This window comes from Cetorhinus maximus, unplaced genomic scaffold (assembly GCF_964194155.1).
Source record: "Cetorhinus maximus unplaced genomic scaffold, sCetMax3.hap1.1 HAP1_SCAFFOLD_744, whole genome shotgun sequence".
NCBI lineage: Eukaryota > Metazoa > Chordata > Chondrichthyes > Lamniformes > Cetorhinidae > Cetorhinus > Cetorhinus maximus.
The window spans coordinates 1-71175 of record NW_027596686.1 but is presented as its reverse complement, the minus strand read 5'-3'; the positions used below and the strand labels follow the sequence as shown (position 1 = coordinate 71175).

Genomic DNA, 71175 nt, shown 5'->3' with positions numbered 1-71175 from the left:
AGTATTGAAATTCCTGGGATTGAGGTTGTTATCCTTTGCTGCTCCTTTTTTCTCTGAATATTTCTCTTTGTTTCACAGGCAAACCCCAGCTCTGAATTCCTCTTTCCATTTCACTGAACTTGTCCCACATTCCCACTCTCACCGGCAAAACAACATTTTAACACCGTCTCTTAAACTACCAGGTGTAAAGCCAGCTGTGAGGGACGTGAAAACCACAAAATAACTCCTCTGACTATAAGCGCTCTCCCTCAGTGAGAATCGCTTTCATTCCCCCCAACACACGGTTAGAGTTTCAGTCCCGATCATTGAAACAATTGTCTTTTAGCCTGTGGGTCAACCCCAATCACTCGCCCACCAGGGGTCGCTAAAGAACTGTGCTGGAGTTTTATCCAAACTTTTATAGAAGTTCCTCATGACATGAAAGTAATTTTATTGAATTATAACTCATATGAATCCAGTCTGGACAATAGATGATCATTTCAATCAGTTTCATTTCTGGATAACCTTCTTTTGCAGAATGAAAGCAGTTGCTGGTGAGGGAGAGTGGAAAGTTGAAGGATTTATTTTGTGCTTTGGACGTGTTGAGGTGGTAGCCACATGTGATTTTTCAGATTGCATTTTAAGAGTGTAGTTTAAAACGTTAATAGGTTGTGAGAGCAGGAATTTGGTGCAAGTTTAGTTGAATATCAGGGAAATTCAGAGGTGGGGCTGGATCTGTCGAATGGTGGATAGGTGTTTAAAATGAACAGTCACCCAACGTGGGGCTCAATCCCACAACCCTGAGATTAGGAGTCTCATGCTCTACCAACTGAACTAGCAGTTGGTGGTGTTCCCATCTATCTGCTACCCTTGTCCTTCTAGATGGTAGTGATCATGAGTTTGGAAGGTGCTGCCTAAGGAGCCTTGGTGAGTTCCTGCAGTGCATCTTGTAGATGGTACACACACTGCTGCTACTGTGCGTCGGTGGTGGAGGGAGTGAATGTTTGTGGATGTGGTGCCTATCAAGCAGGGCTGCTTTTCCCTGGATGGTGTCCAGCTTCCTGAGTGTTGTGTGAGCTGCGCTCATCCAGGCAAGTGGGGAGTATCCCATCACACTCCTGACTTGTGCTTTGTAGATGTTGAACAGCCTTTGGGGAGTCAGGAGGTGAGTTACTCAGCGCAGAATTCCCAGCCTCTTATCTGCTCTTGTAACCTCAGTATTTATATGGCTGGAACAGGTCAGTTTCTGGTCAATGGTAACCCCCAGGATGTTGATAGTGGGCGATTCAGTGATGGTAATGCCAGTGAACATCAAGGGGAGATGGTTGGATTGTCTCTTGTTGGAGATGGTCATTGCCTGGCACATGTGTAGCATGGATGTTACTTAATACCCGTCAGCCCAAGCCTGAATATTATCCTGCACACGGCAACTGTATCTCGAAAATCCTGCAATTGAGAAGCTGTCATCTTTTCAGCTCAATTTTCCTGAAATATTTATCTTTGTTTCACAGATGAATTCCTCTCACTTTTCTCTAAGCTTGATACCACTTTCCTGCCCTCACCGGCAAACCCACATTTACATCCCGTCTCCTAAACTACCAGGTGTAAAGCCAGCTGTGAGGGACAGTTCACCACATGAAAAACCACAGAGTAAATCCTACCGCTATAACCGCCCTCCCTCAGTGAGAACCGCTTTCATTCCCCCCAACACACGGTTAGAGTTTCAGTCCCGATCATTGAAACAATTGTCTTTTCGCCTGTGGGTCAACCCCAATCACTCGCCCGCCAGGGGTCGCTAAAGAACTGTGCTGGAGTTTTATCCAAACTTTTATAGAAGTTTCTCATGAAGCGAAAGTAATTTTATTGAATTATAACTCATATGAATCCAGTCTGGACAATAGATGATCATTTCAATCAGTTTCGTTTCTGGATAACCTTCTTTTGCAGAATGAAAGCAGTTGCTGGTGAGGGAGAGTGAAAAGTTGAAGGATTTATTTTGCGCTTTGGACGTGTTGAGGCGGTAGCCACATGTGATTTTTCAGATCGTATTTTAAGAGTGTCGTTTAAAACGTTGACAGCAGGAATGTGGGGCAAGTTTAGTTAAATATCAGGGAAATTCAGAGGCGGGGCTGGATCTGTAGAATGGTGGATAGGTGTTTAAAAAAAATTATTCGCCCAACATGGGAGTCGAACCCACGACCTTGAGATTAAGAGTCTCACGCTCTACCAACTGAGCTAGCTGGGTCTGAAAGAAACTTTTGTCCTTATCACTTATAGCAGTGACATTGGTTTGTCACCAGGGTTCTATCTGTCAATACGTCACACAGCGTCTGCCGAGAGGAATACAGTTGACGTTTTGAGCCCGTATGACACTTCATCAGAACTAAGGACATGGACAAATGGGGTGAAATATAAGCTGGTAGAGGGGGGGTGGGACAGGTAGAGCAGCATTTGGGGGCCAGTGGTAGGTGGAGGCAAAGAAGAGATGTCATAGACACAAGGACAAAGAGGTGTTGACGGTGGTGATATTTTCTAAGGAATGTGCTAATGGGGACATTAAGGGTAGCAAGCCAGTGGCAGATGGCCCTAGTGGGGGTGGGGTGGGGGGTAGGGATCGAAATGGGCTAAAAGGTGGAGATAAAACAATAAATCGAAATAAATTTTAACATAGGTGGGAAAAGAAAGATATATTTTTAGAAAATTATAAATTATTGGAAAAAGGGGGATTGGAAAGGGGGTGGGGATGGAGGAGAGAGTTCAAGATCTAAAATTGTTGAACTCAATATTCAGTCCGGAAGGCTGTAAAGTGCCTAGTCGGAAGATGAGGTGCTGTTCCTCCAGTTTGCGTTGAGCTTCACTGGAACATTGCAGCAGGCCAAGGACGGACATGTGGGCAAGAGAGCAGGGTGGGGTGTTGAAATGGCAAGCGACAGGGAGGTCTGGGACATGCTTGCGGACAGACCGAAGGTGTTCGCAAAGCGGTCACCAAGTCTGCGTTTGGTCTCTCCAATGTAGAGGAAACCACTTTGGGAGCAGTGAATGCAGTAGACTAAATTGAGGGAAGTGCAAGTGAAATAGTGCTTCACTTGAAAGGAGTGTTTGGGCCCTTGGACGGTGAGGAGAGGGGAAGTAAAGGGGCAGGTGTTGCACCTTCTGCGGTTGCATGGGAAGGTGCCATGGGAAGGGGGTTGAGGTGTAGGGCATGACGGAGGAGTAGACCAGGGTGTCCCGGAGGGAACGATCCCTGCGGAATGCTGCCGGGGGAGGTGAAGGGAAGATGTGTTTGGTGGTGGCATCATGCTGGAGTTGGTGGAAATGGCGGAGGATGATCCTTTGAATGCAGAGGCTGGTGGGGTGATAAGTGAGGACAAGGGGGACCCTATCATGGTTCTGGGAGGGAGAGGAAAGTGTGAGGGCAGAAGCGCGGGAGATGGGCCAGACACGGTTGAGGGCCCTGTCAATCACCGTGGGTGGAAAACCTCGGTTAAGGAAGAAGGAGGACATGTCAGAGGAACTGTTTTGGAAAGTGGCATCATCAGAACAGATGCGACGGAGGCGAAGGAACTGAGAGAATGGGATGGAGTCCTTACAGGAAGCGGGGTGTGAGGAGCTGTAGTCGAGGTAGCTGATTTCTTGAACTAATTTCTTGCTATCTTGACTCCATTCTCTCTCCCCTTGTCCAGTCTCTTCCCACCTACATCCGCGATTCCTCTCACACCCTACATCACAACAACAATTTCCATTTCCCTGGCCCTAACCGCCTCCTCTTCACCACGGACGTCCAATCCCTCTACACCTCCATCCCCCACTGGGATGGGCTCTCCACTTCTTCCTTGAACAGAGGCCCAAACAATCCCCATCCACCACTACTCTCCTCCGTCTGGCTGAACTTATTCTCTCACTGAACAATTTCTCGTTAAACTCCTCTCACTTCCTCCAAATAAAAAGTGTGGCTATGGGTACCCGCATGGGCCCCAGTTATGTCTGTCTCTTTATGGGGTATGTGGAACATTCCTTGTTCCAGTCCTACTCCGGCCCCCTCCCACAACTCTTTCTCCGGTACATCGATGATTACTTCGGTGCTGCTTCATGCTCTCGTCTGGATCTGGAAAAATTTATTAATTTTGCTTCCAATCTCCACCCCTCCATCATTTTCACATGGTCCATCTCTGACACTTCCCTTCCCTTCCTTGACCTCTCTGTCTCAATTTCTGGTGATAGACTGTCCACCAACATCCATTACAAGCCTACCGACTCCCACAGCTACCTCGACTACAGCTCCTCACACCCCGCTTCCTGTAAGGACTCCATCCCATTCTCTCAGTTCCTTCGCCTCCGATGCATCTGTTCTGATGATGCCACTTTCAAAAACAGTGCTTCTGACATGTCCTCCTTCTTCCGAGGTTTTCCACCCACGGTGGTTGACAGGGCCCTCAACTGTGTCCTGCCAACCTCCTACGCATCCGCCCTCACACCTTCCTCTCCCTCCCAGAATCATGATAGGGTCCCCCTTGTCCTCACTAATCACCCCACCAGCCTCAGCGTTCAAAGGATCATCCTCCGCCATTTCCGCCAACTCCAGCATGATGCCACCACCAAACACATCTTCCCTTAATCCCCCCGGCGGCATTCCGCAGGGATCGTTCCCTCCGGGACACCCTGGTTCACTCCTCCATCACCCGTACACCTCAACCTCCCACGGCATCTTCCCATGCAACCGCAGAAGGTGCAACACCTGCCCCTTTACTTCCCCCCTCCTCATTGTACAAGGGCCCAAACACTCCTATCAAGTGAAGCAGCATTTCACTTGCACTTCCCTAGCTCGTCCTGCTTTCTACCCTTAATGTCCCCATTAGCACATCCTTTAGATAATATCACCACCGTCAACACCCCTTTATCTTTTTGTCTATGACATCTCTTCTTTGCCTCCATCTATCACTGGCCCTCTATCCAGCTCTCCTGTCCCATCCCCTTCTACCAGCTTATATTTCACCCCATTTCTCCATTTCCTTAGTTCTGTTGAAGGGTCATACGGACTCGAAACGTTAACTGTGTTCCTCTCCGCAGACGCTGTCAGACCTGCTGAGTTTTTCCAGCTATTTTTGTTTTTGTTTCAGATTTCCCAGCGTCCGCAGTATTTTACTTTTATTCTATTTGTCAATGGTTTGGATGAGTGACCAGCGAAGGAGAGATATCAATTTGCTAAGGGTTACAGTTAGGGCTGTAAAGGGGAAGACACTCTCGGTATTGGAGTATGGACAATACTGCACGGAGAGAGAGAGAGAAAGAGAGAGAGAGCCAATAAGCCAGGGCTGAAACTATATCCTTTCACATTTAACCACAGGCAGGAGTTGAATGCGATTGCGTACGTGGACTACCCCCAGTGAAGTGACTATTCTGTTTTACCTCGTTGTGTGAAAGGTCCCCAGTTTGATCCTGGGCAGGAGACATCCTGTGACAGCTTTATCTTTCTACCTCGAGTAACCCATTCAAAGGCCCAGCACATTTTTTGCTGCCGTGACAACTAACACTTCAACCACCCCCCCAGAAGGGATAGGCGGACAAACTTGCCCGAATCGGCCTTGCAGTGTTTTAAAAAGGGGTGGGGGGAGGGATTCCGACATCGCTGGTGCCAGTGTCACCGATTCTCACTGGGACTCGATTTGAAAACCTGGCGCTGATTTTACAGTCCGGGCGAATTCCTAAAACGCGAGGTGCAAAGCGAGAGAAGAGCGGCCCTTCACCACACACACACACACACACACACACACACAAAGCAGGACATTCCCTCCGAGAGCGGGAACGTGGCGCAGGTTTTGTTAAACGACGGGGAAATTGAGTTGCTGGCTGAGAAGAGGAGGTGCTTCAGAAAGGGAAGCATTTAACCAACCTGGGGGCTCCAGCCCACAACCCGGCAACTGAAGGCCTCAGGCTCTATCAGCTGAGCTAACCAGGCATTGGAAAGGCAGGCTGGCGTTAACACTTATTGCGGGTGAGATTCTTTGATCTGTCCCCGGCACAGATATATCTGTAAACGCTGGGCAAGAAGGAGCAGCAGAAAGTTATCAATGGGTTTGCTAAGGGCACTAAGCTAGTGTCACGGTAACCTGTCTAGACCAGACTAGACTAGCCGGCAACGCTGCGGGGGAAATAAATAAACGACAGGTCTTTCTACAGCAACAGAAACCGCTGGAAAGATCTCGGCAGGTCTGGCAGCATCTGTGGAGAGAGAGAGAGAGAAACAAAGAGTTAACGTTTCGAGTCCGTACGCACCTTCCTCGGGGCTCCGAAACCCCACCTGGTTCGCTAATGCCCCTTTAAGGGGCCTGGCCCTCCATGTGACTCCAGTCCCACGGCAACGGTGCGGTTGGCTCTCAAATGCCCTCTGAACAAGGGGGCGATGAGGGATGGGCGGCCTAGCCAGCGACGCCCACATCCCACAAACGAATGAAAGCAAAAAAAGAAACCAGCTGGGCTCTTCCATCATGGTGGGCTCTTGTTCCAGATTTCCAGCGCCTGCAGTCTTTTGCTTTTGTCCAAGTCTTTCTGCAGCCTCGCCGCCTCTCCTGAAGCACTTTGCCTTCAGGCTTGTCTACCTGGTATGGAACGTAGATTATAAACATCACACAATTGTATAGTATTTGAGGCAGGCCGGTGGTGGTGGGGGGGGGCGCTGGTTATAGGGAGTAATTAGTATTATTACTTTGCGGCGGACTGAATTGGCACCCGAGCTGGCAACCTGGCTTCTTCCCGTGGTTCCCAATCCCGGCCAGGTCCGCTCCAGCTGCCGGGTCTCTCCTCGGGTTGAACTGAAACCTGCACCGCGTCCGTCCATCCCTGTTCTGGGAAGTTACCTAGTGGTTTGTGGTAGTGGTGAACTCTCGCTCCAATCTCATTTTACACGTTGCATTTCAGGAACCTGGATTGAAGGGTTGGTTTATCATGACAGCAAAATTGTGGCACAATATTAAATGGTCGCTTGAAAGTTAAAGACAACATTGTCACACAACTAGCCTGCTGAAGTTCGAACCAGGGACCTTCTATATATATCTATATGAGGTGAATGTGATAACCACTACAGTATTGAAATTCCTGGGATTGAGGTTGTTATCCTTTGCTGCTCCTTTTTTCTCTGAATATTTCTCTTTGTTTCACAGGCAAACCCCAGCTCTGAATTCCTCTTTCCATTTCACTGAACTTGTCCCACATTCCCACTCTCACCGGCAAAACAACATTTTAACACCGTCTCTTAAACTACCAGGTGTAAAGCCAGCTGTGAGGGACGTGAAAACCACAAAATAACTCCTCTGACTATAAGCGCTCTCCCTCAGTGAGAATCGCTTTCATTCCCCCCAACACACGGTTAGAGTTTCAGTCCCGATCATTGAAACAATTGTCTTTTAGCCTGTGGGTAAACCCCAATCACTCGCCCACCAGGGGTCGCTAAAGAACTGTGCTGGAGTTTTATCCAAACTTTTATAGAAGTTCCTCATGACATGAAAGTAATTTTATTGAATTATAACTCATATGAATCCAGTCTGGACAATAGATGATCATTTCAATCAGTTTCATTTCTGGATAACCTTCTTTTGCAGAATGAAAGCAGTTGCTGGTGAGGGAGAGTGGAAAGTTGAAGGATTTATTTTGTGCTTTGGACGTGTTGAGGTGGTAGCCACATGTGATTTTTCAGATTGCATTTTAAGAGTGTAGTTTAAAACGTTAATAGGTTGTGAGAGCAGGAATTTGGTGCAAGTTTAGTTGAATATCAGGGAAATTCAGAGGTGGGGCTGGATCTGTCGAATGGTGGATAGGTGTTTAAAATGAACAGTCACCCAACGTGGGGCTCAATCCCACAACCCTGAGATTAGGAGTCTCATGCTCTACCAACTGAACTAGCAGTTGGTGGTGTTCCCATCTATCTGCTACCCTTGTCCTTCTAGATGGTAGTGATCATGAGTTTGGAAGGTGCTGCCTAAGGAGCCTTGGTGAGTTCCTGCAGTGCATCTTGTAGATGGTACACACACTGTTGCTACTGTGCGTCGGTGGTGGAGGGAGTGAATGTTTGTGGATGTGGTGCCTATCAAGCAGGGCTGCTTTTCCCTGGATGGTGTCCAGCTTCCTGAGTGTTGTGTGAGCTGCGCTCATCCAGGCAAGTGGGGAGTATCCCATCACACTCCTGACTTGTGCTTTGTAGATGTTGAACAGCCTTTGGGGAGTCAGGAGGTGAGTTACTCAGCGCAGAATTCCCAGCCTCTTATCTGCTCTTGTAACCTCAGTATTTATATGGCTGGAACAGGTCAGTTTCTGGTCAATGGTAACCCCCAGGATGTTGATAGTGGGCGATTCAGTGATGGTAATGCCAGTGAACATCAAGGGGAGATGGTTGGATTGTCTCTTGTTGGAGATGGTCATTGCCTGGCACATGTGTAGCATGGATGTTACTTAATACCCGTCAGCCCAAGCCTGAATATTATCCTGCACACGGCAACTGTATCTCGAAAATCCTGCAATTGAGAAGCTGTCATCTTTTCAGCTCAATTTTCCTGAAATATTTATCTTTGTTTCACAGATGAATTCCTCTCACTTTTCTCTAAGCTTGATACCACTTTCCTGCCCTCACCGGCAAACCCACATTTACATCCCGTCTCCTAAACTACCAGGTGTAAAGCCAGCTGTGAGGGACAGTTCACCACATGAAAAACCACAGAGTAAATCCTACCACTATAACCGCCCTCCCTCAGTGAGAACCGCTTTCATTCCCCCCAACACACGGTTAGAGTTTCAGTCCCGATCATTGAAACAATTGTCTTTTCGCCTGTGGGTCAACCCCAATCACTCGCCCGCCAGGGGTCGCTAAAGAACTGTGCTGGAGTTTTATCCAAACTTTTATAGAAGTTTCTCATGAAGCGAAAGTAATTTTATTGAATTATAACTCATATGAATCCAGTCTGGACAATAGATGATCATTTCAATCAGTTTCGTTTCTGGATAACCTTCTTTTGCAGAATGAAAGCAGTTGCTGGTGAGGGAGAGTGAAAAGTTGAAGGATTTATTTTGCGCTTTGGACGTGTTGAGGCGGTAGCCACATGTGATTTTTCAGATCGTATTTTAAGAGTGTTGTTTAAAACGTTGACAGCAGGAATGTGGGGCAAGTTTAGTTAAATATCAGGGAAATTCAGAGGCGGGGCTGGATCTGTAGAATGGTGGATAGGTGTTTAAAAAAAATTATTCGCCCAACATGGGAGTCGAACCCACGACCTTGAGATTAAGAGTCTCACGCTCTACCAACTGAGCTAGCTGGGTCTGAAAGAAACTTTTGTCCTTATCACTTATAGCAGTGACATTGGTTTGTCACCAGGGTTCTATCTGTCAATACGTCACACAGCGTCTGCCGAGAGGAATACAGTTGACGTTTTGAGCCCGTATGACACTTCATCAGAACTAAGGACATGGACAAATGGGGTGAAATATAAGCTGGTAGAGGGGGGGTGGGACAGGTAGAGCAGCATTTGGGGGCCAGTGGTAGGTGGAGGCAAAGAAGAGATGTCATAGACACAAGGACAAAGAGGTGTTGACGGTGGTGATATTATCTAAGGAATGTGCTAATGGGGACATTAAGGGTAGCAAGCCAGTGGCAGATGGCCCTAGTGGGGGTGGGGTGGGGGGTAGGGATCGAAATGGGCTAAAAGGTGGAGATAAAACAATAAATCGAAATAAATTTTAACATAGGTGGGAAAAGAAAGATATATTTTTAGAAAATTATAAATTATTGGAAAAAGGGGGATTGGAAAGGGGGTGGGGATGGAGGAGAGAGTTCAAGATCTAAAATTGTTGAACTCAATATTCAGTCCGGAAGGCTGTAAAGTGCCTAGTCGGAAGATGAGGTGCTGTTCCTCCAGTTTGCGTTGAGCTTCACTGGAACATTGCAGCAGGCCAAGGACGGACATGTGGGCAAGAGAGCAGGGTGGGGTGTTGAAATGGCAAGCGACAGGGAGGTCTGGGACATGCTTGCGGACAGACCGAAGGTGTTCGCAAAGCGGTCACCAAGTCTGCGTTTGGTCTCTCCAATGTAGAGGAAACCATTTTGGGAGCAGTGAATGCAGTAGACTAAATTGAGGGAAGTGCAAGTGAAATAGTGCTTCACTTGAAAGGAGTGTTTGGGCCCTTGGACGGTGAGGAGAGGGGAAGTAAAGGGGCAGGTGTTGCACCTTCTGCGGTTGCATGGGAAGGTGCCATGGGAAGGGGGTTGAGGTGTAGGGCATGACGGAGGAGTAGACCAGGGTGTCCCGGAGGGAACGATCCCTGCGGAATGCTGCCGGGGGAGGTGAAGGGAAGATGTGTTTGGTGGTGGCATCATGCTGGAGTTGGTGGAAATGGCGGAGGATGATCCTTTGAATGCAGAGGCTGGTGGGGTGATAAGTGAGGACAAGGGGGACCCTATCATGGTTCTGGGAGGGAGAGGAAAGTGTGAGGGCAGAAGCGCGGGAGATGGGCCAGACACGGTTGAGGGCCCTGTCAATCACCGTGGGTGGAAAACCTCGGTTAAGGAAGAAGGAGGACATGTCAGAGGAACTGTTTTGGAAAGTGGCATCATCAGAACAGATGCGACGGAGGCGAAGGAACTGAGAGAATGGGATGGAGTCCTTACAGGAAGCGGGGTGTGAGGAGCTGTAGTCGAGGTAGCTGATTTCTTGAACTAATTTCTTGCTATCTTGACTCCATTCTCTCTCCCCTTGTCCAGTCTCTTCCCACCTACATCCGCGATTCCTCTCACACCCTACATCACAACAACAATTTCCATTTCCCTGGCCCTAACCGCCTCCTCTTCACCACGGACGTCCAATCCCTCTACACCTCCATCCCCCACTGGGATGGGCTCTCCACTTCTTCCTTGAACAGAGGCCCAAACAATCCCCATCCACCACTACTCTCCTCCGTCTGGCTGAACTTATTCTCTCACTGAACAATTTCTCGTTAAACTCCTCTCACTTCCTCCAAATAAAAAGTGTGGCTATGGGTACCCGCATGGGCCCCAGTTATGTCTGTCTCTTTATGGGGTATGTGGAACATTCCTTGTTCCAGTCCTACTCCGGCCCCCTCCCACAACTCTTTCTCCGGTACATCGATGATTACTTCGGTGCTGCTTCATGCTCTCGTCTGGATCTGGAAAAATTTATTAATTTTGCTTCCAATCTCCACCCCTCCATCATTTTCACATGGTCCATCTCTGACACTTCCCTTCCCTTCCTTGACCTCTCTGTCTCAATTTCTGGTGATAGACTGTCCACCAACATCCATTACAAGCCTACCGACTCCCACAGCTACCTCGACTACAGCTCCTCACACCCCGCTTCCTGTAAGGACTCCATCCCATTCTCTCAGTTCCTTCGCCTCCGATGCATCTGTTCTGATGATGCCACTTTCAAAAACAGTGCTTCTGACATGTCCTCCTTCTTCCGAGGTTTTCCACCCACGGTGGTTGACAGGGCCCTCAACTGTGTCCTGCCAACCTCCTACGCATCCGCCCTCACACCTTCCTCTCCCTCCCAGAATCATGATAGGGTCCCCCTTGTCCTCACTAATCACCCCACCAGCCTCAGCGTTCAAAGGATCATCCTCCGCCATTTCCGCCAACTCCAGCATGATGCCACCACCAAACACATCTTCCCTTAATCCCCCCGGCGGCATTCCGCAGGGATCGTTCCCTCCGGGACACCCTGGTTCACTCCTCCATCACCCGTACATCTCAACCTCCCACGGCATCTTCCCATGCAACCGCAGAAGGTGCAACACCTGCCCCTTTACTTCCCCCCTCCTCATTGTACAAGGGCCCAAACACTCCTATCAAGTGAAGCAGCATTTCACTTGCACTTCCCTAGCTCGTCCTGCTTTCTACCCTTAATGTCCCCATTAGCACATCCTTTAGATAATATCACCACCGTCAACACCCCTTTATCTTTTTGTCTATGACATCTCTTCTTTGCCTCCATCTATCACTGGCCCTCTATCCAGCTCTCCTGTCCCATCCCCTTCTACCAGCTTATATTTCACCCCATTTCTCCATTTCCTTAGTTCTGTTGAAGGGTCATACGGACTCGAAACGTTAACTGTGTTCCTCTCCGCAGACGCTGTCAGACCTGCTGCGTTTTTCCAGCTATTTTTGCTTTTGTTTCAGATTTCCCAGCGTCCGCAGTATTTTACTTTTATTCTATTTGTCAATGGTTTGGATGAGTGACCAGCGAAGGAGAGATATCAATTTGCTAAGGGTTACAGTTAGGGCTGTAAAGGGGAAGACACTCTCGGTATTGGAGTATGGACAATACTGCACGGAGAGAGAGAGAGAGAGAGATAGAGAGCCAATAAGCCAGGGCTGAAACTATATCCTTTCACATTTAACCACAGGCAGGAGTTGAATGCGATTGCGTACGTGGACTACCCCCAGTGAAGTGACTATTCTGTTTTACCTCGTTGTGTGAAAGGTCCCCAGTTTGATCCTGGGCAGGAGACATCCTGTGACAGCTTTATCTTTCTACCTCGAGTAACCCGTTCAAAGTCCCAGCACATTTTTTGCTGCCGTGACAACTAACACTTCAACCACCCCCCCAGAAGGGATAGGCGGACAAACTTGCCCGAATCGGCCTTGCAGTGTTTTAAAAAGGGGTGGGGGGAGGGATTCCGACGTCGCTGGTGCCAGTGTCACCGATTCTCACTGGGACTCGATTTGAAAACCTGGCGCTGATTTTACAGTCCGGGCGAATTCCTAAAACGCGAGGTGCAAAGCGAGAGAAGAGCGGCCCTTCACCACACACACACACACACACACACACACAAAGCAGGACATTCCCTCCGAGAGCGGGAACGTGGCGCAGGTTTTGTTAAACGACGGGGAAATTGAGTTGCTGGCTGAGAAGAGGAGGTGCTTCAGAAAGGGAAGCATTTAACCAACCTGGGGGCTCCAGCCCACAACCCGGCAACTGAAGGCCTCAGGCTCTATCAGCTGAGCTAACCAGGCATTGGAAAGGCAGGCTGGCGTTAGCACTTATTGCGGGTGAGATTCTTTGATCTGTCCCCGGCACAGATATATCTGTAAACGCTGGGCAAGAAGGAGCAGCAGAAGGTTATCAACGGGTTTGCTAAGGGCACTAAGCTAGTGTCACGGTAACCTGTCTAGACCAGACTAGACTAGCCGGCAACGCTGCGGGGGAAATAAATAAACGACAGGTCTTTCTACAGCAACAGAAACCGCTGGAAAGATCTCGGCAGGTCTGGCAGCATCTGTGGAGAGAGAGAGAGAGAAACAAAGAGTTAACGTTTCGAGTCCGTACGACCCTTCCTCGGGGCTCCGAAACCCCACCTGGTTCGCTAATGCCCCTTTAAGGGGCCTGGCCCTCCATGTGACTCCAGACCCACGGCAACGGTGCGGTTGGCTCTCAAATGCCCTCTGAACAAGGGGGCGATGAGGGATGGGCGGCCTAGCCAGCGAGGCCCACATCCCACAAACGAATGAAAGCAAAAAAAGAAACCAGCTGGGCTCTTCCATCATGGTGGGCTCTTGTTCCAGATTTCCAGCGCCTGCAGTCTTTTGCTTTTGTCCAAGTCTTTCTGCAGCCTCGCCGCCTCTCCTGAAGCAGTTTGCCTTCAGGCTTGTCTACCTGGTATGGAACGTAGATTATAAACATCACACAATTGTATAGTATTTGAGGCAGGCCGGTGGGGGGGGCGCTGGTTATAGGGAGTAATTAGTATTATTACTTTGCGGCGGACTGAATTGGCGCCCGAGCTGGCAACCTGGCTTCTTCCCGCGGTTCCCAATCCCGGCCAGGTCCGCTCCAGCTGCCGAGTCTCTCCTCGGGTTGAACTGAAACCTGCACCGCGTCCGTCCATCCCTGTTCTGGGAAGTTACCTAGTGGTTTGTGGTAGTGGTGAACTCTCGCTCCAATCTCATTTTACACGTTGCATTTCAGGAACCTGGATTGAAGGGTTGGTTTATCATGACAGCAAAATTGTGGCACAATATTAAATGGTCGCTTGAAAGTTAAAGACAACATTGTCACACAACTAGCCTGCTGAAGTTCGAACCAGGGTCCTTCTATATATATCTATATGAGGTGAATGTGATAACCACTACAGTATTGAAATTCCTGGGATTGAGGTTGTTATCCTTTGCTGCTCCTTTTTTCTCTGAATATTTCTCTTTGTTTCACAGGCAAACCCCAGCTCTGAATTCCTCTTTCCATTTCACTGAACTTGTCCCACATTCCCACTCTCACCGGCAAAACAACATTTTAACACCGTCTCTTAAACTACCAGGTGTAAAGCCAGCTGTGAGGGACGTGAAAACCACAAAATAAATCCTCTGACTATAAGCGCACTTCCTCAGTGAGAACCGCTTTCATTCCCCCCAACACACGGTTAGAGTTTCAGTCCCGATCATTGAAACAATTGTCTTTTAGCCTGTGGGTCAACCCCAATCACTCGCCCACCAGGGGTCGCTAAAGAACTGTGCTGGAGTTTTATCCAAACTTTTATAGAAGTTCCTCATGACATGAAAGTAATTTTATTGAATTATAACTCATATGAATCCAGTCTGGACAATAGATGATCATTTCAATCAGTTTCATTTCTGGATAACCTTCTTTTGCAGAATGAAAGCAGTTGCTGGTGAGAGAGAGTGGAAAGTTGAAGGATTTATTTTGTGCTTTGGACGTGTTGAGGTGGTAGCCACATGTGATTTTTCAGATTGCATTTTAAGAGTGTAGTTTAAAACGTTAATAGGTTGTGAGAGCAGGAATTTGGTGCAAGTTTAGTTGAATATCAGGGAAATTCAGAGGTGGGGCTGGATCTGTCGAATGGTGGATAGGTGTTTAAAAGGAACAGTCACCCAACGTGGGGCTCAAACCCACAACCCTGAGATTAGGAGTCTCATGCTCTACCAACTGAACTAGCAGTTGGTGGTGTTCCCATCTATCTGCTACCCTTGTCCTTCTAGATGGTAGTGATCATGAGTTTGGAAGGTGCTGCCTAAGGAGCCTTGGTGAGTTCCTGCAGTGCATCTTGTAGATGGTACACACACTGCTGCTACTGTGCGTCGGTGGTGGAGGGAGTGAATGTTTGTGGATGTGGTGCCTATCAAGCAGGGCTGCTTTTCCCTGGATGGTGTCCAGCTTCCTGAGTGTTGTGTGAGCTGCGCTCATCCAGGCAAATGGGGAGTATCCCATCACACTCCTGACTTGTGCTTTGTAGATGTTGAACAGCCTTTGGGGAGTCAGGAGGTGAGTTACTCAGCGCAGAATTCCCAGCCTCTTATCTGCTCTTGTAACCTCAGTATTTATATGGCTGGAACAGGTCAGTTTCTGGTCAATGGTAACCCCCAGGATGTTGATAGTGGGCGATTCAGTGATGGTAATGCCAGTGAACATCAAGGGGAGATGGTTGGATTGTCTCTTGTTGGAGATGGTCATTGCCTGGCACATGTGTAGCATGGATGTTACTTACTACCCTTCAGCCCAAGCCTGAATATTGTCCTGCACACAGCAAATGTATCTCGAAAATCCTGCGATTGAGAAGCTGTCATCTTTTCAGCTCAATTTTCCTGAAATATTTATCTTTGTTTCAAAGATGAATTCCTCTCACTTTTCTCTAAGCTTGATACCACTTTCCTGCCCTCACCGGCAAACCCACATTTACATCCCGTCTCCTAAACTACCAGGTGTAAAGCCAGCTGTGAGGGACAGTTCACCACATGAAAAACCACAGAGTAAATCCTAGCGCTATAACCGCCCTCCCTCAGTGAGAACCGCTTTCATTCCCCCCAACACACGGTTAGAGTTTCAGTCCCGATCATTGAAACAATTGTCTTTTAGCCTGTGGGTCAACCCCAATCCCTCGCCCGCCAGGGGTCGCTAAAGAACTGTGCTGGAGTTTTATCCAAACTTTTATAGAAGTTTCTCATGAAGCGAAAGTAATTTTATTGAATTATAACTCATATGAATCCAGTCTGGACAATAGATGATCATTTCAATCAGTTTCGTTTCTGGATAACCTTCTTTTGCAGAATGAAAGCAGTTGCTGGTGAGGGAGAGTGAAAAGTTGAAGGATTTATTTTGCGCTTTGGACGTGTTGAGGCGGTAGCCACATGTGATTTTTCAGATCGTATTTTAAGAGTGTTGTTTAAAACGTTGACAGCAGGAATGTGGGGCAAGTTTAGTTAAATATCAGGGAAATTCAGAGGCGGGGCTGGATCTGTAGAATGGTGGATAGGTGTTTAAAAAAAATTATTCGCCCAACATGGGAGTCGAACCCACGACCTTGAGATTAAGAGTCTCACGCTCTACCAACTGAGCTAGCTGGGTCCGAAAGAAACTTTTGTCCTTATCACTTATAACAGTGACATTGGTTTGTCACCAGGCTTCTATCTGTCAATACGTCACACAGCGTCTGCCGAGAGGAATACAGTTGACGTTTTGAGCCCGTATGACACTTCATCAGAACTAAGGACATGGACAAATGGGGTGAAATATAAGCTGGTAGAGGGGGGGTGGGACAGGTAGAGCAGCATTTGGGGGCCAGTGGTAGGTGGAGGCAAAGAAGAGATGTCATAGACACAAGGACAAAGAGGTGTTGACGGTGGTGATATTATCTAAGGAATGTGCTAATGGGGACATTAAGGGTAGCAAGCTAGTGGCAGATGGCCCTAGTGGGGGTGGGGTGGGGGGTAGGGATCGAAATGGGCTAAAAGGTGGAGATAAAACAATAAATCGAAATAAATTTTAACATAGGTGGGAAAAGAAAGATATATTTTTAGAAAATTATAAATTATTGGAAAAAGGGGGATTGGAAAGGGGGTGGGGATGGAGGAGAGAGTTCAAGATCTAAAATTGTTGAACTCAATATTCAGTCCGGAAGGCTGTAAAGTGCATAGTCGGAAGATGAGGTGCTGTTCCTCCAGTTTGCGTTGAGCTTCACTGGAACATTGCAGCAGGCCAAGGACGGACATGTGGGCATGAGAGCAGGGTGGAGTGTTGAAATGGCAAGCGACAGGGAGGTCTGGGACATGCTTGCGGACAGACCGAAGGTGTTCGCAAAGCGGTCACCAAGTCTGCGTTTGGTCTCTCCAATGTAGAGGAAACCACTTTGGGAGCAGTGAATGCAGTAGACTAAATTGAGGGAAGTGCAAGTGAAATAGTGCTTCACTTGAAAGGAGTGTTTGGGCCCTTGGACGGTGAGGAGAGGGGAAGTAAAGGGGCAGGTGTTGCACCTTCTGCGGTTGCATGGGAAGGTGCCATGGGAAGGGGGTTGAGGTGTAGGGCATGACGGAGGAGTAGACCAGGGTGTCCCGGAGGGAACGATCCCTGCGGAATGCTGCCGGGGGAGGTGAAGGGAAGATGTGTTTGGTGGTGGCATCATGCTGGAGTTGGTGGAAATGGCGGAGGATGATCCTTTGAATGCAGAGGCTGGTGGGGTGATAAGTGAGGACAAGGGGGACCCTATCATGGTTCTGGGAGGGAGAGGAAAGTGTGAGGGCAGAAGCGCGGGAGATGGGCCAGACACGGTTGAGGGCCCTGTCAATCACCGTGGGTGGAAAACCTCGGTTAAGGAAGAAGGAGGACATGTCAGAGGAACTGTTTTGGAAAGTGGCATCATCAGAACAGATGCGACGGAGGCGAAGGAACTGAGAGAATGGGATGGAGTCCTTACAGGAAGCGGGGTGTGAGGAGCTGTAGTCGAGGTAGCTGATTTCTTGAACTAATTTCTTGCTATCTTGACTCCATTCTCTCTCCCCTTGTCCAGTCTCTTCCCACCTACATCCGCGATTCCTCTCACACCCTACATCACAACAACAATTTCCATTTCCCTGGCCCTAACCGCCTCCTCTTCACCACGGACGTCCAATCCCTCTACACCTCCATCCCCCACTGGGATGGGCTCTCCACTTCTTCCTTGAACAGAGGCCCAAACAATCCCCATCCACCACTACTCTCCTCCGTCTGGCTGAACTTATTCTCTCACTGAACAATTTCTCGTTAAACTCCTCTCACTTCCTCCAAATAAAAAGTGTGGCTATGGGTACCCGCATGGGCCCCAGTTATGTCTGTCTCTTTATGGGGTATGTGGAACATTCCTTGTTCCAGTCCTACTCCGGCCCCCTCCCACAACTCTTTCTCCGGTACATCGATGATTACTTCGGTGCTGCTTCGTGCTCTCGTCTGGATCTGGAAAAATTTATTAATTTTGCTTCCAATCTCCACCCCTCCATCATTTTCACATGGTCCATCTCTGACACTTCCCTTCCCTTCCTTGACCTCTCTGTCTCAATTTCTGGTGATAGACTGTCCACCAACATCCATTACAAGCCTACCGACTCCCACAGCTACCTCGACTACAGCTCCTCACACCCTGCTTCCTGTAAGGACTCCATCCCATTCTCTCAGTTCCTTCGCCTCCGATGCATCTGTTCTGATGATGCCACTTTCAAAAACAGTGCTTCTGACATGTCCTCCTTCTTCCGAGGTTTTCCACCCACGGTGGTTGACAGGGCCCTCAACTGTGTCCTGCCAACCTCCTACGCATCCGCCCTCACACCTTCCTCTCCCTCCCAGAATCATGATAGGGTCCCCCTTGTCCTCACTAATCACCCCACCAGCCTCAGCGTTCAAAGGATCATCCTCCGCCATTTCCGCCAACTCCAGCATGATGCCACCACCAAACACATCTTCCCTTAATCCCCCCGGCGGCATTCCGCAGGGATCGTTCCCTCCGGGACACCCTGGTTCACTCCTCCATCACCCGTACACCTCAACCTCCCACGGCATCTTCCCATGCAACCGCAGAAGGTGCAACACCTGCCCCTTTACTTCCCCCCTCCTCATTGTACAAGGGCCCAAACACTCCTATCAAGTGAAGCAGCATTTCACTTGCACTTCCCTAGCTCGTCCTGCTTTCTACCCTTAATGTCCCCATTAGCACATCCTTTAGATAATATCACCACCGTCAACACCCCTTTATCTTTTTGTCTATGACATCTCTTCTTTGCCTCCATCTATCACTGGCCCTCTATCCAGCTCTCCTGTCCCATCCCCTTCTACCAGCTTATATTTCACCCCATTTCTCCATTTCCTTAGTTCTGTTGAAGGGTCATACGGACTCGAAACGTTAACTGTGTTCCTCTCCGCAGACGCTGTCAGACCTGCTGCGTTTTTCCAGCTATTTTTGTTTTTGTTTCAGATTTCCCAGCGTCCGCAGTATTTTACTTTTATTCTATTTGTCAATGGTTTGGATGAGTGACCAGCGAAGGAGAGATATCAATTTGCTAAGGGTTACAGTTAGGGCTGTAAAGGGGAAGACACTCTCGGTATCGGAGTATGGACAATACTGCACGGAGAGAGAGAGAGAGAGAGATAGAGAGCCAATAAGCCAGGGCTGAAACTATATCCTTTCACATTTAACCACAGGCAGGAGTTGAATGCGATTGCGTACGTGGACTACCCCCAGTGAAGTGACTATTCTCTTTTACCTCGTTGTGTGAAAGGTCCCCAGTTTGATCCTGGGCAGGAGACATCCTGTGACAGCTTTATCTTTCTACCTCGAGTAACCCGTTCAAAGTCCCAGCACATTTTTTGCTGCCGTGACAACCAACACTTCAACCACCCCCCCAGAAGGGATAGGCGGACAAACTTGCCCGAATCGGCCTTGCAGTGTTTTAAAAAGGGGTGGGGGGAGGGATTCCGACGTCGCTGGTGCCAGTGTCACCGATTCTCACTGGGACTCGATTTGAAAACCTGGCGCTGATTTTACAGTCCGGGCGAATTCCTAAAACGCGAGGTGCAAAGCGAGAGAAGAGCGGCCCTTCACCACACACACACACACACACACAAAGCAGGACATTCCCTCCGAGAGCGGGAACGTGGCGCAGGTTTTGTTAAACGACGGGGAAATTGAGTTGCTGGCTGAGAAGAGGAGGTGCTTCAGAAAGGGAAGCATTTAACCAACCTGGGGGCTCCAGCCCACAACCCGGCAGCTGAAGGCCTCAGGCTCTATCAGCTGAGCTAACCAGGCATTGGAAAGGCAGGCTGGCGTTAACACTTATTGCGGGTGAGATTCTTTGATCTGTCCCCGGCACAGATATATCTGTAAACGCTGGGCAAGAAGGAGCAGCAGAAAGTTATCAACGGGTTTGCTAAGGGCACTAAGCTAGTGTCACGGTAACCTGTCTAGACTAGACTAGACTAGCCGGCAACGCTGCGGGGGAAATAAATAAACGACAGGTCTTTCTACAGCAACAGAAACCGCTGGAAAGATCTCGGCGGGTCTGGCAGCATCTGTGGAGAGAGAGAGAGAGAGAAACAAAGAGTTAACGTTTCGAGTCCGTACGACCCTTCCTCGGGGCTCCGAAACCCCACCTGGTTCGCTAATGCCCCTTTAAGGGGCCTGGCCCTCCATGTGACTCCAGACCCACGGCAACGGTGCGGTTGGCTCTCAAATGCCCTCTGAACAAGGGGGCGATGAGGGATGGGCGGCCTAGCCAGCGACGCCCACATCCCACAAACGAATGAAAGCAAAAAAATAAACCAGCTGGGCTCTTCCATCATGGTGGGCTCTTGTTCCAGATTTCCAGCGCCTGCAGTATTTTGCTTTTGTCCAAGTCTTTCTGCAGCCTCGCCGCCTCTCCTGAAGCACTTTGCCTTCAGGCTTGTCTACCTGGTATGGAACGTAGATTATAAACATCACACAATTGTATAGTATTTGAGGCAGGCCGGTGGGGGGGCGGCTGGTTATAGGGAGTAATTAGTATTATTACTTTGCGGCGGACTGAATTGGCGCCCGAGCTGGCAACCTGGCTTCTTCCCGCGGTTCCCAATCCCGGCCAGGTCCGCTCCAGCTGCCGAGTCTCTCCTCGGGTTGAACTGAAACCTGCACCGCGTCCGTCCATCCCTGTTCTGGGAAGTTACCTAGTGGTTTGTGGTAGTGGTGAACTCTCGCTCCAATCTCATTTTACACGTTGCATTTCAGGAACCTGGATTGAAGGGTTGGTTTATCATGACAGCAAAATTGTGGCACAATATTAAATGGTCGCTTGAAAGTTAAAGACAACATTGTCACACAACTAGCCTGCTGAAGTTCGAACCAGGGACCTTCTATATATATCTATATGAGGTGAATGTGATAACCACTACAGTATTGAAATTCCTGGGATTGAGGTTGTTATCCTTTGCTGCTCCTTTTTTCTCTGAATATTTCTCTTTGTTTCACAGGCAAACCCCAGCTCTGAATTCCTCTTTCCATTTCACTGAACTTGTCCCACATTCCCACTCTCACCGGCAAAACAACATTTTAACACCGTCTCTTAAACTACCAGGTGTAAAGCCAGCTGTGAGGGACGTGAAAACCACAAAATAAATCCTCTGACTATAAGCGCTCTTCCTCAGTGAGAACCGCTTTCATTCCCCCCAACACACGGTTAGAGTTTCAGTCCCGATCATTGAAACAATTGTCTTTTAGCCTGTGGGTCAACCCCAATCACTCGCCCGCCAGGGGTCGCTAAAGAACTGTACTGGAGTTTTATCCAAACTTTTATAGAAGTTTCTCATGAAGCGAAAGTAATTTTATTGAATTATAACTCATATGAATCCAGTCTGGACAATAGATGATCATTTCAATCAGTTTCGTTTCTGGATAACCTTCTTTTGCAGAATGAAAGCAGTTGCTGGTGAGGGAGAGTGAAAAGTTGAAGGATTTATTTTGCGCTTTGGACGTGTTGAGGCGGTAGCCACATGTGATTTTTCAGATCGTATTTTAAGAGTGTTGTTTAAAACGTTGACAGCAGGAATGTGGGGCAAGTTTAATTAAATATCAGGGAAATTCAGAGGCGGGGCTGGATCTGTAGAATGGTGGATAGGTGTTTAAAAAAAATTATTCGCCCAACATGGGACTCGAACCCACGACCTTGAGATTAAGAGTCTCACGCTCTACCAACTGAGCTAGCTGGGTCTGAAAGAAATTCTTGTCCTTATCACTTATAGCAGTGACATTGGTTTGTCACCAGGCTTCTATCTGTCAATACGTCACACAGCGTCTGCCGAGAGGAATACAGTTGACGTTTTGAGCCCGTATGACACTTCATCAGAACTAAGGACATGGACAAATGGGGTGAAATATAAGCTGGTAGAGGGGGGGTGGGATAGGTAGAGCAGCATTTGGGGGCCAATGGTAGGTGGAGGCAAAGAAGAGATGTCATAGACACAAGGACAAAGAGGTGTTGACGGTGGTGATATTATCTAAGGAATGTGCTAATGGGGACATTAAGGGTAGCAAGCTAGTGGCAGATGGCCCTAGTGGGGGTGGGGTGGGGGGTAGGGATCGAAATGGGCTAAAAGGTGGAGATAAAACAATAAATCGAAATAAATTTTAACATAGGTGGGAAAAGAAAGATATATTTTTAGAAAATTATAAATTATTGGAAAAAGGGGGATTGGAAAGGGGGTGGGGATGGAGGAGAGAGTTCAAGATCTAAAATTGTTGAACTCAATATTCAGTCCGGAAGGCTGTAAAGTGCCTAGTCGGAAGATGAGGTGCTGTTCCTCCAGTTTGCGTTGAGCTTCACTGGAACAATGCAGCAAGCCAAGGACGGACATGTGGACATGAGAGCAGGGTGGAGTGTTGAAATGGCAAGCGGCAGGGAGGTCTGGGTCATGCTTGCGGACAGACCGAAGGTGTTCGCAAAGCGGTCACCCAGTCTGCGTCTGGTCTCTCCAATGTAGAGGAAACCACTTTGGGAGCAGTGAATGCAGTAGACTAAATTGAGGGAAGTGCAAGTGAAATAGTGCTTCACTTGAAAGGAGTGTTTGGGCCCTTGGACGGTGAGGAGAGGGGAAGTAAAGGGGCAGGTGTTGCACCTTCTGCGGTTGCATGGGAAGGTGCCATGGGAAGGGGGTTGAGGTGTAGGGCATGACGGAGGAGTGGACCAGGGTGTCCCGGAGGGAACGATCCCTGCGGAATGCCGCCGGGGGAGGTGAAGGGAAGATGTGTTTGTTGGTGGCATCATGCTGGAGTTGGCGGAGGATGATCCTTTGAATGCAGAGGCTGGTGGGGTGATAAGTGAGGACAAGGGGGACCCTATCATGGTTCTGGGAGGGAGAGGAAAGTGTGAGGGCAGAAGCGCGGGAGATGGGCCAGACACGGTTGAGGGCCCTGTCAATCACCGTGGGTGGAAAACCTCGGTTAAGGAAGAAGGAGGACATGTCAGAGGAACTGTTTTGGAAAGTGGCATCATCAGAACAGATGCGACGGAGGCGAAGGAACTGAGAGAATGGGATGGAGTCCTTACAGGAAGCGGGGTGTGAGGAGCTGTAGTCGAGGTAGCTGATTTCTTGAACTAATTTCTTGCTATCTTGACTCCATTCTCTCTCCCCTTGTCCAGTCTCTTCCCACCTACATCCGCGATTCCTCTCACACCCTACATCACAACAACAATTTCCATTTCCCTGGCCCTAACCGCCTCCTCTTCACCACGGACGTCCAATCCCTCTACACCTCCATCCCCCACTGGGATGGGCTCTCCACTTCTTCCTTGAACAGAGGCCCAAACAATCCCCATCCACCACTACTCTCCTCCGTCTGGCTGAACTTATTCTCTCACTGAACAATTTCTCGTTAAACTCCTCTCACTTCCTCCAAATAAAAAGTGTGGCTATGGGTACCCGCATGGGCCCCAGTTATGTCTGTCTCTTTATGGGGTATGTGGAACATTCCTTGTTCCAGTCCTACTCCGGCCCCCTCCCACAACTCTTTCTCCGGTACATCGATGATTACTTCGGTGCTGCTTCATGCTCTCGTCTGGATCTGGAAAAATTTATTAATTTTGCTTCCAATCTCCACCCCTCCATCATTTTCACATGGTCCATCTCTGACACTTCCCTTCCCTTCCTTGACCTCTCTGTCTCAATTTCTGGTGATAGACTGTCCACCAACATCCATTACAAGCCTACCGACTCCCACAGCTACCTCGACTACAGCTCCTCACACCCCGCTTCCTGTAAGGACTCCATCCCATTCTCTCAGTTCCTTCGCCTCCGATGCATCTGTTCTGATGATGCCACTTTCAAAAACAGTGCTTCTGACATGTCCTCCTTCTTCCGAGGTTTTCCACCCACGGTGGTTGACAGGGCCCTCAACTGTGTCCTGCCAACCTCCTACGCATCCGCCCTCACACCTTCCTCTCCCCGCCCAGAATCATGATAGGGTCCCCCTTGTCCTCACTTATCACCCCACCAGCCTCAGCGTTCAAAGGATCATCCTCCGCCATTTCCGCCAACTCCAGCATGATGCCACCACCAAACACATCTTCCCTTAATCCCCCCGGCGGCATTCCGCAGGGATCGTTCCCTCCGGGACACCCTGGTTCACTCCTCCATCACCCGTACACCTCAACCTCCCACGGCATCTTCCCATGCAACCGCAGAAGGTGCAACACCTGCCCCTTTACTTCCCCCCTCCTCATTGTACAAGGGCCCAAACACTCCTATCAAGTGAAGCAGCATTTCACTTGCACTTCCCTAGCTCGTCCTGCTTTCTACCCTTAATGTCCCCATTAGCACATCCTTTAGATAATATCACCACCGTCAACACCCCTTTATCTTTTTGTCTATGACATCTCTTCTTTGCCTCCATCTATCACTGGCCCTCTATCCAGCTCTCCTGTCCCATCCCCTTCTACCAGCTTATATTTCACCCCATTTCTCCATTTCCTTAGTTCTGTTGAAGGGTCATACGGACTCGAAACGTTAACTGTGTTCCTCTCCGCAGACGCTGTCAGACCTGCTGCGTTTCTCCAGCTATTTTTGTTTTTGTTTCAGATTTCCCAGCGTCCGCAGTATTTTACTTTTATTCTATTTGTCAATGGTTTGGATGAGTGACCAGCGAAGGAGAGATATCAATTTGCTAAGGGTTACAGTTAGGGCTGTAAAGTGGAAGACACTCTCGGTATTGGAGTATGGACAATACTGCACGGAGAGAGAGAGAGAGAGAGAGAGAGAGAGAGCCAATAAGCCAGGGCTGAAACTATATCCTTTCACATTTAACCACAGGCAGGAGTTGAATGCGATTGCGTACGTGGACTACCCCCAGTGAAGTGACTATTCTGTTTTACCTCGTTGTGTGAAAGGTCCCCAGTTTGATCCTGGGCAGGAGACATCCTGTGACAGCTTTATCTTTCTACCTCGAGTAACCCGTTCAAAGTCCCAGCACATTTTTTGCTGCCGTGACAACCAACACTTCAACCACCCCCCCAGAAGGGATAGGCGGACAAACTTGCCCGAATCGGCCTTGCAGTGTTTTAAAAAGGGGTGGGGGGGGGGATTCCGACGTCGCTGGTGTCAGTGTCACCGATTCTCACTGGGACTCGATTTGAAAACCTGGCGCTGATTTTACAGTCCGGGCGAATTCCTAAAACGCGAGGTGCAAAGCGAGAGAAGAGCGGCCCTTCACCACACACACACACACACACACACACACAAAGCAGGACATTCCCTCCGAGAGCGGGAACGTGGCGCAGGTTTTGTTAAACGACGGGGAAATTGAGTTGCTGGCTGAGAAGAGGAGGTGCTTCAGAAAGCGAAGCATTTAACCAATCTGGGGGCTCCAGCCCACAACCCGGCAACTGAAGGCCTCAGGCTCTATCAGCTGAGCTAACCAGGCATTGGAAAGGCAGGCTGGCGTTAACACTTATTGCGGGTGAGATTCTTTGATCTGTCCCCGGCACAGATATATCTGTAAACGCTGGGCAAGAAGGAGCAGCAGAAGGTTATCAACGGGTTTGCTAAGGGCACTAAGCTAGTGTCACGGTAACCTGTCTAGACTAGACTAGACTAGCCGGCAACGCTGCGGGGGAAATAAATAAACGACAGGTCTTTCTACAGCAACAGAAACCGCTGGAAAGATCTCGGCAGGTCTGGCAGCATCTGTGGAGAGAGAGAGAGAGAAACAAAGAGTTAACGTTTCGAGTCCGTACGACCCTTCCTCGGGGCTCCGAAACCCCACCTGGTTCGCTAATGCCCCTTTAAGGGGCCTGGCCCTCCATGTGACTCCAGTCCCACGGCAACGGTGCGGTTGGCTCTCAAATGCCCTCTGAACAAGGGGGCGATGAGGGATGGGCGGCCTAGCCAGCGACGCCCACATCCCACAAACGAATGAAAGCAAAAAAATAAACCAGCTGGGCTCTTCCATCGTGGTGGGCTCTTGTTCCAGATTTCCAGCGCCTGCAGTCTTTTGCTTTTGTCCAAGTCTTTCTGCAGCCTCGCCGCCTCTCCTGAAGCACTTTGCCTTCAGGCTTGTCTACCTGGTATGGAACGTAGATTATAAACATCACACAATTGTATAGTATTTGAGGCAGGCCGGTGGTGGTGGGGGTGGGGGCTGGTTATAGGGAGTAATTAGTATTATTACTTTGCGGCGGACTGAATTGGCGCCCGAGCTGGCAACCTGGCTTCTTCCCGCGGTTCCCAATCCCGGCCAGGTCCGCTCCAGCTGCCGAGTCTCTCCTCGGGTTGAACTGAAACCTGCACCGCGTCCGTCCATCCCTGTTCTGGGAAGTTACCTAGTGGTTTGTGGTAGTGGTGAACTCTCGCTCCAATCTCATTTTACACGTTGCATTTCAGGAACCTGGATTGAAGGGTTGGTTTATCATGACAGCAAAATTGTGGCACAATATTAAATGGTCACTTGAAAGTTAAACACAACATTGTCACACAACTAGCCTGCTGAAGTTCGAACCAGGGACCTTCTATATATATATATATATGAGGTGAATGTGATAACCACTACAGTATTGAAATTCCTGGGATTGAGGTTGCTATCCTTTGCTGTTCCTTTTTTCTCTGAATATTTCTCTTTGTTTCACAGGCAAACCCCAGCTCTGAATTCCTCTTTCCATTTCACTGAACTTGTGTCACATTCCCACTCTCACCGGCAAAACAACATTTTAACACCGTCTCTTAAACTACCAGGTGTAAAGCCAGCTGTGAGGGACGTGAAAACCACAGAATAAATCCTCCGACTATAACCGCTCTTCCTCAGTGAGCACCGCTTTCATTCCCCCCAACACACGGTTAGAGTTTCAGTCCCGATCATTGAAACAATTGTCTTTTAGCCTGCGGGTGAACCCCAATCACTCGCCCGCCAGGGGTCGCTAAAGAACTGTGCTGGAGTTTTATCCAAACTTTTACAGAAGTTCTTCATGGAGCGAAAGTCACTTTGTTAAATTATTACTCATATGAATCCAGCCTGGACGACAGATGATTGTCTGAATCCGTTTTATTTACCAAATCACCTCGGTTTGCAGAATGAACGGGATTGCCGGTGAGGGAGAGCGGCCGGCTGGATCATTTATTTTGCCCTCGGCACACTTTGAGGCGGCGGGCACCTCCCATTTTACCAATCGCGCTTTAAGAACGTCACGGGAGCAGAAATGTGGTGCACCTCAAGTTGAACGTCAGGGAAGTTCAGAACTCGGGTCATCCCTTGAAAGGACGACAGGTTTAAAGAGGTGGTGTGGGGGGGGCACTCACTGAACCTGGGGCTGGAACCCAGGACCCTGAGCTTAAGGGAAACACGTGCTTCAATCGCTGCGCTCGCCCAGCCTGAATGGTGCAGCTTGCCACTTGTTGCGGTGAGGACACGTGCTCTGGCGGAGAAGCGCGTCTACGAATGATTTCGACGCGTACGACATAGGTTTGCTAATGGCGCTAAGCCACTGGCACAGTTAAGTCTCGGCTGGCCGGCGGCAAAGCAAAGGGCTGCGATGAAGAGCAAGGGGCAGCGACTTGTGGCCAGCGGGCTTCTGGCTGGGCCACCGAACCTCCCACGGAGAGTCGGGCCGCGCCACGACAGGGGCTGGAAAATCCCGGCCCAACAGGCTCATTTTCGTCCGACATTGGTGGGGGGGGCGCTGATATTTCCTGTTTCCCCCCCACTTCATTTCACCCCGAGCAAGCGGACAGCTGATTTTTTTTTTGTTATTTATTTAGAATGAGATGTGGATCTGGTGGCGCCAGGGAGGTAGCTCACCACCGCCAGCCGCAAAAGGATGGCCGATAAACGCCAGCCTTGCCGGCGACTCCCACGCCCCGAGAAAGCGTGTTAACAAATATGCAACGGAAGCTTTTAGGCTCCACAGCGGTCAACGGTGCAAGTGGAATGAAACGCTCTCAGAGCGGTCCTTAGAAACTTAACCTACCTTTTACCCTTGTCTCTGTAATGACTGGTCGGAGCGGAGGACAGGTTTCAACAAGAAACGGATAAACTTTATCACAGGGAGCTTTTGAAGTGCGGCATGCTCGCTCAGGACTCTCGTCAGGAAGCCCCACCGTCCCCCCCCGGATTGCCCCCACTAAGGCCTCATTGGTCGGCACCTCCCAGAACATCACGTGACCCCCCCCGATAGACCAGCAGGAGAGGCTACCCTTCAGTTGCCACATTTCCTCTCCCTTTTTTTTTTTACAATTTCTATTTACCGCGAAACATTTGAATATCCAACAACATTATACATATATATATATATGTATAACTTCGGGTGTTTAAAGATCAAGTCTCTGATGCGCTCTCCTTAATACGGTTAGAGCAGCATAACTCCACCACTTGAGGTTCCTCAACAGGATTGACGGGATCTGGGACCAACATTAGAAAGTGGCAGTTCTGGGTCTGGCAACTCTACAGAGACATGGGGCGTGTCTATTCTAGGTCGGTCTGTCACCTAAGCAATAGGTGGTTCAATGTTAACCACACGTTGGTTGTTTGGAATGTCTCTCTAGCATGAATATGATCTATGTGCTATCGACCGATTCTATCTCCCACTCGTACTTGGAAAGATAATGGACCAGTCTCCGAGGCAATGGTTCCAGGGACCCAACAAGGCCCACTTCCGAAATCTCACATGAATACCGTGTGGCCTACGCTGAGTGTACGAGCTTTGCTGTGTATACCGTGGCTCAATTTTCGATTAATCTGATTCTACCCTACCTTGCCCTCTAAACTTGGAAACACCAGACTCAACTGTGTGCACAGGCAGCACTTCATCAACAATTCAGGCGGTGTTGAACTTGTAGTCGAAGGTGGTGTTGTATGATAACTGAGGAGAAGGTGGGAAAGTCAAGGCTCTAGAGTACCTTCTGATGACCCCCTCATGCCAGACTTGAAAGCTTGTACAGGTCTCTCAGCCGGACCATTCGATGAGGGATGGTAAGGGGCTGTTTTAATATGTCTGATCCCATTCAGATTCATGAACCTCTGAAACTCGGTGCTGATAAAGGCTGTACCGCGATCAGAAACGATGATTTCCAGTAGGCCATGTACACTAGAGCAGTGACGCAGCTTCTGCACCCAATGTCGGCAATTTGACTGCGTATGCATCCGTCCGTTTAGAATGTGCATCTACAATGAACAAGAACGTGGTACTTAAGAATGGTCCGACATCGCCGATATGTAGTCTAACCCAGGGTCGATCAGGTCCACTCCTACGGATGCGGTGGAGCTGAAACAGGCAACTCCTGTCGCTGCTGACAATGGAGGCATTGCTTGGCCGTGCTTTCAACATCACTGTCAATGCCTGGTCACCAGGCGTAGCTTCACGAAACCACCTTCCCCTTCGATATGCCTGGATGCGCACAGTGAAGCTCTGTCAAGACGGTTCTCTACCTTGTGATGGTTTGACAACTCTTGATCCCCACAACAAAACTCCATCTCGGCAGCTTAGCTGTGTGTGGTCTCAGATCTTCAGATACAGGCGAATTTGACCATCCTTGCAAAAAAAACGTCTCTGACTTTTGACAATAATGGGTCCCTGTTCATCCAATTTCACAACTCCTTGTGGAACAGGAGCATGTGCAATGCTACCAGGTGCCGGGAGGTGACTGAGTGCATCTGTATTTGCAATATGTAAGCCAGGGCGCTGTATAAATAAAAGTACACTTGTAACACGGATAATATCAGAACCCAGTGTTGTATTCTTGCTGATGCTAATGGTGGAATGGCCTCACCCTCACTGAATAAACCCATTCATGGCTTACGGTCCGACCTTTGGTGAAATGTCAATCCACTGGTGGAATTTCCTCACTCCGAATGCCACCTTCCTTTTTTAGCTGGGAATAAACCTTCTCCAGCTCTTCTCGAGACGTAGCCAATGGGCCTTTCCGATCCATGTTCCATTCTATGTGATAACACAGCTCCTACTCCATAAGGAGACGCATCACACGTCAATACCAATTCAACCGGTGAGTTGTAGTTACCAGTAAACACTAAGAATGTAACAGTTTCTTTGCTTTCACAAAGGCTTCTTCCTGTTGCAAATTCCATGACCAATGGTGATTCATTTTTAACAACAAGTGTAAAGGTGCCAACACAGTTGATAAGTTAGTCAAGAAGCGGCTACAGTGGTTGACCATACCCAGGAGGGACTTGAGTTCGGTTACATTGGATGGTGAGGGTGCATCTTTTATTGCCCGCACTTTCTCTTCTACTGGATGCAAACCCAGACCCTGTGACCCATGTCAGTAACTTCTGGTGCTTGAAATGTGCATGTTTCCTTCTTTAACCGTACACCAGCGTCCATGAACCTTCTTGGCACCTCCTCTAGGTTGGCCAAATGTTCGGTCTCGGATGACCCTGTGATCAGAACAACATCTAGGTATACTACCGCTCCTGGGAGCCCTTGCAAAAGACTCTCCATTGTTCTCTGGAAGATAGTGCATGCAGGTGATACTCCAAAGGGTAGGCGAGTGTCCTGGTAAAGACCCTTGTGTGCGTCAATAGTCACGTATTCTCTCGATGTGCTATCCAGTCCTAATTGTTGGTAGGCCTGGCTCATATCCAATTTTGTAGAGGACTTGCCTCCAGCTAGCTTTGCATATAAGTCGGCTATCCTTGGAATGGGGTACTTGCCTAGTTTTGATGCCTTATTTACAGTCAATTTATGGTCCCCCGCAAATGCGTTTGGTTTGGTCGGGCTTAACCACTGGGACTATGGGCACTGCCCATTCTGAGAATTGGGCAGGTTGGATGATGCCCGGCTTTTCTAACCGGCACAGTTCTGCATCCACCTTCTCCTTCAACGTATAAGGCACAGATCTGTCCTTAAAGAAATGGAGTGTCGCCTGAGAATCCACATGTATTTTTGATTGCAAGCCTTTTAACTTCCCTAATTCATCCCGAAATATATTGTCATACTTCCTTAGCGGTTCAGGAACTCCTCCTGTTTTCAAGGATGTAGTTATTATGGTTTTATTTAGCGTGTAATGTACCTTTTAGAATAATGCACGTTAGGCAAGATCACATGATCTGTAGTAACCAATTGGAGAGTAGTGCGGGCTTCCCCAGCAGTCAGTGTAGAGATAGCGGTGGAGTTGAAAGCACACAGGTATTTTTTGCTGAGTATATTAAATTCATTGCCACAGAAGGCTGTGGAGGCCAGGTCATTGAGTGTATTTAAGACCGAGATAGACAGGTTCTTGATTGGTAAGGGGACCAAAGGTTACGGGGAGAAGGCGGGAGAATGAGGTTGAGAAACATTTAAGCCATGATTGAATGGCGGAGCAGACTCGATGGGCCGAATGGCCTAATTTCTGCTCCTATGTCTTATGGTCTTATGGTAAACAAACCTAATGATTCCACCCAAGGAGTGTCTGCGGAGCAACTCTATCACTAATAGCACAACTCAGCCCACCCTGCAACAAGGTGAAATATCTCAGACCAGTCAAGGTTGATCTCCTGTGACCAGTCTCGCCCTCACAGACTGGGGTCCTTCTCCTTTCACCATTATCACAGGCAGCGGGGCTGGTAGTTGCCTGTAAGGCACAGGCACTGTGGCGATGCCCTTTACCGGAAGTGATTCTCCAGCGTGCGTCTTTAACTCAGCGGCCGCCTGCCCCAGGCTTATTTATTGGCTGTCTGCCTTCATTAAGATATTTGAAAGCGTGCTCTCCCACCACTGTGGCTGAGGGTCCCATCTCCACCTCCATTATTCGTGGCTTCTTGTGAACTTGGGTTGTGACAGTGATGGGTTCGGTTTTTACAGTGGTGATGTTGTATAGGGAATAGATATCGGTGTTGGCAGCTTCAGGGTCTATGGTCATTTTTAGTACAGGCGCCAATTTGTACGTGCTACAGAACACTGCGAGTCTCTGGCGGCGCTTCCCGCGGCGAGGGAGGTTCCCAGGGCCGACGTCGACCTCTCCGAGTGAACAGCGCCGAATGGCGCCGACCTTAACTCCGCCCGCTAACCGCTTCCGCGGCTTATATCCTTTAGCCCGTCCCCGGAGTCCGCATTGTTCTGTCAACTGCTTCAGCTTCGCTGCTCAGGGGACTCGCCCAGGGCCCTAACTCTGGAATTAACTTTGAAACGCGGCATTATTACCCATTTGGCTCCGGCTGGAAGTGCCGTGTCCACGAGGGGCGCCGACTGGTTTCCGGACTCAGGACCGGGCGCGCTCGGGGCCGTCAGGTTGGGAGTGAAGTTGTACGTCTCACTGCCGCGCACACTCTGCGGTTATTCTGTTCGTTAGGAAATATAACCCAAGGCGCCGGACAGACCGGCTCCGGCCTTCCCACAGCCGCATCCGTGAGGATTGATTGTGCCGGAGAGTGGCGTGACTGGCGAGGGTGCTTTTCTTCCACTTCAGATGCGATGTGCCCGCGGGTAACAGGGTGAGGCACAGCCTCGGAGCTATTTCACCCTCGGCGCCAAATGGACTGACTGGACGGGAGCGGACAGGTTTCAACAAGAAACAGAGGAACTTTATCACGGAGAGCTTTTGAGGCACCACATGACCATCTCTCTAATCCCCTCCATGCCCCACAGCCCCTCCCTATCTCTCTAACCCCCTCCATGCCCCACAGCCCCTCCCTATCTCTGTAATCCCCTCCATGCCCCACAGCCCCTCCCTATCTCTGTAATCCCCTACATGCCCAAAAGCCCCTCCCTATCTCTGTAATCCCCTCCATGCCCCACAGCCCCTCCCTATCTTTCTAACCCCCTCCATGCCCCACAGCCCCTCCCTATCTCTCTAACCCCCTCCATGCCCCACAGCCCCTCCCTATCTCTGTAATCCCCTCCATGCTCCACAGCCCCTCCCTATCTCTGTAATCCCCTCCATGCCCCACAACCCTCCCTATCTCTGTAATCCCCCCCATGCCCCACAGCCCTTCCCTATCTCTCTAACCTCCTCCATGCCCCACAGCCCCTCCCTATCTCTGTAATCCCCTCCATGTCCCACAACCCCTCCCTTTCTCTGTAATCCCCTCCATGCCCCATAGCGCCTCCCTATCTCTGTAATCCCCTCCATGCCCCACAGCCCCTCCCTATCTCTGTAATCGCCTCCATGCCCCACAGCCCCTCCCTATCTCTGTAATCGCCTCCATGCCCCACAGCCCCTCCCTATCTCTGTAATCGCCTCCATGCCCCACTACCCTCCAAGATCCCTGCACTCATCTAATTCTGGCTTCCCAGTCATACCAGCTGCACCTTGCCTTCAGTTGCCTGGGTCCAAACCTCTGAAATTCCCTCCTTAAAACCTCTCAGTCTCTCTCTCCTCCTTAAAACCTATTAAGATCAAGACTGATCTGTTTGTGTTTCGATTCTCACATTCCCACTTACCCCCGATAACCTTCGATCCCCTTGCCTAACAAGAATCTATCTACCTCCGCCTTAAAAATATCCAGTGACCCCACCCCCACCACCTTCTGAGGCAGAGAGTTCCAAAGTCGCACGACCCTCTGAGAGAAAAATATTTCTCCTCATCTCTGTCCTAAAAGGGTGACCCCTAATTTTAAACCAGTGCCCCCCTAGTTCTGGACTCACCCACAAGAGGAAACATCCTTTCCACGTCCACCTTGTCAAAGGCCGTTCAGGATCTTGTAAACTTCAATCAAGTCCCCCCTCACTCTTCTAAACTCCAGTGGAAACAAGCCCAGTCTGTCCAACCCTTTCCTCATAAGACAACCCACTCATTCCAGGTATCAATCTCGTAAACCTCCTCTGAACCGTCTCCAATGCATTTACATCCTTCCTTAAATAAGGTGTTCTAGTACATGGGTCACAACAAGTTAGTGTGCAGGTACAGCGAGTAATTAAGAAGGCTAATGGAATTCTATCCTTTATTACGAGAGGGATTGAACATAAAAGTAAGGATGTTATGCTGCAGTTATACAGGGCATTGGTGAGACCGCATCTCGAATACTGTGTGCAGTTTTGACCTCCTTCATTAAGGAAGGATGTGAATGCATTGGAGGCGGTTCAGGGGAGGTTTTAGGACAGTACAGCAGGCTTGAGGGGCCGAATAGTCTACTCCTGTTCCTATTTCTTATGTTCCTGTGCACTTTGACTAAGCGTTTGGTCACCTGACCTCATGTCCCCTTACGCGACACAGCGTCATAGTCTCTTTTATAACGCAGCTGTGAAGCACCTTTTAGACGTTTCACCAGGTTGATGGCACTATATAAATATAAGTTGTTGTTGTTGATGATGTCACCTTTCTTCATATCCTAGTTACACGTTCTTCCTCATCTCTGATCTATCTCCTCGTTAAGCACAGGCAAAGCGTTCAACCTGAACTATTTCCTGAACTGATAGAAACCTTTAACCGTCACTGAAATGTCAAAACCTAAACGTGCCAAGCAGGGTTGACCCTGACAAGCGCTGAGTCTTTCATTTCTGACTGGAACTTCATTCTCGGAAGGAAAACCGATTTGGCGTCGGCCGTTTTATTGGGTGGATCGCAACTCTCCCCTAAGCTTCAGGGCAAAGCCAACACGGGGTTAATTTATGCAATTGGAGAGCTTAGCGTGGATCTGGAACTCCACGCAACATCCTCAGCACCGTTTACAGTGTCACAGGAACATTACGGCAAGAACGAGGCCATTCGGCCCATCTGGTCCCTGCCAGCTCTCTGTGGAGCAATCCAGTCTGTCCCATTGTTGTGGCACAGTGATCGTGGCCCTCCCTCTAGGCCAGAAGCTCTAGGTTCAAGCCTGTCCACAGGAGATGTGACCATCAGGTTGATTATTAGCCTGTCAATCCTTCCAACGTGTCTGACGGTGAGTGAGAGAGTTTCCCCCAGCTCCTTCCCTCGAGTGCCCATCCAACTTCCTTTTTGAATTGTTCCTCATCTCTCCTTCCACCCTCCCTTGGAGGCAGCGAGTTCCAGCTCATCGCTGCGTAAAAAGAGTTCTTCCTCACATTTCTACCCCCCGCCATCCCCGGCATCTCTTGTTTGAAATCTTAAACCTGTGTCCCCTGTGCACCATCAGCGACTGAGAACGGCTTTTCTCTGTCTACCTGGTATAAATTTGCACCCCTCCATCCAATATCCCCCGCGATCTTTGCTCCGAGGAGATCAACCCCAGCTTCCCCCCCCCGACTAACCGTGTAGCTAAAACCACCCCCCACCCCTCGAACCGTTTGGGTGTCAATCTCCTCGGTACACCCTCAAGGGTCTCCACATTCTTCCTAAAGTGTGGTGACCAGAACTGGATGCAATGCTCTAGCTGTGACTTAACCCGAGCTTCATAAAGGTTCAGTGTAACTTCCTGTAGCTTTCGTCTTTAGAGAACCACACAGTTAATGTTTCAGGTCCGTCTGACTCTTCTTCACAGATTCACAGAATCTTAACAGCACAGAAGGAGGCCATTCTGCCCATCGTGTCTACACCGGGGTCTCCAAATGAGCATTGTGACCTAGTGCCATTGCCCTGCCTTTTCCCCGGACCCCTGCACATTGTTTCTATTCAAATAATCATCTAATGCCCTCTTGAATGCCTCGATTGAACCTGCCTCCACCACACTCCCAGGCAGCGCATTCCAAACCCGAACCCACTCGCTGTGTGAAAAAGCTTTTTCTCACGTCACACTTGCTTCTTTTGAAAATCACTTTAAATCTGTGCCCCTCTCGTTCTTTTTACAAGCGGGAACAGCTTTTCCCCATCTACTGTGTCCAGACCCCTCATGATTTTGAACACCTCTATCAAATCTCCTTCTCTCCAAGGAGAACATTCCCAACCTCTCCAATCTATCCTCATAACTGAAGTTTCTCAACCCTGGAACCATTCTTGTAAATCTCTTCTGCACTCTCTCCGATGTGTTCACATCCTTCCTATAATGTGGTGCCCAGAACTGTGCACAATATTCCAGCTGAGGTCTAACGAGGGTCTTATATAAATTCAGCAGAACCTTCCTGCTCTTGTACTCTATGCCCCTATTAATAAAGCCCAGGATACTATTAACTGCTCTCTCCACCTGTCCTGCCACCTTCAATGATCTATGCACATATACACCCAGGTCTAAAAACAAAAAACTACTGCGGATGCTGGAAATCCAAAACAAAAACAGAATTACCTGGAAAAACTCAGCAGGTCTGGCAGCATCGGCGGAGAAGAAAAGAGTTGACGTTTCGAGTCCAACATGACCCTTCAACAGAACTGAGTAAAGTTAGGAGAGGGGTGAAATATAAGCTGGTTTAAGGTGGGGGGTGGGGGGGGAGAGAAGTTGAGGGGGGCTGGTTGTAGGGACAAGCAAACAGCGATAGGAGCAGATAATCAAAAGATGTCACAGACAAAAGGAACAAAGAGGCGTTAAAGGTGATGATATTATCTAGGAAAGGTCTTTCTGCTCCTGCACCCCCTTCAAAACTCCACCCCTTATTTTATATTGTCTGTCCATGTTCTTCCTACCAAAATGAATCACCTCACACTTCTCCACATTGAACTTCATCTGCCACCTCTCTGCCCAGTCCACCGACTTGTCTATGTCCTCTTGAAGTTCCACTTATTCAGAGGTAAAGAAGAGTGGAAATGTGATGGATTTTATACTGTTGGTGGGGAGGGGGTGGTGTGGGTGAGGGGGGGGGTGGTTGGTGGGGAGCGGGTGTGGCGATGGAAGTGGTAAAACAGAATAAAAGGTCAGCGATAGGTGGGGGGCTAAGGGGAGGTTGACAAAGATGCCATGGACACCAGACAAAAGGGAGTGTTAATGGGAGTGGTGAAAACTAAAGAAGGTGCTGGTGGTGCTCATAGTGGCATAAAGGTGAGAAAGCAGAATGTGTTAATGGTAGAGCAAGGGTCAGCGTACTGTAAAAGAACAGATGGCCCTGTAGGGGGGGACAAGGGAGGAGGGGGTGGTGGTTAGGGGAAAAAAGGATAAAAAGGGATAAATAAATTAATAAAAATAAAGATAAATATAAAAGTAAGTCAATGAAGGTTGTCTGGAACGGGCAGAGTACAGATTGTACTCAACCAGCCCCCACTGGCAAAACCCAAAATAAAACATCTGCTGATAAATGTGATTCTGTGAACGGTCAGCACGTGCTGAGCAATCCTGAGTGTGCTAATGGGTACACTAACAACCCGTTTATGATAATCAGTCCAGCTTGTAATGTGGCCCATTTATACATGCTAGAAGTGCCGTACATTCATACACAGTGACCCATGCTCTGCAAGCAAAAGGGACATGTTCAAGCCTTGTGCTTGGTTTGAAATACCCAGGAGCTTGGGGAGCTATAGTTCGCCATTGCCTTCCCCATGGTAACATTTTGGCCAATCAGAGTTGACTTGTCAACTAATCAGCACCTTTTCCACCTGTAGTATAAATTGTGGTGGTCCTTTGAAATTTGGCATTTGTGCATTTGTCCAGACGAGTGCGAGGTGAAAGGCTTCAGCAACATGTCTCTTTTTTTCAGCAATATTCGAGATTGCATCAATCGATCGATCATATCTATCAATCCACCTATTTATCTATCTATCTGTCTATCGATGGATCGATCATATCTATCTGCCAATCTACCTATCCATCCATCTACCCATCCATCTATCTATCTGTCTTAATCTTCTTATTGCTTTATACCTGTCTATCTCTGCTTACTTTGGTTTCTATTTATTTCTATTTATCTGTTTATCACTTCCTGTTTCTCTGTCTCTGTCATGATTCACATGTCCCCCAGTTTATCAAAGAAAGGTTCCAATCCCTGATTTAAAATATCCTGCCCTCAGGTAAGAGCAGGGTCGGGATGGGGGTGGATAGAAATGAGAAAAATTCTGATGTGCAGAAAGATCTCTGATCTATAACCAGGGAGTCAAAGATCAAGAGATGTGGAGGTTGAATGTGGTCACACACCCAGCCTGCTTATTGGATCGTGTGTAAATATTGTGATAGCAGGAAAAGCACTAAACACGGGGCCTTTAATAAGTTAATCCTTTACCTAGGCAGAGCCTGCAATGAGGAAACATGTGGTAAGTTCGAAAGAGAATCTCAATGTAATGAATGTTTAATGTGTCTGAAGTGCAGGGAGTGGGTGATTTTATTGCCGGGAACTTTATTTATTTAAAGTAGGTGAAAGTATAGTCCTTATCTCAAGGCAGTCAATAACCGTTAACTGGCAGCCTTTTTGAAAAGAATTAAAGACTTGCATTTCTACATGGTGTTTCTCACAACGGCCGGACTCTCGAAGACCTTTACAGCTAACGAAGCACTTTTTGAAGCATGGAATGTAGGAGATGCGGCAGTCAATTTGTGCACAGAAAGCTCCCACAAACGACAAAGTGATTAATGACCGGGTAATCTGTTTTCTTTTTTGCTGTTGTGACGTTGATTGAGGGATAAATATTGGCCAGGTCACCGCCCCCCTGCTCTCCCTGAAAGCGGTGGCCAAGGGGGTCTTTTACATCCACCCGAGCGGGCAGATAGGGTCACGGTTTTACATCTCATCCGGAAGACGGCGCCCACAACAGTGCAGCACTCCCTCCCTACGGCACTGGGGGGTGTCTGCCTTGACTTTTATGCTCAGGGCCAAGAGTGGTACTTAAATCTGGAGCATTGTGGCCCAGAGACGAGAGTGCTACCGAGACATAGCTGGCTATTATTGGTAAAAGAACATTTTAGATGGAGGTTTATCATGTACATTTTCTCATAATCCATCATCTTAATAATAGCTTTTAGTGGAGATAGAAAATTAGCTTAACCATTATTTATTGCATATTCATGATCCATTTGAATTTTTTTATACAAATACTGTTTTTGGTCAAGGAACTGATGTAAGGTGCATCATTCATGCAAGGAAAGAATCATTGGGAACGTTACTGGACACTAATCCAAAGATTAAACTTAATATGATAAATGGACCCCAGGTTAGATGATGAAGCATAAAACTAGACACAATCTGGATGAGTGCAGCTCTAATACTCAAGGAGCTGGACATCATCCAGGACAAAGCAACCCATTTGATTGGCACCACACCCACAAACATTCACTCCCTCCACTACAGATGAACAGTAGCAGCAGTGTGTGTACCATCTACAAGATGCACTGCAGGAACCTACCAAGGCTCCTTAGGTAGCACCTTCCAAACCCACGACCACTACCACCTCGAAGGACAAGGGCAGCAGACGCATGGGGAACACCACCACCTGCAAGTTCCCCTCCAAGCCCACTCACCATCCTGATTTGGAAATATATCGGCCGTTCCTTCACTGTCGCTGGATCAAAATCCTGGAACTCCCTCCCTAGCAGCACAGTGGGTGTACCAACACCACATGGAATGCAGCGGCTCAAGAAGGCAGCTCACCACCACCTTCTCAAGGGTAATTAGAGATGGGCAATAAATGCTGGGCCCAGCCAGCGACACCCACATCCTGTAAATGAATCCTGTTCTTAGTTGATTTATTAACAGAATGCAGCATTCTATATGTTTACCTACAACCTACTAACCCAGTATCCCAGCAGTCTCTCTTTATAAGTGCTTTAAGTACTTAATTAAACAAAGCTCTTTACCTATGGATCTTAATATAATTAACTTAAGTTAGTGATTCAGAGACGTAAGTTCAGACCCTACAACACTGGGGAGAAGTTTGCATTTAATTAAATAAATAAATCTGGAATAAAGAGCTTGCATCAACAATGGTGACCATGCAACTACCTGATTGCAGTAACATCCCACTGTTTACGGGGGGGTTATGGTCCCGCGAAACCTTGCAAATGGCGAAACCATGAGTGATGAATGTGATCGTCAGTGGGAGTCAGTTGGATGGACCCCCAGCAGGTGTGAGGGCAGCGTTACCTTGTGCAGTTACCCTGCAGCAAATTGCGGCACCTGTAACGACAGACGGCGGGAGCCCCCTGAGCAATGCAGGAAAACGTTAAAAAGTGACCCTCCCCCTTTAAGAAAAAAATAATGGATCCCCTCGAAACTGGCAGGCAAAACTCGGTGAGCATTTCGAAATTGAACAGACGCGCTATTGCAGCTCTGGACCAAGAGATTCGGACACTTCCAGGTTAACCTCTCCGTTCAGTTGCAACTATTCCAGGCAGCGTTTCCCACTCCTGTTTTAAAGGCGCTTTAAAAAAAAAAGAGAGAACTGTAGGTCCATGGCCAGGGCTAAAGGAAGGGATCAGCTTCCAGAGGTTTCTCCTCAGGGAGAGGAAACGCCGATAAGCAGATGTTGCCCACACGATGTGTGATGTGATGTACAAAGTACAAAGCGTCGGTAAGGGAAAAACATGAACAAGGAAGTCACGGAAATCGGAACTTCACCCTATTGCCACAACCCGTCTAGTTCACTGATGTCCTATAGGGAAGGAAATCTGCCGTCCTTACCCGATCTGGCCCACATGTGACTCCAGGCCCACAGCGTTGCCCCCAGAAACGGCCGAGCGAGCCACTTAGTTAAGGGCAATATGGGATAAGTAATAAGTGTTGGCCTTGCCAATGAACCCACAAACCAGGATGAATACAAATAACTGGAGTTGATAGGTCAGGTGCCCATACAAATACACAGGGATGTTACAGCTGCTAGATAAATGCAGGTTGCTGAGCAGTGGGCAGCACTCTCAGAAAGTCAGAAAGTTGTGAATTCATCGTTCCACTGAGAGACTTGAGCACCAAGCTCAGCGCTGACACTCCAGCGCAGTGCTGAGGGAGTGCTGCACCGTCATGATGCTGTCAGTCAGGTAAGGCGCTAAACCGAAGCCCTTTCAGGTGGAAGTAAAAGATTCCAAGGCACAAATTTGAAGAAGAGGACAGAAGTTATCCTCGGTATATGGTGTTTATTTATCCCTCAACGAACATCACAAAAATAGATTGTCTGGTCAATATCACAATATCACAAACACAGATTCACACAAATACACAGAGAGACACACACAAACACAGACTAAGACAAATACACAGAGAGACACACACAAACGCAGACTGAAACAAATACGCAGAGAGACTCACACAAACACAGACTGAAACAAATACGCAGAGAGACTCACACAAACACAGACTGACACAAATACACAGAGAGACACACACAAACACAGACTGAAACAAATACGCAGAGAGACTGACACAAATACACAGAGAGACACACACAAACACAGACCGACACAAATACACAGAGAGACACACACAAACAAAGACTGACACAAATACACAGAGAGACACACACAAACACAGACTGACACAAATACACAGAGAGACACACACAAACACAGACTGGCACAAATATACAGAGAGACTCACACAAACACAAACTGACACAAATACACAGAGAGACTCACACAAACACAGACTGACACAAATACACAGAGAGACTCACGCAAACACAAACTGACACAAATACACAGAGAGACACACACAAACACAGACTGACACAAATACACAGAGAGACACACACAAACACAGACTGACACAAATACACAGAGAGACTCACACAAACACAAACTGACACAAATACACAGAGAGACACACACAAACACAGACTCATACAAATATACAGAGAGACTCACACAAACACAGACTGACACAAATACACAGAGAGACACACACAAACACAGACTGACACAAATACACAGAGAGATACACACAAACACAAACTCACACAAATACACAGAGAGACTCACACAAACACAGACTGACACAAATACACAGAGAGACACACACAAACACAGATTCACACAAATACACAGAGAGAGACTCACACAAACACAGACTGACACAAATACACAGAGAGGCACACACAAACACAAACTCACACAAATACACAGACTCACACAAACACAGACTGACACAAATACACAGAGACACTCACACAAACACAGACTGACACAAATACACAGAGAGACACAGACTGACACAAATATACAGAGAGACTCACACAAACACAGACTGACACAAATACACAGAGAGACTCACACAAACACAGACTGACACAAATATACAGAGAGAGCCACACAAACACAAACTGACACAAATACACAGAGAGACACACACAAACACAGACTGACACAAATACACAGAGAGACTCACACAAACACAGACTGACACAAATACACAGAGACACACACAAACACAGACTGACACAAATACACAGAGAGACTCACACAAACACAAACTGACACAAATACACAGAGACACACACAAACACAAACTGACACAAATACACAGAGACACACACAAACACAGACTGACACAAATACACAGAGAGACACACACAAACACAGACTGACACAAGTACACAGAGAGACACACACAAACACAAACTGACACAAATACACAGAGAGACACACACAAACACAGACTGACACAAATATACAGAGAGACTCACACAAACACAGACTGACACAAATACACTGAGAGACTCACACAAACACAGACTGACACAAATACACAGAGTGACACACACAAACACAGACTGAGATAAATACACCGAGATACGCACAAACGCAGACTGACACAAATGCACAGTGACTCTAAACCTGATACATAAATGCGAGTTGTTATAATTATTGCTGTAAGAGTTTGCGTGCATCTTTTTGTGATGTTTCTTCTACAGGTTTCTGGCAATTTGCTTCGCTTAGCCCTAACAAGCAACATTTGATTGATTTGACGCAGGTCACCTGTATTGTTGCTCGTCATGATGCCTGCATCCTGTGCCATTCACCTGAAGCAACCTTCCGGAGAATTCTCTTCCCCTAACCACCCTCTGCGTTATCCGACTAACAGCAGTGAGACCTGGGACATCTCAGCACCACAAGGCTACATTGTCAAAATTTACATCCCTTACTTTGACATCGAAAGATCAGAGGGATGTCAAACAAGCCACTTAGAGGTAAAGGCAAAAGACTGCAGACGCTAGAAACCTGAAACAAAAACAGAAATAGCTGGAAAAACTCAGCAGGTCTGACAGCGTCTGCGGAGAGAAAGACAGAGTTAACATTTTGAGTCCATGTGACTCTTCTTCAGAGCCACATAGAGGTATTGGGAGTGCAGGGGCACTGGAGGACAGGCAAGAAAGATTTCCAAGGGTGGGTCCAAGAGCTGAGGTTATACAGATCAGAAAAGACCTTGAGAAGAGAAAGTTAAGGGGGTGACCTGATGGAGGTAGTTATGATTGAGAAGAGGTTTGATAGGGTAGATGTGGAGAAGGTGCTTCCACTTGTAGAGGTGGATTAAAACTAGGGAACCATCAATATTGGATGGACGCTAAGAAATCTAACTGGGGACTCAGGGAGAAACTACCTCACCCAGAGAGTGGTGAGAATGTGGGACTCCCTACCATAGGGTTGAGTAGTGTAGATTCATGAAAAGGCTAGTTGGATAAATACAAGAGGGAGAAAGGAATAGAAGGATAATATGTCATTACAGCACCGAAGGAGGCTATTCAGCCCATCAATTCCTTCTGGCCCTCTGTAGAGCAATCCAGTCAGTCCCATCGCCCCCCCAGTCTAACCCCGCATCCCTGCGAGTTTATTTCCCTCAAGTGCCACCCAATTGCCTTCTGAAATCATTCATCGCCTCTGCTTCCACCCCCTTCATGGGCAGCAAGTTCCAGGTCATCACCACTCACTGCGTTAAAACAAAACACCTCCCGCGCATCCCCCCCCCGCCGAATGACTTGCCCGAAAACCACCTGTGTCCCGTAGTTCTTGCCCCATGGGGTATTGGGAACAGCTTTCCTGTGTCTACCTTAGCCAAACCTTTCGTAGTCTCCCCAAAAATCATTGTTAACGGTTAGGCAAAGTGAGGTGGGGAGAGGCTCAGGTGGAGCATCAACACCAGCATAGATCAGTCGGGCTGAATGGCCTGCTACAGTTCTACATCCTATGCACTGTCACCACGTTTGCTATTGATCGAAGGATCTTGCTTGGGGCATGTTACTCTTCCAGAGCGGTATGACTTGCAGCTCAGGGAGTAGATTACGGACGAACTGCAGGCCAGAAAGACAGGCCGAGCGTCCTCCTTGGGCATCACCCTCAGTCCCAGAGTCAGCAGGCTTGTGGCTTCGCAAGTCCCACCTCAGGGACCTGAGTATGCAAGTCCAGGCTTGACACTGGCGGTACCGGTATTGAGGGGGGGTGCTACCCTGCCGGAGGTGCCGTGTTCCAGGAGAGAAATAAAAAACCTCCCGAGGCCCCTCTCAGGCAGACGTAAGCAACCCTGTGGCCCCCCCCACCGCCACTTTGAGGGGAATTACTCCCTGCAGAATTCCCCAGCCTCTGACCTGCCCTTGCGATGGTTACTAATAACACTCGGACTTTAACTGCAGTTCCTTTCAGAGGGGAAGCAGCTGGCTAAACTGTGCGGGAGGTGGGAAGATGACGGAGGTGACCCAGGACTCCACGAATATTATTCCTCCCGGGACTCACTGAGGGTTTCATTCGCGTCAAATGGTTTCGAAACCACGGAGTTCACAGGCTTCCTGGCACTCTATTCCCACGTTGGTAAGTCACAAAGTGAAGTGGTTCCCGCAGGGACATATCGACCTTGTCGGATTGCAAGGCTGGGCTGTAAATTCTCCACAAGCAGAGCTTTTTGCATTCTTTGTCCAGTAGGACCCCTATCTCACAGCCAAAGTGATTTGGCACCCGGAAATGTATTTAGGTTTTCGTGCCTCGGAACCAGGGTGGCTTATCTGGAATATTTTTTTTACAGGATTTGTGTGTCCCTGAACAGGTCTGCATTTATTGCCCATCCCTAATTGACTGTGAGAAGGTCCCAGTGACACGTCCCCTCAAACCTCCGCAGCCCATGTGGTGAAGTTGCCGTCAGATGGCGAGTTCCAGGATTTCAACCCAGGAACGGGCTAGGTCAGAGGCTGGGAATCCTGCGGAGAGTAACTCACCTCCTGACTCCCCAAAGCCTGTCCACCGTCTACAAGGCGCAAGTCAGGAGTGTGATGGGAATACTCTCCACTTGCCTGGATGAGTGCAGCTCACACAACACTCAAGAAGTTCGACACCATCCAGGACAAAGCAGCCCCACTTGATTGGCACCACATCCCCAAACATTCACTCCCTCCACCACCGACACACAGTAGCAGCAGTGTGTGTACCATCTACAAGATGCACTGAAGAAAGTCACCAAGGCTCCTTAGACAGCACCTTCCAAACCCACGACCTCTACCATCTAGAAGGACAAGGGCAGCAGATAGATGGGAACACCACCACCTGGAAGTTCCCCTCCAAGCCACTCACCATCCTGACTTGAAAATATGTCGGCCGCTCCTTCACTGTCGCTGGGTCAAAACCCTGGAACCCCCTCCCTAACACCACATGGACTGCGGCTGTTCAAGAGGGTGGCTCATCACCAGCTTCTCAAGGGGCAATTACGATGGGCAATAAACGTCAACCTTGCCAGCGATGCCCACATCCTGAAGATAATGTAACAATTGTGCAGAAGGCTTCTTTCGCTAAACACAAGGGTAAGAATGCACTTACAATTTATTTACTTGGTAGTCCAGGACTTGAGTACCGCTAAAAAAGAGACATGTCATGATTTCATCTTGCACTCATGAGGACACTTCACAAGAGCAACAATACAAGGGGAAACAACAATTCATATTGTATGTGAAGATGGTGCTGATTAATTGGCAAGTGGACTCTGATTGGTAGAGGTGTTGCTATGGAGAATGCACCAGTGATGATGACTGACCATCATCTTCTATTTCCATCTAGAAACACATATGCAAGAAAGAAATCGAATATAATAATAGAATGAGATGAATTCATGCCTGACAAATTTATTAGGATTCTTTGAGGAGGTAACAAGCAGGATAGATAAAGGGGAACCAACAGATGTAATATATTTAGATTTTCAAAAGGTGTTTGATAAGGTACCACACATAAGGCTACTTAATAGGATAAGAGCCCATGGTGTTGGGGGTAGTATATTAGCATGGTTAGAGGATTGGCTAACTAATAGAAGACAGGGAGTTGGGATAAGGGGGGCATTTTTAGGATGGCAACCTCTAACTAGTGGAGTGCCACAGGGATCAGCGCTGGGGCCACAATTATTTACAATATATATTAATGACTTGGATGAGGGGAGTGAATGTACTATCACCAAGTTTGCAGATGACACAAAAATAGGTGGGAAGGCAAGTGGTGAGGATGACATAAAGAGTCTACAAAGGGATATAGACAGGTTAAGTGAGCGGGCAAAAACTTGGCTGATGGAGCATAATATGGGGAAATGTGAGGTTATGCATTTTGGCAGGAAGAATAGAGGAGCTGAATATTATTTACATGGAGGAAGGCTGCAGAAAGCTACAGCACAGAGGGATTTGGGAGTCCTCGTGCATGAATCCCAAAAAGCTAACATACAAGTTCAGCAGGTAACAGGGAAGGCAAATGGAATGCTGACTTTTATTTCAAAGGGACTGGGGTATAAAAATAGGGAAGTCTTGTTAAAACTATACAAGATGCTAGTTAGACCACACCTAGAATACAGTGAACAGTTTTGGCCCACTTATCTAAGGAAAGATAGACTGGCATTGGAAGCAGTCCAGAGAAGGTTCACTAGGTTGATCCTGTCATGGGGAGGTGTTAATGCCTAAAACGTTATTGGAACTTATTTTTAAATTGGACTTGTAGTAGGGTCAGTGTCTATGTGTGTGCGTGAGTGTGCCTTAATTGGATTAAAGCCAGCCAGTCTGGGTGCTTTGATGCATAATAGTTTGAGATGTTACTTAGATAAACAAAAGGCTAGAAGGTAAAGAGTACACTTGCATTTGTTGAATAAACCATTCAAAAGAAGGGAGTAAAATCTTACACCTAGCTAAGAGACACCGAGCAATGTGTTTATATTACTAATAAAATTGGTGCCATGAAAGGGGTTTTAATGTTAGGAGAGATAAAATTAAAAAGCCTAGGATACACTGGAAAATTTACATTCATAGGAAAGGCTAGGTATAAACAGAGAGGAATTTGTGTGTGTAGATCAGAGGCATTTAAGATCTAAGCAGCCTTTAAGCCCTACAACTGTGTCTGCAAATGAACCAAATTGCAAGGGACCTCATTTTGAATTCGTAAGGTCAAATGTGCTTTGCCTGGTGTCTGTTTACAGTCTATGGGTTATTGTTGCCTTGGTGAAGATTTACCTGGGAGTGATTAATTTGACGATTTGTTTAAAAGTTATGATGATAGTAATTTGTAGACATGTGTATGTGTTTAATTTGTTGTTAAATTAATAAATGTTCAATTTAGTTTTATATATAAGAATCTCTTGAAGCTCAGTGGTCTTATTCCTGAATTCAGAGCTGCAGCTCAAACATACCCATTGAAAATATAGGTTATGACACTTGTTCAAGTTTCCTTCTGGGATTTAAACAACTCGGCCTTTACCAACTGCTGTGTCCCAACAATCCCGGGTATGGAAGGATTTTCTTATGAGGAGAGGTTGAGTAGGTTGGGCCTGTACTCATTGGAGTTTAGAAGAATGAGAGGGGGCCTTATTGAAACTTATAAGATTCACAGGGGGCTTGACAGGGTAGATGCTGAGAGGTTGTTTCCCCTTGTGGGAGAGTCTAGGACCAGAGGGCATAATCTCAGTGTAAGGGGTCGCCCATTTAAAATAGAGATGAGGAGGAATTTCTTCTCTCCGAGGGTAGTGAATCTGGGGAATTCTTTACCGCAGAGGGCTGTAGAGGCTGGGTCATTAAATACATTCAAGGCTGCGATAGACAGACGCTCCATGGCCTTGCGCCGCCCCCCCGCTTCCTATCTCTCTAAACTCCTCCGGTCCCTACCAACCCTCCGAGGCCTCTGCACTCCTCTAATTTTGGCCTCTTGTTGCATTCCCAACTATGATCGCTCCACCATTGGCGGCCGTGCCTTCAGATGCCTGGACCCCAAGCTCTGGAATTCCGCACCCCACCCCAACCTCCTCAACCTCTCCACCTCTCTCTCCTCCTTTAAGGTGCTCCTTAAAACCAAACTTTTTGACCAAACTTCTGGTCCCCCTGACCTAATACCTCCTCACAGGGCTCTGGGTCAGGCTTTGTTTTGTTACGTGAGGGGCGCTATATACATATAGAGTTGTTGTTGTAATTGGACCTCTGCCCCACCACCCCCCCACCACTCACTCAGAAGTCAAGCTGATTTTCTCTTCCCTCTTCTCTGTCCAATTTGAATGACTGGGGTCCCTCTCCGGCCCAGATGTCAACGAGTGTGAGCTGGATGGACATGGCTGCAGTCATTACTGTGGGAATACCGTCGGCGGGTATCACTGCTACTGCCCGTCTGAGTTCGCGATCGAGGGCGACCAGCGGAGCTGCAAAAGTGAGTACTTTTAAGCGTATTTTCTTTATCGGGGCTGCCAAACCAAACCGACAATGGTGGGCCTGCTCCTAGCTGGTGGGTCATGTCAAGCGTAGAACCTTTTGTTGCTGCGGGCAGTGTCCGCCGAAGGGGTGGTGTTGAGCGGGATTGCGATATCTGCTGCCTCCTCGCTCCTTCCGAGCTCTGCCCCCAGTCACCCGTTCACGGACCCCCTCCCCACCCCCCCCCGGCATTGGTGCTGGGCTGCGCTAAGATAGGCGTCAGCTTCAATCACTCCCTGCCTCAGTAGTTCATCAGGAGGAGTCAAGATAAGCCACGCGATAGCGGAGCAATGCCGGTTAGAGGGTTGCGACAGGTGACAAAGCATTCCTAGCCCAGAAATGGGCCACTCGGCCCATCTGCTCCATGCTGCTGTTGATACACCGCACTGCACCGACCGAGATAGATAGGTTCTTGTTTGGTAAGGGGAGATCAAAGGTTACGGGGAGAAGGCGGGAGAATGGGGGTTGAGAAACTTATCAGCCATGATTGGATGGCGGAGCAGACTCGATGGGCCGAATGGCCTAATTTCTGCTCCTATGTCTTATGGTCTTATGGTCACCGCCCCCACCCCCCGACCTCTTCATCTCATCCCATCAGCATATCCTCCTATTCCTGTCTCCCTCATGTGTTTGCCCCACTCCCCCTTTAATCCCCCGAGGCTTTAGACCTCCCCGGTGGTGGTGAGTTCCGCTTTCTCGCCCCTGTCCGGGTAAGGAGGTTCCTGCCGACTGAGATTACTGAGGGGAGGTTGCTGGATAACAGGGTATAAGGAAGTGGGGGTTGTCTTTTCCGACCCCCTATGCCAAAAGCATTGCGGCCACTTCTAACCCCTGCCTCCCAACCGGAAATTAGCCAGTTCATCCTTCCATTGGCTTTTTGACTTTACCCAGGTCCCTTTTCATCCCTCCCATCCCTCCATCCGCCCTATCTCACAGAGTTCGACTAGCGCACAATCGCCATTCTTCCCCTGAGCGGAGTAGGGTCATCAGCTCATGAGGGCGCAGGGCCAGGCCAATCGGCCCGCCGACCCAGTACTGCCCCTCTCTGTAGAGCAATCCAGTCAGGCCCATTCCCCACCCCCGCTCTACCCCCAGCATCATCCCTGCATCATTTCCCTCGAACGCCCCTCCAACTGCCTTTCGGAATAATCCTGAACTATCACGCCGCGCTCTGGAAGTTGACAATCCCGGTGATATTATTCTTCCGGCACGAACTCGCCCCCTACCAGCCGTGAATTCCAAACCGTGCGTGTGCGCGCTCCAATCGCCGCTTCCTGTTAATCGGCCGTGGCAACAGCAGCGCGGCTTTTTCTCACATGAACGGGTCGAATTGTTTTTAGCCGTTGCTGATGGTGCCTTTTGCCCGCAGGAGTGGAGACGTTTTGCCCCAACCGCGTCTTGCCGAACAGCCTCTTGGAGCCCTCCCGGCCGAGGTTCAGTTTTCGAGACTCGGTGAAGGTGACTTGCAAGCGAGGGTATGAAATTGTGGAGGTGAGCAGGCCACTTTGCCCGTTTCTCGGCGGGCATGGGGTCCCCCTCGTGGGCCTCAGTCTGGTCCGAAAGGCGTTTCATGTGAATCTCACGGTAGGGCACCCACCCTGACCTTCGACCTCAATCCCTTCCCATTAAACAGGCCAATCAACGCGGCCGGTGCCCAATTCTGGACTCCACCATTTTAGGAAAGGGCGTGTAGGCTTTAGAAAGGGCACAGAAAAGATTCGCAAGGGCGGTTCCAGGACTAAGGGACTTCGGTTAGACAGAATGATTGGAGAGGCTGGGGTTGTTCCCCTTGGAGGCGACGAGGTTTGAGGGGAGATTGGACCAAGGTGTTCAAAACCATGAGGGACCTGGACAGAGTAGACCATAAGACTAAGACATAGGAGCAGAAATTAGGCCATTCGGCCCATCGACTCTGCTCCGCCATTCAATCATGGCTGATAAGTTTCTCAACCCCATTCTCCCACCTTATCCCTGTAACCTTTGATCCCCTTACCAATCAAGAACCTATCTATCTCAGTCTTAAATACACTCAATGACCTGGCCTCCACAGCCTTCTGTGGCAATGAATTCCATAGATTCACCACTACCTGGCTAAAGAAGTTTCTCCTCATCTCTGTTCTAAAATGTCTTCCCTTTACTCTGAGGCTGTGCCCTTGGGTCCTAGTCTCTCCTACTAATGGAAACATCTGCCCCACGCCCACTCTATCCAGGCCTTTCAGTACTCTGTAAGTTTCAATCAGATCCCCCTCATCCTTCTAAACTCCATCGAGTATAGACCCAGAGTCCTCAAACGTTCCTCATATGTTAAGCCTTTCATTCCTGGGATCGTTCTCGTGAACCTCCTCTGGACCCTCACCAGGGCCAGAACATCCTTCCTGAGATACGGGGCCCAAAACTGCTCACAATATTCTAAATGTGGTCTGATAAGAGCTTTATAAAGCCTCAGCAGCACATCCCTGCTTTTATATTCTAAAGTAGATCGATAGGGAGTAGATAGGGAGAAACTGTTCCCATTGGTGGGAGGATCAAGAGCCAGATGACGCCGATTTCAATTGATTGGCAAAGGAGCCAACATTTTTTTTTAAAATTAGTTTTTAAGCAGCGAGTGGTTAGGTTCCGGAATGCTCCGCCTGAGAGTGCGGTGGAGGGCGGATCCAATCGAGACTTCGAAAAGAGAATTGGGTAATTGTTGTGAGGGAGGAAATTTAGCAGAGCGATGGGAAAGAGTGGTGGAGTGGGACCAGCTGGGCTGCTGTTGCAGATAGTCGGTGCACACCCGATGGGCCAAATGGCCTCATTCTGTGCTGCAACCAGTCCATGATCCTAGGATCCCAGGTCACGTGGATTACCGGATCAGACAGAGTAATGCTTCTGTACAACGTGAAATGAGTTATTACAATTCAGACAAAGGAAAGGTTCAATACTATATAGTATACACAGCACCATCAACCATTGCCAGGCAGGTACAATATGGGTTTGGGCACAGAGTTTAACTCCAATTAATTCCATACTGCACTTCACTCTTTCACGGTGTGTGGGCATCACTGGCAAGGCCAGCGTTTGTTGCCCATCCCTAATTGCCCTGGCTCTGAGTGGGCTTGCTGGGCCATTTCAGAGGGGCAGTTTGGAGTCAACCACGTCGCTGTGGGTCTGGAGTCACATGTGGGCCCAGACCGGGTAAGGACGGCAGATTTCCTCCCCTAAAAGGGGCATTAGTGAACCAGGTGGGGTTTTTGGGGGCCATCGCCGATGGTTTCATGGTCACCATGACCGAGATTAGCTACCAACTCCAGATTTATTAACTGAGGTTAAATTCCACCAGTAGCTGTGGTGGGATTTGAACCCCTGCTTCCCCGGCCAAGCATTAGCCTCGGCCTTTGGATTGCTCGTCCAGTGACATCACCACTCTGCCCCCATCGCCTCAAAGCCTCCCTTATTTTCCTGTGAAGCGTTGTCTTGCTGTCCCTCCCGCCGTGCGCTATCTTTCCTTCCTCGTTATCATTCCACGTTCCCTTTTTCTCTCCATTTCTGCTTTTCACGTTACTTTCTTCCCTCCTTCACGCTGTTAATCCTGCCTTTCATCCCACCGCCTCGCGAGCTTGGGAAAATCCACCAAGGAAACCCCTCAGCAACAAACAAGACCAAAGTGACCTCAATCGCCAAGCGGAGAACTTACAAAAGACCAAAACTAAGAGAGCGGCAAATGCGCTTGTCCATTTAGCAACTCAAACAAACCACCCCATCACAATTCGGAAGGGTTAATTGGGTTCTGATTGGAAGCTGACAGTAACAGCAAACTGCATTTATATAGCCGCTTGAACGGAGCAAAGCCATCCCAAGACGCTTCCCAGGGGCCCTTGTCAGACAGGATTTGACACCGAGCCCCACGTAACGACATGAGGGCAGGTTCTCGGTCCAAGAAGCCGGTTTTGAGGAGCGTCCTGAAGTTGGTGGGGCAGGGGCGGGGAGAGGGAAAGGTGGAGAAGCTTAGGGAGGGATTTCCGAAGCTTAGGGCCCAGACAGCTGAAGGCACGGCCGCCGATGGTGGAGCGACAATAATCAGTAACACGCAAGAGGCTAGAATCCCAGGAACGCAGAGATCTCAGAGGGATAAGGGCCTGGTGGAGGGTAAAGAGAGAGGGAGGGGGCAGGGGGGATTGGAGGGATTTTTCTTTCATTGGCTCATGGGGGTGGGGGCATCACTAGGCCATCCAGCATTTATCCCCCATCCCCCATTGCCCTTGACAACTGAGTGGGCCACTTAAGAGTAAACCCCAGGCCTGGTGTCACATGTAGGCCAGACCAGGTCAGGACAGCAGATTTCCTTCCCTAGAGGAGCATTCATGAACCAGTTGGAACAATCTGACAAGATCTTCATGGCCTTTATTGGACTTTCAACAGCCCCGTCCCCAGAACATTTACCTTGGGTTCCTGGATTATTAGTCCAGTAACAATGCCACCACACCACCACCTCCCCAAGCAAGGATGCCACCTAAGTTAATTAATAACACTGTGACTGATTGTGAAGACAGTTCTAGTGAAAAAAAACTAACGCTTTTGTTGTAATGTTCCCCTTAGGGCTTTAAGACGATCCCCAATTTTTTTGTAGAATGTCAACAGGATGGGACTTGGAACACTCCCGTGTACAGATGTCAGCGTAAGTGGTATTCGGCGTGTTCTGGAATTATCTTCCTCATTAATCTACTGAGGTTGGATTACACGTAGCCGGTGCTGGTCTGCGTAACATCGTCAGGGCCTTCGTCTCACCTTAGTAAGGACGGTCATGAAAATATCGGATTGGCGCATCTGGTTCACTCATGCCCCCTTTGGGGAGGGAAATCTGCCGTCCTTACCCGGTCTGGGCCTACACGTGACTCCAGGCCCACACGCGATGCAGTCGACTCTTCACTGCCCACTCAGTTGCCACAAAACCGCTGCGGAGTTACCTACACCACACAGGGGCTGCAGCGGGTTCAAGAAGGCGGCTCACCACCACCTTCTTGAGGGGCAATTAGGGAGGGGCGATAAACGCCGGGACCAGGCCCAGCGACGCCCGCATCCCCCGTGAGCGAAGAAGCGAAAAAAAGGTCACGTCGGGGAGAGGAAAATTGGAACATCGGCGGAAAATGGCAGAGGTGGAACCGAGTGCAACCGAGTTGAATGCTGGGCACTGAGCGTAGCAGACAGGAAATCAGTTAATGCCCGCTTTGCCTCAGCGCCCGCTCTCCACCAGCTCCTGACCTTTACGCCTGAATCCATGGTAAATGCTTAGAAATGGCCGGCAGTGATATTGGTCCCTCGGGCTCAGCACGTTGCAATGAGATTGCTCTGCCTACCGGTCTAAGACGGGCTGTGAAACACGCTCACCGCAATCAACTCACCTCAGTAAGGGTGGCCAGGAAAATATCAGATTGTCGTTAAAAAAAAAAACCCCATCTGGTTCACTCTTGCCCCTTTAGGGAAAAACCCCATCTGGTTCACTCATACCCCATTAGGGAAAAGCCCCATCTGGTTCACTCATACCCCATTAGGGAAAAACCCCATCTGGTTCACTCATGCCCCTTTGGGGAAAACCCCATCTGGTTCACTCATACCCCCTTTAGGGAAAAACCCCATCTGGTTCACTCATGCCCCTTTAGGGAAAAACCCCATCTGGTTCACTCATACCCCATTAGGGAAAAACCCCATCTGGTTCACTCATACCCCATTAGGGAAAAACCCCATCTGGTTCACTCATGCCCCTTTGGGGAAAACCCCATCTGGTTCACTCATACCCCATTAGGGAAAAACCCCATCTGGTTCACTCATGCCCCTTTGGGGAAAACCCCATCTGGTTCACTCATACCCCATTAGGGAAAAACCCCATCTGGTTCACTCATACCCCATTAGGGAAAAACCCCATCTGGTTCACTCATGCCCCTTTGGGGAAAACCCCATCTGGTTCACTCATACCCCCTTTAGGGAAAAACCCCATCTGGTTCACTCATGCCCCTTTAGGGAAAAACCCCATCTGGTTCACTCATACCCCCTTTAGGGAAAAACCCCATCTGGTTCACTCACGCCCCTTTAGGGAAAAACCCCATCTGGTTCCCCTTCAGGGGAAGGAAATCTGCCGTCCTTACCTGGCCCCAGTCTACACGTGACTCCAGGCCCACAGCGATGTGGTTGCCTCTTAGATGGCATCAAGGCAATTCAACTGAGTTAGCGAGCGAATAGGGGATGGGGCGGTGGGGGGGTGGGTTAATTGCAGACCAATTCGGTTAAAGGGGTATTTTAACCCAGGTCACTTGGCAAGATACTAATGGCGCTATCTGAAATAGCAGTTCCACTCCCCAATGGCAACTTGCATTCATACAAAAGCAAAATACCGCGGATGCTGGAGCGTCTTGAAAGAGTAAAGGGGGAGCGGAGAGATTTCGGGAGAGAATTCCCAGGGCTTGGGGCCCAGGCAGCTAAAGGCACGGCCGCCAACGATGGAGCGCTTAAAACCGGGGTGGGGGGAACACTCCCGCGAGGTCAGAATCGGAGGGGCCGCGGAGACCTCGGAGGGTGGAGGAGGCTGGAGGAGGTTACAGGAGATGGGGATGAGGCCGGGCCGTGGCGGGATTAGAGCGTTTTTGTAAATCCGGGATGGACCGGGAGCCAGTGTAGTTCAGCGAGCCCCAGCGGGGGAGGTGACAGTGGCTGGAACTCTGTTGAGACGTGATCTGCAGCGCCAGACAGCTAGCCCGACTGCAAGGTGACTCTGTTCATTTTTTTGTGCTCTCCTTTAGCTGTCGATTGCTCGTATCCACCTTCGATTGAGAACGGGCGGGTCGCATTTATTACCGAGACCGATATCACCACCTATAGATCCACAATTCGGTATCAGTGCAATGAACCTTATTACCAACTGGAATCAGACAGCAGCCGTAAGTAGGTTATATTAAAGAAGAATATATTTTCGGAAGGGAAGTAATAGCCTGAATGCCAGAGGGCCACTGGACATCATATTCACTTGTGGTTACTTTGATGTTAGACGACGCTAAACGTTATTATTGCTGCTGAGAAAAGAAACGTGTCAAAGCTTTTCATCTTGCACTCATCAGGACACTTTACAAGATACCAGCACAAGGGGGAAAACAACAATTTATACTCTATGTGAAGAGAGTGCTGATCGGCTGGCAAGCGGGCTCTGATTGGTAGAGGTGCTGCCATGGAGAATGTACCGGAGATGGTGACTGACAGTTAACTGCCAAGCATTGTTTGAAATTTATGTACGGTCTTGGCCCCAGAGAGAATACGCCAAGTAGTGCCATGGGATCTTTTATGTCAACATGGGAGAGGGCAGACAGGACCTCGGTTTAAACAGCTCCACTGAAAGATAGCACCTCCAGCCTAGATTTTAGTGTTCAGGGGGACTTGAACCCATGACCTTCTGACTCAGAGGAGAGATGTGACATGTAGTTTGAGCACGCGGAATGCGCAAAAGTTAAAAAACAAAGTCCCTTTTATTCCACCGGTATCCAAACTGTATAAACTGCCAAGGGAAAGCGTAACTCCAAGAAACAACTGTTACAGAGAGTATTCACCGCTGAGGCTCCAGTTCTCTGTCCTAGTTTGGCAAAGCACAGCACCAGCACTCATCAGGCATCTTCAGACTTGTCCTGCGGCTCCTGGCTGGAGTCCTCTTCCCCCCCTTTCTCTCCAAGGGCCTTCTCAGACTCAGTCGGTCAGTCTGACTGGGTCCCAATTCCTCTTCTGGGCTCTCCCAGCAGTGAACTGGGACCAACTGGGTAGATCTTTCAGAGACATCACACACACAGCGGCCAAATGGCCTCCTTCTGTGCTGCATTGTGTTATAGCACAGCCACTGGTAAATGCTGAGTTGCTCAAATCTCAAGAGGGAAACATGAAACAACTGCCGCAACTTGTTTTGCAACTTGTATAAATTTCGAGATGTGTGCCTTGAATTCGGTAGTAATAAGACCACCGAGTCTTATAGGTTTTTACAAAACTAGATTAAACATTTATTAATAAGAGAAATGATTTTAAGCATATACGTATGTCTATGAATCACTACTATAATAATTTTTAAATCACCTATTAAATCTGACCCCCAGTCATACTTTTGTTAAGGCAACAGTAAGACACATAGATTTTAAAAGACCCAGACAAAGAAACATGACACCCTGAACCAGTTAAATTCAAAATGACCTCCCTTAACTTCAGTTCTTTGAAAACAGCAGCTTGAAGCATAAATGCTGAAGACTTTTCACACTTGTTAAACCTTAACAATGTTTACCCTTACACACAGCCTTCACTCCTTTATACATATTTTCCCCTTTGAATTCAAATTCCCATTGTTTCACTGTGTCTTTGGACTTTACCTTTCTGATAATAAAAATCTTGCATAGTACTAAGTTTACCAGTAATTTTCTGGAAAAATAAACACACTGTTTCTAAACTTCAACTGGCTAGGTGACATACTTTACTCCCTCTTTTGAAAACAATCTAGTCTTGTTTATTTAAAAATGCAAATATCCTTTTACACCTTACATCCTAAACTTCTCCCACATATACCATGTTTACATCAAAGCCTTCAGACCAGCTGCCTTTAATCCAATTAAGTCTAACACACACACACACACACACACACACAAACAAACACACACACACACACACAGACATAGGTACCATTATTTTACAATAAATTCCACTAACATTATGAGAATTATTATACCTTCTTGACAATTGTTCTATGATCTCATGACTAATAAGCCACAGATCTTCCTTTAACAGCACCTCCCAAACCCATGGCCTCTACCATCTAGACAATAAAGGCAGCAGATGCATGGAAGCACTATCACCTACAAATTCCCCTCCAAGCCCACTCACCATCCTGACTTGAAAATATATCGGCCGTTCCTTCACTGTTGCTGGGTCAAAATCCTGTAACTCCCTTCCTAACAGCACTGTGGGTGTACCTACACCACAGGGGCTGCAGCGGTTGAAGAAGGTGACTCACCACCACCTTCTCAAGACACACTTAGGGATGGGCAATAAATGCTGGCCCGGCCAGCAATGTCCACATCCCGAAAACAAATATTTTTTTGTATGAAGTCTCATAAATGACTCGTAAGATATATTGGATAAGAGTGAAAGTAAAACCAAAAATGGCAGAAATAGTGGACCCTGGTCCTGGTCCAGTCAGCAAGAATATAGGGAAGGCTTTGCGGGAGAGATGATCAACATTGAAATGAGTGCGAGACAGGAATGAGTTTAACACGGTCACTGGAATAGTCCAAGGGGAAAAAAACCTGGGTTGGAATTTTGAATGTTGACACATCAGAGCCCAGATTAAACTGAATTGGTTTTATGATTTAGTGAATGCCTCTGTTGACGAATGTGCTGTGTTCTCTTGACAGAAGAATTTGTCTGCGCTGCTGATGCAACATGGAAGAATAATGGGACAGGACAAGCCCTCCCGAAGTGCACTCCAGGTATACGCAGTGATCGTTATTGACAAAATGCAGTCATAAATAATAACTGTCGCTTCATAGCACAGAGCTTGAATCTTGCTGGAAAGTGAGTCACGTTGCCCAAGCTTTTTTGTTTTGCACTCACCAGGACAAATGCAAGAATGCCAAATTTCAAACAATCGCTACAATTTATGCTACAGGAGAAAAGTGTGCTGATCGGTTGGCAAGTCTCTGATGAGCCAAGGTAATGCAATGGAGGAAGGGACCAGGCTCCCCAAGCTCCTGGCTAATTCAAAAAAGGCACAAGGCTTGAACATATTCTTTTTGTTTGCAGAGAACAGGTCCCTGCATATGAATGCATGTTGCTTCTAGCAAGCATAAATGAGCCACATTATGAACTCAACTTATTATCATCAATTGGTTGTTTGTGTGGCTATTAGCACACTCGAGATTGCTCAACAAGTGCTGCCCAATCACAAAACCCCATCTAACAGTAGAGATTTTGTGTTGGCTGAACTTGTAATGTGGCTCCCGTTAAGCCTTGCACCGTTGTTTTGAATTACCTGGGAGCTTGAGGAGCCAACAGCTCCCTATTATTTTCTCCGTGGCAACACCTCGGCCAATCAAAGTTGACTTGCTGGGCAAAATCAGCACCCATTGCTCCTGCAGTTCGTACTCATTGTAGTTGTGCTCATTGGAAATTTGGCATTCTCGCACTTGTCCTGATGAGTGCAGAAGGAAAAGTTTCAGCAACACTGTCTCTCCTTTCAGCAATTAAGAGGACGTTGATTAATTTAAAAAGTGTCGGGATAGGAAGCAAATATGTTTTTTTTTAAAAGTTACTTAGATGGGGTCATTTTAATCAACCAGCCAAGAATGATGCAACCCAATGCTTTAAGCGGTGCCCAATTTTATTCTCCAAGTTGCCCCCTCCCCCCCTCAACACCCACCCCCCCACCCCACCCCTCGCCAAGACCATTTCCCACTCGGCCACGGGAGCGCATATTCACCCCAATTTCCAGAGGGCCAGGCAGGTTTTATCATTGTTGAGTAAACACCCGTGACAAAGACCGAGTCGTCCTCCAGTGAGGGGCTTGGGTTACTCTCCCCGTTCACAGTGGGAGCTGGGAGGCAGGGAGAAGCACCAGCTCATGCCGCAGGTTCGTGCCCTTTATCCATCCAGCCGTTTTAAACGGGATGAGTGCCCTGCAGCCGATTTTGCCAATGACCAAACTCATGCATGGCAGGGTGTATGAACCTGACTTGGAGCTGGAGTTAGGGGGTGCCCACATTATTCAGCTCTTGGTATAACTCACCCCGATGCTGGTTCTGCTCATATAAATGCCCCCGCACTCCGTGGATGAGCCTGTCAGTAATTTATGCAATTTTGATTGCACCCAAAGTAGCAAAACATCAAGTGGGGCATAAAGCCAGCAGGGACATGATGATGGCCTGAATAACCCCCTCCTATGCTGTAAGAAGCCTAATGGAATGTTGTCTCTTGTTATGAGAGGAACTGAACCAAGAATTAAGGATGTTATACTTCAGTTATACATCACGTTGTTGAGACCGCATCTCGAATACTGTGTGCAGTTTTGGTCTCCTTATTTAAGGAAGGATGTAAATGCATTGGAGGCGGTTCAGAGGAGGTTTACTAGATTGATACCTGGAGTGAGTGGGTTGTCTTATGAGGAAAGGGTTGGACAGACTGGGCTTGTTTCCACTGGAGTTTGGAAGAGTGAGGGGGGATTTGATTGAAGTTTACAAAATCCTGAACGGCCTTGACAAGGTGGACGTGGAAAGGATGTTTCCTCTTGTGGGTGAGTCCAGGACTAGGGGGCACTGGTTTAAAATTAGGGGTCACCCTTTTAGGACAGAGATTCTCTCTGAGGGTTGTGCGACTTTGGAACTCTCGGCTTCAGAAGGCGGTGGGGGCGGGGTCACTGAATATTTTTAAGGCAGAGGCAGATAGATTCTTGTTAGGTAGATGGGAACATGAAACTCAAAACACAAACAGATGAGCCATGGTCTTATTGAATGGCGGAGCAGGCTTGAGGGGCTGAATGGCCTACTCCTGCTCCTATTTCATACGTTTGTAACCATTCCATGTTTCTGTTGGTTGTAACTCAAGTTAGAATTCATGCTTCAGCTAGGCCAAGCCCTGGTTAGACCACGTCTGGAGTTCCTGTGAGCAGTTCTGGGTCCCACACCTTAGGAAGGACATATTGGCCTAGAGGTACCAGAACGATACCTGGAGTCTAGCGGTTATCAGCTATGGGACGAGATTAAAAACACAATCGTCCGGTAGCAAGGACCTTGCTGAATGTGCTGCAAAGAGAGAAAAGTTGTTGAAACTTTAAGCTTTACACTCATCGGGAAAAACACAAGAATATTGTTCAGAAAAAAGAGTTTCTTTTTATTTGTTCATGGGATGTGGGCATTGCTGCTGAGGCCAGCATTTATTACCCTCGTTCAGAGGGCATTTTTTTTTTAAACAGAGTCAATCACATTGCTGTGGGTCTGGAGTCACATGTAGACCAGCAGATTTCCTTCCCTAAAGGGCATTAGGGAACCAGATGAGTTTTTATGACAATCAACAATGGTTAGACAGATCATTAGACTTTTAACTCCAGGTTTTTATTGAATTCAAATTCTACCATCTGCCGTGGTGGGGTTTGAACCCAGGTCCCCAAACTCTGGGTCACTAGATTACCAGCCCAGTGGCAATGCCACTGTGCCACCACCTTTTGTCAAGGAGAGAGTATTTTTGCTGGTTGGAGAATCTAGGATTAGAGGGCATCGCCTAAAAATTCAACCAGGCCTTTCAGAAACGGAGTTAGGAAACACTTCCACACACTAAAGGATGGTCGAAAGTTTGGAACCCTCTTCCGCAAATGGCAAATGGCATGAGATCGATTGCTCATTTTGAAACTGAGATCGATATCGTGAGCCAAAGGTATTGAAGGAGATATGGGGCACAGGCTGGTACATGGAGTTAGTTCACAGGTCATGTTAGAGTGTAGGTGGAACAGGTTCGAGGGGCTGAATGGCCTCCAGCTGTTCCGACGTTCTTAAGTAACTGATTTGCTCAGCGTCTATAACTGACCAGCATGCTCTGTCGGGCATGTTCAGGGTACGAGGCTTGTACCACACTTAGACACTCACCCGCTGATTTAAAGCACAATGTGCACTCCATTTCAGAAGGAATTCCCGTGACATGTTGCAGGGTAGGCATGGATTCTTGATCAACAAGGGGGAGAAAAGGTACCATTCAGATCAGCCATGACCATATTGAATGGCGGGGCAGGCTCGAGGGGCCAAGTGGCCCACTCCTGCTCCTAATTCATAAATTCATAGGCAAGAGTTCTCGACTGTGGCACAGTGCAGGGTCACTCAGTGAAGAATAACATGGAAGATGGGAGAAAAAAACCTGATTGAGTTGAATGTCAGAACAGGTCCAACAGCCTGAATGGCCTCCCACCATTGTTCTTCTGTCCCTAGCGAATGGGGACATCAATCTGCATTTGCACATAAGGGACTGAACAGCTTTTTGGAGTCCTATCAGGCACAGAATAACAGAAATGTTACAGCACAGAAGGAGGCCATTCAGCCCATCATGTGCGCACCGTCTCCCCGAAGGAGCAATTCACCCCGTGCCATTCCCCCGCCTTCTCCCTGTAATCCTGCGCGCTCTTCCTTTTCAGGTAATAATCCAACTCCCTCTTGAAAGCCTCGATGGAGCCTGCCTCCGCCTCACCCTCAGGCAAGCGCGTCCCAGACCCCAACCACTCGCTGCGTGAGAAAGCTTTTCCTCGTGTCTCCATGGCTCCTTTTACCAATGCGCCCTGGCATTCTCAGCCCTCCCACCAATGGGGACAGTTTCTCCCGCTCTGCGCTGTCCAGACCCCACCCCCTCATGACTTTGAACACCTCCATCAAAATCCCCTCTCAACCTGCTCTTCTCTGAGGTGGTTTTAAAGGAAGTGGCTGCAGAGACAGTGGAGGCATTGGTCGATATATCCCAGGACTCACTGGATTCCGGGAGGGTCCCAGCGAATTGGAAAACTGTTAATGTAACGCCCCTGTCCAAGAAGGGAGGGAGACAAAAAGCAGGAAACTATAGGCCAGTCAACATAACATCTGTCATTGGGAAAATGCTAGAGTCCGTTATGAAGGAAGAAATAGCAGAACATTTAGAAAAGCTTAACACAGTCAAACAGAGTCAACATGGTTTTGTGAAAGGGAGATCGTGTTTGACAAATTTGCTAGAGTTCTTTGAGGATATAACAAGCAGGGCTGATAAAGGGGAACCAGTAGATGTAGTGTATTTGGATTTCCAGAAGGCATTCGATAAGGTGCCACATAAAAGGCTATTGCACAAGATAGGAGCTCACGGTATTGGGGGTAATGCATTAGCACGGATTGAGGATTGGTTAACACACAGAAGACAGAGAGTCGGGATTAATGGCTCTTCCTCGGGTTGGAAAGACGTAACTGGTGGAGGGCCACAAGGATCAGTCCCAGGGCCTCACTTATTTACTATCGATATTAATGACTTGGCTCCAAATTCACTGACAATACAAAAATAGGTGGGAGGGCATGTTGTGATGAGGAGATAAGGAATCTGCAAGGGGATAGAGACAGGTTAAGTGAGTGGGCAAAAACTTGGCAGATGGAGTTTAATGTAGGAAAGTGTGAGGTCATGCACTTTGGTAGGAAGAATCAAAAAGCAGACTATTATTTAAATGGAGAGAGACTCCAAAAAAGTGCAGCACAGAGGGATCTGGGTGTTCTTGTGCATGAAACACAAAAAGTTAGCATGCAGGTGCAGCAAGTCATTAAGGCAAATGGAATTTTGGCCTGTATTGCTAGGGGGTTGGAGTTTAAAAATAGGGAAGTCTTGTTACAACTGGACAGGGTGTTGGTGAGGCTGCACCTGGAGTACTGTGTACGGTTTTGGTCCCCGTATTTAAGAAAGGATATACTGGCATTGGAGGCAGTTCAAAAGAGATTCACTCGGCTGATTCCTGGGATGAAGGGATTGACTTATCCAGAACGGCTAAATTTATTCATTAGAGGTTAGAAGAACGAGGGGTGATCTTACTGAAACGTACAAGATTCTGAGGGGGGCTTGACAGGGTAGATGTTGAGAAGATGTTTCCACTAGTGGGGGAATCTCGAACTAGAGGACATAGTTGCAGAATAAGGGGACACTCATTTAAAACTGAGATGCGAAGGAATTTCTTCTCTCCGAGAGTAGTGAATGTCTGGAATTCTCTACCTCGGAGAGATGTGGAGGCTCGATCACTGAAAGTATTTAAAGGGGGGGTGGGTAGATTTTTGAAATATCGAGGAGTTGAGGGCTGTGAGGAGCTGGCATGAAAGAGGAGTTGAGGCCTGGGGCAGATCAGCCATGATCTTATTGGATGGGTTGGGGGAGGCTTGAGGGGCCGAATGGCCTCCCCTTGCTCCAATTTCTTATGTTCTTATGAAAGCAGCCCCAATTTCTCCAGCCTACCCCATCCAATCTCGTCCGGGGACGGACAGGGCAAGTGGCCAGCCTTGGGAGGGGTGGGGTCAGTCGATGGAGGAGATGGTTGGCAAAGGTTCTAAGCTTTGCTCTTGGGTGTGTTACAGTGTGCGGCAAGCCAAGTAACCCTATCATCTTCCGCGAGAGGGTCCTCAAAGGGTCGGTGGCAAAGAGGGGCAACTTCCCCTGGCAGGTCCTCATCCAGCAGCCAAGCGGTGCGGGGGCGCTTATTTCAGACCGGTGGGTCCTCACCGCAGCCCACGTGGTTCAGGAGGCGTCCAGCTTGCCCATGATGGCGGGGATCACGAATTCGAAGGACCTGAAGCACGGGACCCGGCTCCACCATGACCAAATCTTCATCCACCCGGGTTACCAGCAGCCCGCCGGTGAAGGCTACAACTACGACAATGACATCGCCCTGGTCCGGCTCCGGTCCAAGGTCCAACTGGGCCCCGACCTCTCGCCCGTGTGCCTCCCGGCCAGGGACCCGCAGCATGCGGTGCCCGTCAGCAAGGTGGGGCTGGTCTCCGGCTGGGGTATCACCGAGAACCACACGCTGCCCGCCGACCTGATGTACGCCCGGCTGCCCGTGAAGGACCTGGAGGAGTGCCGCAGCCAAACCTCGGGTCACCAGGTCACCATCACCGGCAACATGATCTGCGCCGGCGACGACAGAGGCTCGGATAGCTGCCAGGGCGACAGCGGGGGGGCTTTTGTGTTCGCCCTTCCCAGGCCCAGGCAGAACCAGTTCTTTGTTGGTGGCATTGTCTCCTGGGGCATTAGGTGTGGCACTGTCGGGTTCTACACGAAGGTGGTCAACTACCTGGACTGGATTGGGGAAACCATGAGAAATAATTAACCTTTTTGAAAATGCCGAACGCCGCCGATTTGGAAAATCTGGGTGTTGGCGCGCGCGTTTCCAATGAATTAAAACTGAAGCATTGTTCCCGTGAAATTTATCATCTCTGGCTGAAATCTCGCAGCGATTCCCACAGGCTCCCTGACCGCGCGCCATCAAAGTCCGCTGCGCGGTATAGAGCATTGCTGGGGGAAAAAAAAGGCACGGGCTTGAGTTTTCAGCTCGGCGGGAGAGCGCGGAGGGCGAGGCCGGGAAGCGGACCGGCCGACCGCCATCAGCCCTGGCCAATTAACGGGTGAAACACGCGCTCTCAAAGGCTCAGCGCTGCCGGGGTTGTGGTGGGGGGGGTGGTGGGGGAGGGGGGGTGCGATGAGAGAAAGCAGAGAGCTGCCTCCGGGACCCCTTGGGCGGGGTTTCGTGAAAAACGCAAAAAGCCGCCCTGCCGATTCGCCCGCCCGCCAACCGGACTGCCGGCCGAAATTTCACGCGAGAGCGGGACGACATCGGGACGCTCGCCCGATATCCCCGTCACGCGGGTTTTTTACACCCGATCAGGTCGGGTGCCTGCCCGCCCGTCGGCGGGACGTAAAATTCTACCCGTGCTGTCAAAGCCTTTCGCCTGGCACTCATCCGGACAAGTGCAAGAATGCCAAATTTCCAAAGGGTCACAACAATTCGTACTGCGTGAGAAAAGGGTGCTGATGGGTTGGCAAGTCAACTCTGATTGGTCGGGGCATGGCCATGGAGAACGTACCAGGGAATGTTTGTGTCCCCCCCACCACACACTTTTGCCTCATTCAAAAAAGGTCCAATGCCCGGACATGCTCCTTTTGCCTGCAGAGGGCAGGTCCCTATATATGAATATACGTAGCTTGTAGCAAGGGTAGGTGAGCCCAACTTAACTGGCTGTTAGTGTCAATCTTAGCACACTCAGGGTCGCTCGGCAAGTGCTGTCCAATCGCAGAATCGCACCTAAAATTAGACTTCAAGTTCCGAGATTTGCAAGCATGGACTGGTTGAGTATGGTCATCCTGTTTGATGTGCAGTTTGGTATGATCCGCTAATCGTTGCGACGTATGGCCCACATACCTGGAATCACATTGACGCTGTAGAGCTTCGATAGTATATCCCTTCCTTCAGCAAAAGTCTTCAAAAACATTAGAAAGAGCCACAGCAAAGGTTTTGCTTCGGAGAAACTTATTGTCCGAGATTTTTACAAGGTTGGATCTCTCGCAGGCAATAATGCCGGAGACACTCACAACTCAAAACTGTGCGCGATAGTCTGGCCCGAATCCCTTCACTGCACCATCCCACTGCACACTGACTGTTTCCCACCGAAAGGAAGACTTGCCTTTATATAGCCCCTTTCGTCACTTCAGGAGGTCCCAAAGGGCTTTACAGCCAATGAAGGGCAGTCAACATTAGCAGCGTAGAAACATCAAGAATAGGATCAGGAGTAGGCCATTCGGCCCTTCGAGCCTGCTCCGCCGTTCAATATGATCATGGCTGATCCCCTATCTCAACACCGTACTCCCGCTCTCTCCCCATACCCCTTGATTCCCTTAGAGTCGAGAAATCTACTTATTTCCTTCTTAAATATATTCAGTGACTTGGCCTCCACAGCCTCCTGTGGTAGAGAATTCCACAGGTTCACCACCCTCCTAGTGAAGAGGTTTCTCCTCATCTCAGCCCTAAATGGTCTACCCCGTATCCTGAGACTGTGACTTCTTGTTCTAGACGCCCCTCCAGCCAGAGGAAACATCATCCCTGCATCCAGTCTGTCCATCCCTGTCAGAATTTTATACGTTTCAATGAAATCCCCCCTCATTCCTCTAAACTCCGGTGAATACAGACCTAGTCAGCCCAATCTCTCCCCTTCAAGGAGTTGTAAAGTGGGGAAAAGGTGGCAGCCGATTTGTACACAGCAAGATCCCACAAACAGCAATGATCCAACACTCTAAAGGGCGTGAAGGAAATTGTCCGAGGGGCACGGAGCAGGGTCAATCCGGCAGCAGAGGTGGTGTTCACGCCCAAATATCCTTCGACAGCAACAGTCCTGAACACGAGGGCTTCAGTGATGGAGAGAGGCCAGAGATTGTCCCCCTTGGAGTAAAGAATGTTGAAGGGTGATTGAATTGAGTTGTTCAGAATTGCGAGTGATTCAGTCAGGATGGGTGGCGAGAGGCTGTCTCCACTGGCGCAAGGTTGAGTAACCGTCCGCCCGTCTGTCCGCCCATCCGTCCGTCTGTCTGTCTAGCTACCCACCCACCCGTCCGTCCGTCTGTCTAGCCACCCACCCACCCCTCCGTCCATCCGTCTGTCTAGCCACCCACCCACCCGTCCGTCCGTCTGTCTAGCCACCCACCCACCCCTCCATCCGTCTGTCTAGCCACCCACCTACCCGTCCGTCCATCCGTCCATCTGCCCTTCCACCCATCTAGCCACCTGCCCGCTCGTCTGCCCGTCCGTCCATTTGCACGCTGCTTCTCCTGGTGACGGTGACGGTGACGGTGAGCTGAGCCGGGCCAGCCAGACTTTCCCTCTCCTCAGCCACAGATTCCAGCCCCTCCCTGAGGGACAACCCCCCAGGCGTTCCCGGGCCAGCCGAGAGATGCAATCACCGCCCCCCACCCTCCTCAACGTGCCCCGGGACAGCTTCGAGGTCTCCGCCCGGTGCGCTGAGCCCGGTACAGCCCCGGGGGGGTACCCTTACCTGATACCCAAACCACCTCACCTCAAACCCCTCTCAATCCGGAAGAGCAAAGCTCCCCCGTCAACCCTGTGGAGAAACCTCACTTCCACCACGAACAGGGGCGGAACCCAACGCCCACCTCGAACGAGGTAGAGTTAACCCCAAGGACGTGGGCACCACTCTCGCTCCGCCAATAGGGGGCCCTGATGGCACGCAAGGGGCGGCACCGGCACCTCATATTCCCGCAGCGCCTCCCGCTAAATATCCCGAGGGACGCGACCTTCCCAGGTCTCCAAAACGCAGGTGGGCCGGATCAGCCAACTCCCGCCAATCCTCGAATAGCGGCGAGACGGCAAGGAGCTGGTCCACGGCCAGGACGGAAGTCGCGTTGTCCCTCCCGAACCTGTGGTTCGACTGACGGACGAAGCCTCCTCTCCCGCGCGCTGCCGTAGGCTTTCCCGGGGAGGCTGAGGAGTTGCGATCCCTCGATAGCTGGAACACACCCTCTGGCCCACCCCCCCCCACCCCTTCCTTAGAGATGGGGACCACCACCCCCGCTTTGCCAATCCATGCGGTACTGCCCCCCCGCACCTCCCACGCAACATTGAAGAGGCGTGTTAACCACGATACCCCAACATTGCCCAAACACCTTCAACACCCCCCGGACGAATCTCGGGTCAAGTATCTCGGGATCTTGTTCGTGAGTGAGGCTAAGATAAGCTGAAGACTCAGGTGGTTTGATACAATCTGCCCATCGTTGGGGTGGGATTGAATGGGAATTGTTAGCTGGGAGGGGGAAGCATGTCATGGCCATACCTGAATTATGGTAATACCCCACCTCCCCCAGCTCCATCAGATACTGAAGCAGCCCATGACCATAAGCAGCGAGTCCTGGACAATATTGAGACTTGGACTGACAAATGGTAAGTAATATCCATGCCACACATGTGCCAGGCAATGACCATCTCCAACAAGACTATCGCCCCTTGACGTTCAATGGCATCACCATCACTGAATCCCCCACTACCAACATCTGGGGAGGGGGTTACCATTGACCAGAAACTGAACTGGACCCAGACATATAAATACTGTGGCTACAAGAGCAGGTCAGAGGCTGGGAATCCTGCGGAAAGTAACTCACCTCCTGACGGTGAAGGAGCGGGAGGGGGAGGGGGCATTGTGAAGGAGGGGGAGGGAGAGGGGGAAGGGGTATTGTGACGGAGGGGGAGGAGGAGGGGTTATTGTGAAGGAGGGGCAGGGGATATTGTGAAGGAGGGGGAGGGGGCATTGTGAAGGAGGGGGAGGGGGAGGGGGAAGGGGTATTGTGACGGAGGGGGAGGGGGAGGGGGTATTGTGAAGGAGGGGCAGGGGATATTGTGAAGGAGGGGGAGGGGGTATTGTGAAGGAGGGGGAGGAGGAGGGGTTATTGTGAAGGAGGGGCAGGGGATATTGTGAAGGAGGGGGAGGGGGTATTGTGAAGGAGGGGGAGGGGGAGGGGGCATTGTGAAGGAGGGGGAGGGGGAGGGGCATTGTGAAGGAGGGGGAGGGGGCATTATGAAGGAGGGGAGGGGGAGGGGCATTGTGAAGGAGGGGGAGGGGGAGTGGGAGGGGCATTGTGAAGGAGGGGGAGGGGGCATTGTGAAGGAGGGGGAGGGGGAGGGGCATTGTGAAGGTGGGGGAGGGGGAGGGGCATTGTGAAGGTGGGGGAGGGGGAGGGGCATTGTGAAGGAGGGGGAAGGGGAGGGGCATTGTGAAGGAAGGGGAGGGGGCATTGTGAAGGAGGGGGAGGGGGTATTGTGAAGGAGGGGGAGGGGGCATTGTGAAGGAGGGGGAGGGGGTATTGTGAAGGAGGGGGAGGGGAGGGGGCATTGTGAAGGAGGGGGAGGGCGAGGGGGAGGGCGAGTTGGAGGGGGAGAGGGAGGGGGAGGGGGAGGGGGAGGGGAGAGGGAGGGGGAGGTGGAGGGGGAGGGGGAGGGGGAGGGGGAGGGGGAGAGGGAGGGGGAGAGGGAGGGGGAGAGGGAGGGGGAGGGGGAGAGGGAGGGAGAGGGGAAGAGGGAGGGGATGGGGAGAGGGAGGGGGAGGGGGAGGGGGTATTGTGAAGGAGGGGGAGGGGGAGGGGCATTGTGAAGGAGGGGGAGGGGGCATTGTGAAGGAGGGGGAGGGGGAGGGGCATTGTGAAGGAGGGGGAGGGGGAGGGGGCATTGTGAAGGAGGGGGAGGGGGAGTGGGAGGGGCATTGTGAAGGAGGGGGAGGGGGCATTGTGAAGGAGGGGGAGGGGGAGGGGCATTGTGAAGGAGGGGGAGGGGGAGTGGGAGGGGCATTGTGAAGGAGGGGGAGGGGGCATTGTGAAGGAGGGGGAGGGGGAGGGGCATTGTGAAGGAGGGGGAGGGGGAGGGGCATTGTGAAGGAGGGGGAAGGGGAGGGGCATTGTGAAGGAAGGGGAGGGGGCATTGTGAAGGAAGGGGAGGGGGCATTGTGAAGGAGGGGGAGGGGAGGGGGCATTGTGAAGGAGGGGGAGGGGGAGGGGGCATTGTGAAGGAGGGGGAGGGCGAGGGGGAGGGCGAGTTGGAGGGGGAGAGGGAGGGGGAGGGGGAGGGGGAGGGGAGAGGGAGGGGGAGGTGGAGGGGGAGGGGGAGGGGGAGGGGGAGGGGGAGAGGGAGGGGGAGAGGGAGGGGGAGGGGGAGGGGGAGAGGGAGGGGGAGGGGGAGGGGGAGAGGGAGGGGGAGGGGGAGGGGGAGAGGGAGGGAGAGGGGAAGAGGGAGGGGGAGGGGATGGGGAGAGGGAGGGGGAGGGGGAGGGGGTATTGTGAAGGAGGGGGAGGGGAGGGGGCATTGTGAAGGAGGGGGAGGGGTATTGTGAAGGAGGGAGAGGGGGAGGGGGAGGGGGCATTGTGAAGGAGGGGGAGGGGGAGGGCGAGGTGGAGGGGGAGAGGGAGGGGAGGGGTCGGGCGAGGGGGAGGGGGAGGGGGAGGGGTAGAGGGAGGGGAGGGGTCGAGCGAGGGGGAGGGGGAGGGGGAGGGGAGGGGGAGGGGGAGGGGGAGGTTGCGCCCGTTGGTCTTGTCCCCGGTTATGAAACACAAGGCCTGTATATTGGATTATTTCGCCGTGTGGGCCTGTTCTCCAGCGAGGATGCGGGATGAGAGCTGCTGCCTCTCCCGAGGTTGTAGAGGCCCGGCCTATGCTCTCGGAGACAGCCTGAGCAGCGGGTACTCCCCATCTCCGGCCCAACCCTGCAGGGAAGTGGGGCGGGGGGTTGTGGGGGAGGGGGCGGTGTGGTCCAGGCGAAGGAGCTGGGCCGTACGGAGTTGCCCTGCAGCGACAGGGGGCAGCACTGAGCCGAGGCAGGGCACCGCGTGGTCAGTCGCGGGTTCACCGTGAGGGCCATGGCGATTACAGCAACAATCCGACCAACGGACCAGCGGCCGGTTAGGGACCCGCAACCAACTGCTGCTGGTCTCTCGGGCCACCGATAAGAAGCAGGAGTGAGACCCCCGCTGTCCTGGAGACCACGGCCACAATGTAGGAGATGGCGACGGAAGCCCCAGCCGCCAACTGACCGCAACCCGCTGGGCTCGAGCAGGCGACGGCCGCCCACGATGTCCAGAAGGAGGGAGGAGCCGGGCGAGGCCCTGGTCACCCGGTGGTGAGGCGCCCCTCGCTCGCCCGCTGTGGCTGGCCTGGCAATTCCGGCGGCAGGGTCAACCGTGGGGAGGTAGGCGGAGGTGGGCAGTGCCGTGCGTGGCATGATGGAACGGGCAGACGACGCCATGGCGGACGCCAGAACTCACCAAGGCTCCTCCGACAGCCTCACCACCCCGGCCACCCAGAGGGGCAAGAGCGGCAGACACGTGGAGAACACCACCTCCTGTAAAGATCCCCCTCACCCCCCAATCCGAGCTGCGCAACCATCCTGACTTGGAAATGGATCGCCATTCGGCCCATCATGTCCACGCTGGCTCTGTTCAAGCCCGTCCCACTCCCCCTTGCCTTTTCCTCGTCGTCCCTCCCACTTCAGGCCTATGACCACATTCCAGTGGCTGAGGAGTA

At 49.7% G+C, this 71175-nt stretch overlaps 1 protein-coding gene and 5 non-coding genes across 8 annotated transcripts; 1 reads left to right on the top strand and 5 right to left on the bottom strand.

Moving 5' to 3' along the window:
- Positions 1–2151: 2151 nt before the first annotated feature.
- trnak-cuu (transfer RNA lysine (anticodon CUU)) lies at positions 2152–2224 on the bottom strand. The gene has a single exon. It is a non-coding gene; the product is annotated as a tRNA-Lys (tRNA).
- A 6985-nt stretch (positions 2225–9209) lies between these two features.
- Positions 9210–9282, bottom strand: trnak-cuu (transfer RNA lysine (anticodon CUU)). The gene has a single exon. It is a non-coding gene; the product is annotated as a tRNA-Lys (tRNA).
- Positions 9283–14857: 5575 nt separating this feature from the next.
- trnar-ccu (transfer RNA arginine (anticodon CCU)) lies at positions 14858–14932 on the bottom strand. The gene has a single exon. It is a non-coding gene; the product is annotated as a tRNA-Arg (tRNA).
- Positions 14933–16258: 1326 nt separating this feature from the next.
- Positions 16259–16331, bottom strand: trnak-cuu (transfer RNA lysine (anticodon CUU)). The gene has a single exon. It is a non-coding gene; the product is annotated as a tRNA-Lys (tRNA).
- A 5562-nt stretch (positions 16332–21893) lies between these two features.
- trnak-cuu (transfer RNA lysine (anticodon CUU)) lies at positions 21894–21966 on the bottom strand. The gene has a single exon. It is a non-coding gene; the product is annotated as a tRNA-Lys (tRNA).
- Positions 21967–38094: 16128 nt separating this feature from the next.
- Positions 38095–64533, top strand: LOC144674655 (complement C1s subcomponent-like). 3 transcript variants are annotated; one of them, XM_078535909.1, is made up of 9 exons: positions 38095–38240; positions 42881–43097; positions 44535–44709; positions 48424–48546; positions 49957–50078; positions 53166–53244; positions 55361–55498; positions 57995–58069; positions 63686–64533. In XM_078535909.1, exons 1-9 carry the CDS (start codon positions 38236–38238, stop codon positions 64435–64437), a joined length of 1686 nt encoding a protein of 561 aa, XP_078392035.1. In that variant the 5' UTR covers positions 38095–38235; the 3' UTR covers positions 64438–64533. The 3 variants fall into 3 exon arrangements, with proteins under 3 accessions (XP_078392035.1, XP_078392036.1, XP_078392037.1); XM_078535910.1 differs by having other exon boundaries at positions 38124–38240; positions 57998–58069; XM_078535911.1 differs by lacking the exon at positions 57995–58069 and having other exon boundaries at positions 38124–38240.
- The last annotated feature ends 6642 nt before the right edge of the window (positions 64534–71175 follow it).

What these genes read in the sequence shown, in the direction of transcription:
- LOC144674655 (XM_078535909.1), top strand. An exon ending in TCCCGTGTACAGATGTCAGC is followed by an intron (nt 53,245 to 55,360) that starts GTAAGTGGTATT and finishes GCTCTCCTTTAG; the next exon opens with CTGTCGATTGCTCGTATCCA. An exon ending in ACTGGAATCAGACAGCAGCC is followed by an intron (nt 55,499 to 57,994) that starts GTAAGTAGGTTA and finishes TTCTCTTGACAG; the next exon opens with AAGAATTTGTCTGCGCTGCT.